At 35.4% G+C, this 67,827-nt stretch overlaps 3 protein-coding genes across 3 annotated transcripts; all 3 read right to left on the reverse strand.

Annotated features, from left to right (window-relative positions):
• Positions 1-8,694: 8,694 nt before the first annotated feature.
• Positions 8,695-9,666, reverse strand: LOC109255712 (olfactory receptor 4K5). The gene has a single exon (XM_019430498.2). The coding sequence runs from the start codon at positions 9,664-9,666 to the stop codon at positions 8,695-8,697; it is 972 nt and encodes a 323-aa protein (XP_019286043.2).
• A 13,713-nt stretch (positions 9,667-23,379) lies between these two features.
• On the reverse strand, positions 23,380-24,306 carry LOC109255722 (olfactory receptor 4K15-like). Its single transcript, XM_019430508.1, has one exon. It carries the CDS (start codon positions 24,304-24,306, stop codon positions 23,380-23,382), a length of 927 nt encoding a protein of 308 aa, XP_019286053.1.
• Positions 24,307-33,933: 9,627 nt separating this feature from the next.
• LOC109255629 (olfactory receptor 4K15-like) lies at positions 33,934-42,331 on the reverse strand. The gene is made up of 3 exons (XM_019430457.2): positions 41,410-42,331; positions 34,117-34,128; positions 33,934-33,998 (listed from the first exon to the last, which is right to left on the reverse strand). The coding sequence occupies exons 1-3, from the start codon at positions 42,326-42,328 to the stop codon at positions 33,934-33,936; spliced, it is 996 nt and encodes a 331-aa protein (XP_019286002.2). The 5' UTR covers positions 42,329-42,331.
• Positions 42,332-67,827: the final 25,496 nt, after the last annotated feature.

Genomic DNA, 67,827 nt, shown 5'->3' on the forward strand with positions numbered 1-67,827 from the left:
AAAGGGATTCCATGGTTTTGGTCTCAGATGGGCATGGATATGAAATGCAGAAATCCACACACTTTGTGCTTACTCCCATAGATCTGTCCTCATTTTTCTCTCCCACGTTTTCCAATTTTGATCTTTCAAAACCCCTAAACAAACAAGCAAAACTATTTTTCACTGTCCAGGAATTCATATTTATTTTTACTTAGGACCAAGTCTCCATCCCAAATTTGATAATTGAATGAAATGTTTCTGGCTCTTCCCAGGAACAGAATTTTCCCTCAGCAGTTTCTGTTAGAGTCATCTGAGTGGGCTAGAATGCCACAGTAGTCCATTTTTTGGCTTGCATCAAGATAGAGTCAAACTACTTATAGAAACCCTTCTATAAAGCCATAACATTGATCTGAAGTAAAAGCATTGATGAAACAGAAATAGGTAATATAGAATTCTGGACTGTTTCATGGTGCTGATTATTTATGCTTTTATACCTACTTCAGCCTGTTCCCAGATGTACTGGTTACAATACATGATGGCTTGCTGCCTTGACAGCTAGAAATAGTGACTTGTTAAAACTTGGTCGTGATGAGCAGTGTTAGTGTCATAGTCACTTGAGAACCCGTGGTTAGGAACTCAGTCTCTGATAGGTCCTGTAGCATGCTAGGATTTGCTTTTCAGTCAGTGTGTAGTTCTCTGCTGCAGGATGCAGGGCTTCTTTTCTATTCTAGGATTCTAGGGGTTAGTATTGTCATTCTTCTAAGTGACTTTACCAAAAGATTTACCAAATGTTCTTTTTTTTATTTTTTTAATATTTATTTTTGAGAGAGAGAGAGAGAGACAGAGCATGAGCAAAGAGAGAGACAAAAAGAGAGGGAGACTCAGAGTGTGAAGCAGGCTCCAGGTTCTGAGCTGTCAGCACAGAGCCTGATGCAGGGCTCAAACCCACAAATTACAAGATCATGACCTGAGCTGAAGTCAGATGCTTAACTGATCTACCCAGGCGTCCCCAAAATGTTCTTATGTATCATCCATACCTCTCTTTCTGCTTTTCCTGGTTTATATAGTCTGAGTAGCAGGGAAGCTTGCACTCAAAACTGGACTTAGTACAAGAATTTATTGAAAACTGGAAATCCTGTGTGAGTCAAGCTAAAATTGTACCAAAGTAGTGTCTACAAAGCAACTTTATGCTGCCTCCAATATACATTGAGCCTGCAAGCAGTGTGTGTCTTTATCAGTTGTAAGAAGTACAAAGCAAAATTACATGTCTTGTATGTCCGTGAGGGGATTATATAGCATGTCCCAGCGTATTCGAACCCTTGAAACCTGAATGATTTGGCTGATCCCTGAAATGTTAGAGATTATCTCTTACCCTTGTTTTATGTCACTTTCTTCTCACAGGTCTGATCACTATATGCTTTCAACCTAGTGAACTATTATGATGTATAGATTACCAGGACCATTAAGTTCCCTAAGGACTATATTGTGACAAAGTAGGAGAGCCAATACAGAAATGAGTCAACTGTAAATGTTTCAGAGGGTTAGGGAGTGACTGCTATTTTTTTTTCTTTAATTGTGAGAATGCTATCACAAAACAGAGTTAAGATTTCTTCAACTTTTTATTGGCATTTCAGTACTTCATGGTATCCTTCGTGTATTAGGTCCTGAGAAAAATTTATATTGGAATTTCAGGATATTGAAAACACAGCATATTATATAGCAAGGATCTTCTCCAAAGAAAAGTATTTATGATGAAATGTAATTCTTGACAAAAGAGTAAAATACTAATGGCAAAATACTGCATCTTGACTCTGCTTTCAGATTGTTCTCTCCCTTTTCGATCTTCTAAAGACTATCTTGAAGTGTCTTGCACTTCATGTTTCTCCTGAAGGTTTCTGTTACTCTGCATTTTTAGAGATTGTACTGCTAACGCTTTCCTTTTACCCTATGGTAGCTTGAATCAAATTATTTACAATTACAGTAAAGCCTTGAACTGTGAAAAACTTCTTCTATGAGTGTCCCACAAGATGAGCAAACATTTGTAATAAATTTTAATTCGATAAACAATGTTTTGCAATATGAGTAATATGTGATGCTGAATGTCACATGATCACAACTGATCCAGTGGTTCTTCTCTTCTCTTCTCTTCTCTTCTCTTCTCTTCTCTTCTCTTCTCTTCTCTTCCTCTCTCACTCACTCACTCACTCACTCACTCATTCACTGCAGGATTGTGGATGATTGTCTCCCATTCTCACATGCTCAGTCTCTGGCCACAGTGCTTGGCAGAAATCAGTGATTTTTCAGAACATTGGAAGGTGCCCACAACTGGTGCTAGTGTATTTTTTGTCACTTCAAAGCACCTATGGACAGTCCTTTGCTTTTCCATACAAGAGTAACCTTAGGAATACTGTGCTTCATTCTAGGTCAGGCTGCCTGCAGATATAGACCCTTTCCTCTGCTGCCTTATTGCCAGTTACATTAAATACAGTATATGACAATAATTTATTACTAGTTTACTGTAGTCAACATCCATGCAAGTGTACACAATGGCCCCCATGCAGAAAAAGATTCCATTGAGCCAAAAGATAGCAGTGATTCTGCTAGCGATAGTGAAAGTCATCCTACACAATAACCTTCTTCTCTTTTGTCTTCCTGACATCAGCCATGAAGGTTTTCAAAGGTAAGTGCAGGTTAATTGTTTCTTTTTCTTTTTTTTATAATATAATTTATTGTCAAGTTAGCTTACATACAATGTATACAGTGTGCTCTTGGCTTCGGGAGTAGATTCCCATGATTCATCCCTTTCTTACAACACCCAGTGCTCATCCCAACAAGTGCCCTCCTCAATGCCCATCATCCATTCTACCCTCTCCTGAGCCCCCATCATAAATCCTCAGTTTGTTCTCTGTATTTAAGAGTCTCTTATGGTTTGCCTCCCTCTGTTTGAAACTATTTTTCCCCTTCCCTTCCCCCATGGTCTTCTATTACGTTTCTCAAACTCCACATAAGAGTAAAAACATATGATACTTGTCTTTCTCTGACTGACTGACTTCATTTAGCATAATACCCTCCATTTCCATCCACATTGTTGCAAATGGCAAGATTTCTCATTGCCAAGCAATGAATATATGGAATATATTATTGGAATGGCAATAGAATATATTATTCTATATGTTATTCCATAATATATAGAAACCACATCTTCTTTATCTGTTCATCAGTTGATGGACATTTAGGCTCTTTCCATAATTTGGCTATTGTTGATAGCGCTGCTGTAAACATTGGGGTATATGTGCCCCTATGAATCAGCACTCCTGTATCCTTTGGATAAATTGCTAGTAGTGCTATTGCTGGGTTGTAAAGTAGTTCTATTTTTAATTTTCGGAACTTCCACACTGTTTTCCAGACTGGCTGTACCAGTTTGCATTCTCACCAACAGTGTAAGAGGGTTCCCATTTCTCCACATACTAGCCAACATCTGTTGTTTCTTTATTATTTTGTATTACAGTATTGTAATCATTTTTATATGAATCTTTTTGGGTTGTGGAATGAATCATCTGAGTTTCCATTATTTCTTGTAGGGAAATTCACTTTGATATACAAGTGCTTTGGATTACAAGCTTGTTTCTGGAATGAATTATCCTTGCAAACCAAGATTTTAATGTATTTAGATTTTAATGGACTAAAATTTTTTCGCCTCTTATCCTAAGCTAGCATCTTGAGGTCCACTTCCCACTGTCCATATTGTTTTCTCTCCAGAGTCTGTTACATCACATCAACTCCTTTAAATACCCTCTGAGCTATGCATTAAATTTCTATTCCTTGTCTGAAGTTTTGCTCATACACACAGCAGAAGTAATTTACATTCTGAAAGTGGAGGGAACAAACAGGTCTTCCCTAGCTTTTGGTATCATCTCCCTACTATTTAAAATGTTCATGTTACAAAAAACCCTTTAGGAATATATTCATTACCATAGGCACAGTCCCTATTCTCATGGAGTTTAGTTCTGTCAGGGAGAAATATATTAATCAAATGAGGGTGTGGGGTTAGCACAGTGATATGAGTAGAGAGCCAAAAGCCTTATTAACCAGGTTAATGAGGATTTTTTTCCCTTTGTCCTGAGAATAATGGATAAGAATAGAAAGATTTTAAGAAGGTGACCTGAGCAAAAGCACGTCACCTGCTCAAGGTCACATAATAGTAATGTAGTCAGTGCTCAAATCCAAGTCTTTGACAAGCAGTACAAATGGTATTTTCACATTTCTAAAATATACATGTATTTCGCCACTTTTTTATAGTTGAATTTATTTCCCAGTTTCTCGGTAGTAGAGGAAAAGTCTACAGATATCTGTGAACCAGACAGAAAAAAAAATACTTTGAATTGTCTTACCATTTTGAAATATGTGTATGAAAAAAAGTTTATTACTAAATTATATTAAGATTTGTTTTAAACAAAATGTAACAGGGGATTCATGGGATTCTATTGTACTAAATGTCTCATTTCCAGCTGAAATATTATGGTATTAACCTTGAATAGCTGTTAGAAAGTAAATTGAAAATACATTGGTTTTAGTATTATGAATTTCTCTCTTTGTTTTATTGGAACTAGAATAATTTGAAATATTTTATGGAAAAAAGTTTATTAATGTCATTGAACTCTTTGGCTTTTTTTGTTTTTGTCATTGAATGTATGGCACAAAAATGTGATAACACAAAGTGGTGCTGCTTCTGCCTTGGCAATGGTCTTAAGTGCCTCAGGGTAAAGATACAAGCAGCTTTATCTTTTCTTCAGTAGGATCTTTTTGTGAAAAGCAGACTGATGATTAAAACTTTAATACAGACTTTCAGGAATAAGTGCTCTATACACTTGAGTTATCTATTTTCCCTCATTAGAGAGCACTCCACAAGGTTTCTTATCACATAAAAAAAAAAATCCACGAATGATTGAGGAAAAACAAACAAAAACAAACCTTTATTTAATCAATGGAAATAGTCTCATTGGCTTTGGGCAGAGAATGCATTTTTATTTTGTTTTAATTTTTTTGAGGTTAGTGTTTGTTGTCTTAAATGAGAGAAAATAAATTTAAACAGTGAGTTTGCAAATGATATTATCCACTTCATAGGTGCTAGGATTTTTCATATTTTGCAATATGTTATAGATGAATTTCACTTCAGTATATAAACAGATAAAACTGCCAACACATTTTTGGTTCAGCCAGCTCCTGACTTTCCTCATTATATGTCATATTTTATGAACCACTTTTAGACGCTTCTGAGTTTTCAGTATCTTCAAAATACTTACATGTTTCTATATCAGTTAGGAAACAGAAACCACACTGGTAATTTGAACAGGGAATACTGAATATGAAGACTTAGTAACTGGTAATAGAGATTACCAAAAGAGGGTAAGACAGAACTCCAAATTGCACTAAGGCTGAAGGAGAGACCTCAAAAAAGGAATAAATTTGGAAGGGGGATCCCTTCCCCAAGGGTGGTTTCAGAACTCTGGAGAGCATATGAATAGGCCTCCTGGATGAGAAGTTCCCCAGATTGCCGCGTGCAAGAACTGGTCCACAGATGGAACGAATGAGGTGCAGGAAATTGAAGACTGAGACTGGCAACAAAACTTGCTGGAGGTTGAGTGCCACTGAGTGGCCCATGGCAGCTGCACTGTAGGAGAAAGAAATTAAGCATACTGGAAGTGGGAAGAGAAGCCTCTTCCTTCCGTCATGTTCATCCAGCAACCTCTCATGACAAAGGAGAAAGGTTTGAGTCCAGGTCTGGTATCACAAAGCAGGCCAATGAATGGTGGACTTCATGTCAAGAGGCAATGAGTTGGTCATTGATAGAGCTTCTTTGTCAAGAAATACACAAAGGAAAAAATACATTTCTCTTTATTAAATAGAGTATTTTATTTCCAGCAATGTATCCGCTCTTGCTACTTTTTTGGTGAGAGGAAACACCACACGTTGTTGTGATCATTGTTCTTTTTCCTGGCATGCATTGGCTAGAAATCCTTCTAACAGCTCTGAAATTGTGTCTAGTCAATTTCATCAACATTCAAAATGTAGGACTTTGAATATCCAGCTTGCCATGAGATTATATCAAGAATTAAGAATAAATATGTTTTTCTCTATTACAAGAAAATTTGTTGGCTTTCCAGGCATTCTTTTGAAGAACTTCACTGAAATATGCATGGCACATCAACTTTTCTTGAATGAGACCTTACAAAAATAATTTGTTCATTCATAAGCAATGTAAGTGATGCCATGTGAAAAAAACTCAAAAACTTTGGAAGAATTTGGAGTTCTTTGACTCAAACATTTCCTTGTCTGTAAATGTTAGCTATGAGAGTGCAGACTCCATTTCTTAATACTTACTATATTTGAAGGATTCCATTAAGATAAAAATTCAGGATTAATTCAATATCATAGACAGCATATAATTTTCCCTGTTAAATATCACTTTACAAAGTATTTTTATTTAAACTGACAACCGTCTTCTGACGGTTAAAATGAAGAACTGAACATAATTAAAATTACTTACACAAGTTTTATATTATTTTAGTAAAAATTTATTAATTTTACAAAAATATCCTAGAAGTAAAAAAGGAAATAATTTTTTAAAATTCTGTTTATATTTGATTCAAAAGAATGAAATTAATTTCTGAAGTAAAACATTACATGGAATCTTATGTTTAAGTGTTTATGCTTTGTTTGCAAAGGAGAACTACAATATTCATCACATTTTCAAAAGAATCTCATAGTCAAAGAATGAGTACTGAATAGCTAATAACTGGTGTAGTTAAGCAGATTACATACTTTTAAATTTCTTAGCATATTGATTCTCTTTGTTTACTATATTTAGCATAACATGTTTATAAAATACCAAGCAAGATGGCTTAATTTCATATTAGAGTAATCAAACCACCTAGCATTGCAAAAAGAATGAAATTAATAAGCTTTGTAATGAATTCTGCCTCCCCCATACTTTGGTACTACAGGCTGATTAGGAAAAAAAATCATATTACATAATCCTTTATTCAATAAGAAGATGAATCATAAGGCTGGACCTTGTATCCTGAATAGAGTAAAAGGCAGCCTGTATGGTACAGAGTCAAGAAACATTGATAAGATCTCTTCTTTCTGCTCTTTTTTCAGATCTAATCTGCTAACTCTCCTCTCTTCCTGTTGATGGAATTATATCCTAAAATTAGAAAAAAATGAATGTGTATGTTTTCCTTTAAGACATAACTGGTAGATTTATATTAGCACTGAAATGTAAATTACTGGTAAGCTACCCTTATTGGAAGGTAAACTTTGAGAGTAGAAAATAGCAAAGAATATCAGGTCTCAGAAGAACTAGAATGCTATGGAGAGACTAAAAATTGAGTGGGATTGAAGAAGAGAAAATTCTCAGGATTTTTTCAGTATTTTACTAAACGATGCTCTATTACAGTTGGGTTCGAAGAAGATGAAATGGAATTGGGAAGATAAAGCAAACAGCAAAAAGCAAAAGTAGCATTTTCATTCTTGGCATAAAGGAGAGAGTGATGTTTGTGTTTGATTACTTTTTATGAATTGAGGAGTTAGGGAAAGTAAAAACTTCACCATTAATAAATAAATCTAATGGTCTTTAGAGTTCAGGGTAGAGATCCAGAGGTCTTGGTGGGGGGGGGGGGGTGAGGGGCGGTCCAGATTGCAGTTGGGTTGTATGTTTAACATTGATTCATTGTCACTAAGAACTCCATGCCTGCTCCAAATGCAAGAATTGTTATACAACTACTTATAGCACAAAGTAAAAAGTCAGTGTTGAAGTAGTTCAGCTTTAAAAATTCTTTTCTGCAACTTGTAATTGCAGAGGAAACTGAAATTACCTTAACTGATCGTAGACCATAAAATGAAATATTTGAGATGCAAGCCCCTGATTATGTACAATTCATTAAAAAAATTTTTTAATGTTTATTTTTGAGAGCATAAGTGAGGAAGAGGCAGAGAGTGAGGGAGACACAGAATCGGAAGCGGACTCAGGCTCCAAGCTGTCAGCACAGAGCCCAACTCAGGGCTGAAACCCACACACCATGAGATAATGACCTGAGCAGAAGTCGGATGTTCAACTGAGCCACCCAGGAGCCCCTGTATTATTCATTTTAAAGTATCATTGGTTATTGGAAAACAATATGGGATGGGCATAATTGACATTAGCAGAGGGATTTCATAATCTAAGAATCTCCTCTTGAGTCTTTACACTTAAATCTATGAAATGGCTATCTTCTGGTTGGGAAAATTCAGTTTCAGATTCCTGAATACTATTCATCGATATAGATTGTATATAGGTATATAATTTAGGAAATTGATAAGATCAGGAAGCATGTAAGTTTATGCCCCCCAAGAATTATACTCACCAAATAAGCAGGTACTCCCCTTTTTCCATCATATTTACCTGCAAGTAAAGCAGTGAAAGCACTGATACTGTTCACCCTTCATCATTCTATATTTTATTTTCAGAACCAGTAATCATGATATATTTTTCCTTATTTTTTTATATTTAGCTTTTGCTTAGGTAATAGCTGGGAAAAGACTTGTTAATATCAATCATATTCTCTCTATATCATCTTCTTTATCACTTCCACCATAGTTGAAATACACCACAAGAACATATTGAAAATATTTATAGATAGAGTACTGATTGGAGGAATTTGAAGGACTTTTGTCTTAATAAAGAGAATTCCTCACTACTAGTGGCATTTCAGAAATTTTCTTGGGCCTCAGGTAATAGGTCATAATCTTCCTCATGGCAGCCTTCATATCCCTGTTCCTTAGTGTGTAAATAATGGGGTTTAGAATGGGAGTGAAAATGGTGTAAAATATGGCTAGAAGTTTATCCACAGGGTAAGTGGTAAAGGGCCACACATAGATAAAGATGCAAGGTCCAAAGAACAATATTACCACGGTTATATGGGCAGCCAGTGTTGAAAATGCCTTGGCCATTGCAGCAGAAGACTTAAACCAGACGGTGACAAGAATAATGATGTAAGAGACAACCAAGAGAGAGAAAGTACTTAGGGAAAGAATTCCACTATTGACTACAATTAGTATTTCAACAGTATAAGAGTCCAGGCAGGCAAGTTTGGTCACTCGAGGAAGGTCACAAAAAAAGCTGTCTACAACATTGGGTCCACAAAAAGGCAGGTTTACAGTAAATGATAACTGGCTTAATGTGTGCACCAAGCCCACAGCCCAGGAGACCATTACCAGGAAACTGCACGTCCTTCGGCTCATGATGACTACATAGTGTAGGGGTTTGCATATAGTTACATATCTGTCATAGGCCATGGAGACAAGTAGTACCATCTCTCCTCCAGTAAAAAGGTGAATGAAGAAAATCTGGGCTATGCAGCCACTGAAGGAGATGGTCTTGTGTTCACTCAGAAAATCTGCAATCATCTTAGGCGTAGCAAAAGAAGCCTGACAGATGTCCACAAAGGACAGGTTTCCCAGGAGGAAATACATGGGGGAGTGCAGGCTGTTATCAGAGGTTACTGTCATGATGATGAGAAGGTTTCCCAGCACAATGACCACATATAACACAGAGAAGAAAACAAAAAAGAAAAGTTGGAGATCCTGAGAACTACAGAGTCCCAGCAATACAAATTCAGACACCACTGAAGAATTGACCTTATCCATGGATCCAGGCTGCACACAGGCTTTGGAACAGCCCTAAGGAAGGGGAAATAGGAAAGGATCAGAATTATGAGCCATAGACTTTTAATGCAAAGGATTCTGAGATCCCAGATATAGTGTGCATTTGCTAAATAAAAAATTGTGAAGGGATCACAAAAATATATCTGGAAAGTAGCAAGGAGCTTAGGGCAATGTCTAATTCTAAATAATTTTATTTCATTAGAACCCCTTTAGTTTTGGATAGTCTTAATAATGCTAAACAGTAGTAAAAAAGCTTATCCATGAGCTTACTCGTGATCGCAAGACAAGAGGAGTGACTTAAAACCAATTGCATAGGCTCTGTTGATTGGCAAAAATAATTTACATCTGTGGTTCTTGTGGTCATTTTCCATCATTAGTTGTAATCTTTTTAAGTTGTAATCTCTTTAACTCTCCAAGCGATATTCATGGCTTCGTGTTTATTGTGTAATGTAAAGTCACACTGATTGACTTTAGACTATTTTTTCTGAGCTTTAATTCTACATTTCAAAAAAGATAGAAGGTGGTAAAAATGCCTACCTTACAGAAGGCTTTGAAATGTAAAGATAATAGCTTCTGACATTTTGCTATCAAAGTAATTACAATATGGTAAATGTTGTTAATATGTTAAATACCCCCAAATTAACAAAATTTTATGTTACTGCTATCATGGGAATCATACACAATTTAGATAATTCCTACTAAGGAGATACTGTTATATATTATCTGGGTCTCTAGTTAATCCAGTCTGTCCGTTGTTCATCTGTGTAATTTCTTAAAATGCATATTATAACTTTACCTTAATTATCTAAAACTCATTTCTACTTGCTTATTTAGAAGCAGTGCCTGAATTTTCTTTATACATTGCCTTTGCTGGTCAAAATTAGGTTTAGGCCAGGAAATTGTTAAGAGATCCTAAAAGTTCTCATCACAAGAAGAATCTCTTTTCTTTTCTTTCTATTGTATGTGAATAAGATAATGGGTATTAACTAAACCTATTTTGATAATCATTTCAAAATACGTAAATCAAACCATCACGCTGTATACCTTAAATTTATGCAGTGATATATGTCACTTATTTCTCAATACAACGAGAAAAAAAATTGGATTTAGGCCAACTTATGTTTCCCTGCTTATTATTATCCGTGACCTTATTAATACTTTTTTATAATTGATGAAAGAATAGTTGTTTGGGGATGTTTTGCACAGAGAGAAAAATTATTGAGTTATAAATGTCCCATGCTCCTAAAAATATATTTTGTTTGGAATCAGACTAATCCTAATAATTAGCTTAAACCACATCTCTTTCTCAATCTCTTTCTCTCTCTCTCTCTCTCTCTCTCTCTCTCTTTTTTTTTTTTTTTTTTTTTTTTTTTTGGTAAAGACACAGCCCTGCTATATAAATCTAATTTCATTGAACTAGAAAAAATTTCAAGAAGTTCTATTTTAGGAAATCGTATTAGTTCTGACAATTAATTTGACCAGTTTTAGCAAGGAACTTGAGCATGATGTAATCTTAGCCCCACATGAAAGCAAAAATAGCTTTCAATTCCTGTTTATTTCATACATGAAACCAGTCTAAGTCCCTAGGATATATATCCCAAGTCTTTCATTTTTTCCCACCAGCTTTATTGAGTTATAATTGACGAAAGTTACATATATTTAAGGTATACAATGTGATGTTTTGATATACGTATACATTGTGCGATGATTAACACAAACTAACATGTCTGTTACCTCACATAGTTACCATTTTTGTTTTTGTTTTTTTGTTTTGTTTGTGAGGACAAATAAGATCTACTGTCAGCAAATTCCAAGTGTATGATGTGGTATTATTAGCTAAAGTCACCATGCTGTACATTAGATTCATTCTGAATATTCATTCTTATTCATTCTGAATATCTGAAACTTTGTATCCTTTCATCAATATAGCTGCTCATTTAGATGGATGACTATATCAGCCTAAAGTATACCACTTTGGCATATTGATTATTTTGAGTTAATGTTATTTGAGAAATAGCCAGTGCAAGAAGAACACTCTGACCTTCCTTTCTTCCCCTGAAAGGAGATAAATTTCCCATGTGAAATCTCCGATACACCAAGAGGGTAGAAGTTATCCTTATCACCAGACATAGGGAGTTTAGGGCTAAGAAGGCTCCTATAAACAAACATTATTACTTCTTCACTAATTTAATACCTCAAGCCCAAAGCCCTTTGTCATGTCAATTCCTCATATATTTATTGTTTCTTTGTCTAAAAGGTATAAAAGCTTCCTGCTTTGGTCACTTCTTTGAGTCTTATACTTTTTATGGGTCTCTCATACATAAAAGTTAAATTTGCTTTTCTCCTGTTAAGCTGTCGTACATCAATTTAATTATCAGCCAAAGAACCTAGAAGGGAAAACTAAAAACTTTCCACTCCTACAATGTAATTACATTCCATACAGGAAAACCCTCAAGTACAGAATCATTTCCTATACTCACTAGAATATTCAGAGCAACACATTTGGTCCACATTTCAGATAGACATTTTTGTGGGGTATGGATTTAGAGCAAAAATTTAAGATGATTCATAAAAATTTAATGAATGAATTAGTAATAATTAGTATTTATAATATATGAGAGCAATAGTTGAGAAGATTCTGAAATATACTGTAAATTATGTTATTTCCTTATCCTGTATGTGACTCTGTTTCCCCATTTCTAAAATAAAGTGTTGTTGAGCAAGAACAATCCATAAACAATCCATATGGGTTTGTTATGTAAAATGAACTCTACCTAATGAAAATGTTTATGGATGTATTATTTATAAATTAACAAATGAGGTAGATTTTTTTTAGTGATGAATAAAAATTTTTAATCTGAAAAGGAATGGAAAAGAAAGCTTGGATTTGTTGAAAACCTGTTGGTAGCATCTGTTGAGTTAGAGGTTTGTGTTTATATCAAGTGATCTGTACACCAGACCTGAGGGAAAGGTTTTATTATTATGGAGCTATAGAGGAGAAAAACAAGGATTTAGTAATCTCCACACAATTTATGCAGACTAATTGTATTTTCCCATATTACATGATAAACACACTTAATCCCATTTTGCAGTAAGAAATCAGAGTAATAGAGATGATAAATAACTTGTCTAGAGTTATACCTGGAAAGTCAAGAACTAGCACTTGAACCCAGATCTTTGACTTCAGGGCTAACTCTGACTCTGCATTATACAGTTTTAAATCTGAATGATATGAAACCCATACTGTGTAACCCATAACTGTGTAACTCTGTTACAATTGAAGAGCTCCTCAATAAATGCTCTTGATTCTTATCTTTCCACCTACTATGAAATATTAGTTCTTCACTTAAGCCAAATTTCTCCACCTGGGCACCGTTGACATTTGGGTTTGAATAATTGTTATGAAGATGTCCTGTACACTGTAAGATGTTTAGTAGCATCCTTGGTCTTACCCACTAGATGCCAGTAGCACGTACTTCACTGTTGTGATGATCAAAATATATCTAGACATTGCCAAATATCAGGGAGGGCAGGAGTCACCTTGAGTTCAGAATCACTGAGTTAAGCCATTTTTATCTTGCCCTTGTGGTCTCTCCCACTGTCATTTTATCTTTACATCTACTGACAAAGGGTTCAATGTGAACCATCAGAGAAATAAGCCCCCTCCCCAAAAACAAGGAAAAAAATTTCCTAATTCTTCTACCTTCTTTTATTTCTTTTCTACCTATTCAGACCTTACTACACTCAATTATGCCTTTTGCTACCACAATAAGGAAAATTTTATTTATCAAATATTTTTAAAGACCTGGTTATGATAACTAATTTTGTTATACGTTTAAGTGAGACAACCCCTGGAATTCCTCTTGGAATTTTTTACTATCTATTTTAATAGTCTTAATTTATTATTTAACTATTTAATTTATATTTTTATTCCTTCATCCACGCACTGCCCCTTACAAATAGATTTCCACTGAGGACCTGGCTTAGATTTCCAGATTTGTTCCTTCCCCTTCTATACATCTTATTCGCTTTTTCTCTTACTTTATGTTCATATCAGTCTCTCTTCATTTTGTTCCCTCTCCTCCTTGAGCATTCCATTTGCCTCTGTGTGATGACCTTTAATTTTGCAGCACCATTTCTCACTACACACCAGTAATCCACACATATTCCTGACAGTTTGTTGGTTGTGGACATCACACAGCCATCTCAGACCACAGCTCAAAATTTTTCTACTCAGTTCAGCTCTTTTTCCCTTTAAACCTTTCTTCACTATGAAACTGCCACTGTTCTTCCAAGTTATAAACTTACTTTTTCCTGGACCTCCCTCTCCCACTTGTAACATCTCATCACTACTTGAAGTGAAAAAAGATAGTAAAATTTAAAGTCCTTAGCATGACAGACAACCATATATTATGGTGTATATATATATCACTTGCTATTCTCTAGCCAAAACCAGACTATTCAACATTTGTCAAGCTGATAAACACTTGATATTCATTTTCTTTTTTAAAAATGTTTATTTCTGAGAGAGAGAGAGAGAGCGAGTGAGCAGGGGAGGTGCAAAGAGAGAGAGGGAGACACAGAATCCGAAGTAGGCTCCAGGCTCTGAGCTGTCAGCATAGAGCCCAACATAGGACTCGTGGACCACAAGATCATGACCTAAGCCGAAGCCAAACACTCAACCGACTAAGCCACCCAGGTGCCCCTATATTCATTTTCTGATGACCTTCACAGATAATCTATTCTAGTGCAAATGCCACCTCCTCTAAAAGCCTTCCTAGAGGCTTAAAAGTTGAAATTTCTTTCTTAATGTTGCTATAGCACTTTGCTTGTATGTAGATTATGTACTCTCTCAAAGAGCTTTTGTGTAGATATTCTTTCTCTGCCGTGTTCAGTGATTCTTGTATTCTTATGCTTTTTATGTACCATTCACAGGACTTGTTATATAAATGTGCATGGAATATTTTCCATGTATGTGTTTTAGTGTTAACTGAAATATATTTCACTTCACATCGGTCATTTATTCAACTTTTCTGCCTTATAATCTGTGCAAAAAAGACCTTCCCAGTGAATGACTTTCAACTCTGCAAACCATAAACCACCTATATAAAATTCATTTCTACATGGAACAAGAATATTCCATCTCATTAGTAATACAAACTCACACTTAAATCATTAACACCTTAATGACTGGGGCAACTGGATGGCTCAGTTAGTTAAGCATTCAACTTCAGTTTAGGTCATTATCTCATGGTTTGTGAGTTTGAGCCCTACATCGGGTTCTGCACTGACAGTGCAGAGCCTGCCTGGGATTCTCTCTCGCTCCCTCTCTCTCTGCCCCTCCCCCACTCGCTCTCTCTCAAAATGAATAAACTTAAAAAAAAAACAGTGCCAATAATCAAACCAGCAATTACAAAGGGGATAAAATAATTCTTTTGAATCATAGCATAGAATATTATTTGTTGTATTAAAAGTAAACCATATTTTGTTTACCAACTGTTTAAAAAGTGACAGAAATGAGATACTTAGAAGAAATTTCCACTATAATTCTATAAAGTTAAATAAATGCTGTCTGATTTACTCTAAACACACAGTAAGTAAAATAAATCATTAATGCTATATATAAGCCTGATATATATAAATACCTGAGTTTGGTATTTAACACCCACTATTTTTAAAAATAGCTTTATTCCATAAGCACATGTCCACCGAGAAATATATAGCCTTGATTTGCATTTTATTTAATTTCTTTAGGTGATAGGTAAGAGTGTAATAATGGATTTTTTTAAGTACAGAGTTTGTCATAATCTCCCAAGGTACTTTACCTTTGTACATAATTTCTAACAAATTTTCCTAATCATGCTAAGACAACATGAACATCCTCCTCTTGATTCACTTTCTTTGACTTCTAATACACTTTTCTCCCATTTATAGATCTTCTCTGAAGCACAGTGTAATAATTGAATTTGTAACTAGACATAATCTATTTCTAATATATGTCTTTTTCAGGTACAACCTACCTGATATAATGCATATCAGAGATGTAACTTGAATTTTTCAATTTTTCTGTTGTGGGATTAATCTCTTTCTAGTAGCAATATTTATAGATGTTTTTTTTTTTTTTTTTTGTCAAATTGGAGTAGTCCCGTGGTTTTATCTAATTGACTAATTGAAGCTTTGGAGAATTAGTATTAAATAGCCAAGTTCCATCTTCCAATGGGGATTATTATTAATACCTTTCACTACATATGCCCAATGGAAAAAAGTAAGTAACATCTCATATTATTGACAATTACAATGATGACCATAGGAGCAAAAGAAAGGGTCATTCAACTCTTGGACAGTATGTAGAGTAAATATCTTCTGTGAATTCTACACAGTTCAACCAGATACTCTAGGGAAGATGTGTGGAAAAGTACATTTCTTGCCTAAATGGAAATGCTTTGGCTTTAATGGAAGGGTATGCTGTATCCTTGCTTCTAGAGCACGTGGTGGATATGGAGGAAAGGATAAGTAATTAGAACTTACAGGACATGGATTCTTGTTCTCAGTTCTGTCAAAAACTAAGAATAAGTATTTGGACAAATGACTTAACTTTGTGAGTCTCTGTTTATCCTTACTTGTATAAGATGATTTTAAATATTTCAAGTACACTGAAAATAAAGACAACTATTAATATCTTTGTTTAAAATGTTCATCTTTGTGACATTTTAATGTTTACCATATTTCCTTTATTTTTATTAGGACTAAAATATTGTGAAAGGTATTAGAATATGCCACCCCAATCCTCAATATATATATTATAAATATAACAACATAACTATACATATATGTGTGTGTGTGTGTGTATATATATATATATACACACACACACATATATACATACACATACATACACACACACACACCACCCCAAAATATACCACTTTGGCATCTAAATCATTTTGAGCTGAAGGTAACTGAGAAGCAGATACAAGAAAAGCTCACTACTCCCCCGGCTGTTTGCCTAAAAGTGGGACATAAATTTGTAAAGGTGTCCCCCCATCTGCTCTCTACCAGGAAGGATAGAAGTTAATTACCACAGACAACTCTAGATCCTTTTCAGCCCAGAGAGGGCACCAAAGGAATCTATATAACAAACTCACTAAAAGGCTGATGACTTTTATGTTTTATTTGTTTCTCCATATATTTGCCTTCCCACAGTTGGCTCCCGTGGAAATTCAGACACCTTTTCTTTTGTCTTGTCATTTCTCTAAAATTCATAGTTCTTTTAAAATGCTATATAAGACCAAGTTCTAACCAACTCTTTCTGTTACTCATTTCTGAGTGCTCTCATGTAGATGCATTGCACATGTTAATAAACTTCTGCGTGTTTTTCTCTTGTTTATCTGTCTTTTGTTTAATGCACAGGCCCTTAGCCAATAAGCCTAGGATGGGTAGAGGGAAAAATGGTTTTTTTCCCCTCCTACACTTGTTAGTTGGAGCATCTTATATAGCGGCACAAATTAATTTTCCACAGTTAACCTGAGTTTGGTATTTAACATCCCCATGACTTATTTTTATAGTTTTACTCACAGGAACATATCCACAAAGAAATAGATAGCCTGGATTTGCATGTGTATTTAAATCTTTTGCAACTAGCTATTTTCCACTAAATAATTTATTTGAGACAGTTATCAATAGTCATACACATAGTTTTAGGTCATTTAATTTATTTTTTTAACGTTTATTTTTGAAAGAGAGAGAAAGCAAGAGCAGGGGAGGGATAAACAGAGAGGGAGACACAGAATCCGAAGCAGGCCCTAGGCTTTGATCTGTCAGCCCCGATGTGGAGCTTGAACCCATGAGCCATGAGATTATGACCTGAGCCAAAGTCGGATGCTTAACAGATTGAGCCACCCAGGCGCCCCTGTTTTAGTTCATTTTAATGCTGTAGTTTTCTCATTGTATGAATACACTACTAATCTGTCAAGTTTTTGTGAATAGACACCCAGCTTGTTTCAGTGCTTGCTATTATAAACAATATTAAAATGAACATTTTTGTGAGTAAATATGTGCTAGAGGTTCTCCAGAATGTATTCTTAGCAGAATAATTGCTAAATTATAAAGGGCATGTATCTTTAGCAGTACTACATGTTTCCAGTTATCCTACAAAATGGCTTAACACATTTGAACTTAGTTTTATTTATCAATTTATTGCTTCTCAGCTCTGAATTCACCCTTCATTAGATGCCCTGTAATAAACAGAATGCCTTTAAATACTTCTGCTTTACAGTGAGCATGATGTTAACCTTTCTCAGAGTAGGAACCCAGAGGCACATTGCAAGATGAAGAGACTCTGCTACCAGTTCAGGCATGGTCTAGGGTCAGTGGTGTGGATGTGTGGAAACACACTGGAGGCTGTCCCAGCCAGGGACCCAGAATGCAATACTTTTGTGACCTTGTGGCCCCATTCTGGTGATAACCTTTTCACAGCATTCTCCACACAAAAACCAAGTCTCCCCACTCTGAAAGGTTTTTACCCATGCCAGAACCTAGAGTTCTTGTGCACACACACCCCACCAGTTGCTGACTACCTGTTTCCTCACCAGCACAATGAGTAGCCTAACACTTGCCCAGCCATCAAGACTAGCTCTTACCTGGCCAAACCAGTGAACTTCTGTACTAAGCTGTGAGAGGAACCACACTTTCCCCAATGAGTTTGTGCCCTTTCAAGATTGTCCTTCTTTGGGCACACATAAAATATATTGACACATATATTGATTTTTGGGCACATGGGTGACTCGGTTGGTTGAGTGTCCAACTTCAGCTCAGGTCATCAGCTCAGGTCATGATCCTTGGGGTTCATCAGAGCCCCACATTGGGCTCTTTTCTTTCAGCTCAGAACCCACTTCAGATCCTCTGTCTCCCTCTCTGTCCCTCCCCTGTTCTCTCTCTCTCAGAAATAATAAACATTTAAAAAGTAAAATAAGTATATATTGATATTTACCAACTAAGCATATGTTCACAGGTATATTATTGTGGTTATTATTGGCTTTTCCTTGATTATTACTTCTAACTTGTTTCAAAAATTTATTATACATTTAGTTTTCTTCTGTGAAATGCCTGTTTTTAACAGTTGTAAAAACTATTAATGGTCTTTCTCATTCACAGAACCCAGGTGGACTTGGTTCAATCAGAAGTATGCCCATTCACAGGAAATGAACTAGATAACATGTCTAAGGTAATTGTGCTATGTCTTTCTCCCACATGCTCCTTAGATCTAACTGATCATGTTTCAGTTCTGTAGAATTAGCAAATTTTGCTGCCTGTTATTTTTATGGTGATTGTGATATTTTCCACTTTTTCTTATAATTCTTCCCTTTATGCATTTAGAAGCTATGTCATTAGGTTTATAAAAAGCTGGTAAATTAAGACTCACTTCCCTCTCCTCTCTCCTCTCTCTCTCTCCTATTTGTATTTATGTTCACTATCTTATGCTTTGTTTTTGCTATGTTCCTTTCCTTTTTCATTCATGCCTTCTATTAAGCAGATTGAGTTTGTTTCACATTTGTTTCCTTTACTAGTTTGAAAATCATATATTTTATTTTTACTTTAGTGGCTGCCCTCACAATTTTAACATGCACACATAATATAATAAGTCAAAATTAATCGATATCATTATCCCTTTCCCTTGAGGTAGGAAGAATTTTCTGTCTCATTGAGAGTAGAATGATCTGTTTAGTCTATTTTCTCTCTCTTGTTCAAAATGAAAAATTTCTATTGCACATTTCACTTCACTGATTTAATCCTTTGTGTCTCCCATTCTGCTGTAAGACCATCCATTGAGTTTCGGGTGTTTGTTTTTATTTTTTTAATTTATATATGGTAATCATTAATCGATTACATTTGATTTACATTCACATTTTTATTTACATTTGATTCTTTTTTGTATCTTCTAATTGCGAAGACTTTCTATTCTGTTCTTTGCTGAGAGGTCCAATTTTTTATCATTTATTTTAAATGTATTCATAATTGGTCATTGAAGCATTTTTAGGATGGCTTCTATAAAATCTGTCAGATAATTCAAACACCTCTATCACCTTGATGTTGACATATACTGATTTTCTTTTTTTGTTCCAGTTGAGATTTTTCTGCTTTGTATGATTGATTTTGAATTGAAATCTCAACATTATGTGCAGTATATTTAAGACTCTGAACATTGTTTAGACTTTATGTTTTAGTTGGCTTATTTTTACACTTTTCTGACAGGCAAAGACAGAAGGAACACCACTTTGTTACTGCCAGGTGGGAATAGAAATTCAGTTTCCCAACTCTGCTTCAGTAGGCACCAGAGGGGAGGTGAGGACACTTTTTGTTACTACTGGGAGGTAAGAAGAGTTCTGACGCCTCACTAGGCCTCCATTGATTTCCCTGGCTGGGAGGGTTAGGATTACTTTGTCACTGCTACTTACTTATACCATAGGAGGAGGTGCTGAGTCCAGTCTGACAAAGATGAAAGTTCAGGCTCCATCTTTGGCCTTTTCTGACACCACCTCTGTGTGTGGGAGTGCTGGGGTAGCTTGTTACATCTTGGCCAGCAGTAGGAACCTACGCTACTCATTTGGCCTTTGCTGGTATAGGTGGGGTGGGACCAAAGATTTTTTTAGAGTGTTTTGCTGAAGTAGAGAAGTTGTATAAAGTTTTCTGTCTTGCTAGGCTGACCCTTTCCTGGTTGTTTGGCTAGAATGAACAGGCTTTCGTTGGGGCTTTTTTCGGGCTGTTTTCATTAGCGTTCCTGAGTTGTTGTCATGTCATATAACATCTTGGGTCCATATCCAGTCTACCTTCTTCTCTCCAAATTTCAGAGTGTTATATTGTTTGTTTTATATATAAAACAATTTATATCAACAAGTGATTATGATTGTATTTAGGAGGAGGGATATGGAAATTATGTCTACTCCTCTTCCCCAGAACAGAAGTCACCTGCTTTTCTTTTATGATAGTAACAATTTCTTCTTTTATATTGGCTTTGTATGTTTAGACATTTTGAACATATTTGTTTCATAACATGTATCCTATCGATTTATTACTGATCTGAGAAGAGAGCAGGAAGTTAGTCTGCTGTTTGTTCCCCCTGACTGGCTGTTCATTGTGGATAGGCTCCTCGTGTGTTTTTGAATTTGACTGTAAACTCAGGTTCAGCCAAAATTCATGTATCTCAATCTTTGGGCCAGTTTTTGTGATGCAACCACTCAGAGAAGTTTTGGTCTTTGTGCTTTCAAATGACCCCCAAAATTCAGTGACCCATTGGGTTCCCAATAGCTAATGTTGATTTTTCAGGTTAAAGCTCTTCTGACTGTGCAGAGACTATAAATTCAAACTCAAAACTTATATGTGGGCAATCCCATGATTATAATTTCTAAGACAAAGCAGTTTTTCTATCTGTAGGCTAGGCCACTAGCTTTTCCTTGTGCTCCATAGCAGCCTCCTCTGTATACCTTCCCTAAGAGTCCCAGATTGAAAAGATCCAATCCTACATCACACTCTTGGACAGACAAAATTTCCCCCCTAATGACCAAGCACTCTCCATCATTTTTATGACCTGCAGTCACTTTCCATCAATTTTCCTCTCTCAGAGCTCCCACTATTTCAGATGCCATGAGGTCATTTATTTATTTTAAAGAATGCATCTAGAATTCGTAAGTTTTTTTGCAAGAGTTTCAGAATGACCTAAATTTCAATATTGTCAGAAGCAGAGGTATAATATTATTTTTCTTATCTACAGAAATTTTGTGAGAATCAAAAGAGATGACATATTAACATAATTTATAAATTATATTGTTATCATTAAGTATGTTTGGCTTTATCATTATCATCATCACCCCATCATATGACTCTGTACTATATTGGTTTATTTTTTTAATTCTGTTTCCCAAAGGAATCACCAGAGCCTTGTGGAGTGGTAAAATTATGAAAGTGAAAAGTGAATCAAAAACTGTTTAAAACATAATTGGTATTAAATCCTATTCCAAACTACCATTTCTTCTACACACTCTGTTTCAGAAACAGCTTGCCTTTGGGGTATGGCTTTCCTTTCAAATACTACAAATCAGAAATGGATGTTATTTGTATCATTTCTTCTACTTGCTGATTTTGAATGTCCTCAAGTCACTTAACTTGTACAACAGGTGACTCTTAGTCTTCTAATTGATGAAAGAGGGGATAGACTGTAAGAATTAAATATTAAATTGAAGTGTGAATATGTAGTGTTCCTTTAAAAAGTTAAAATCATTCTGTGTTCTTAGAGCTTTGAAAAAATATATTCTGAATTACGTTTTACTGGTTGTTGTGGATTAGAGAGCATGAATGATATAGATAGGTAAGAGAATAAATATATAGAGCAAAAATATATATTTAGTACTGTTGGTGAAAAGTGTCTACTTATGTATGGAGTGATAAACACTTTTGTAGGTAGTCATTGAACTTTGAATGTCAGTTATAAACTTTAATATGTGGGTTCAGCTATCGGCTTTGCCCAGCAAAGGATTACTCAAGACTGCATGCAAGTCAGGAGAGGTGAGAGGGAGGCTAACGGAAGTCTCTCTGAGCTACTCTCAAGCTCCCGTATTTATTGAGCAGACATTTAGGATAACATTGTGCAATACTCAGTGGGCTACATGCCAGTAAGAATGTATAGAAAGGTGCATAAAAACAAGTTAAGACAAGGTGAAATATTCCATGCAATAACGTGGTCTAAGGAATTTATGAGCATAGGCAGGACCTAGCCCCTAAGTATACATTAACTAGATAAGCGAAGTGAGTGCCTCTTGGATATACATTAACTAGATAAGTGAAGCATGGCATGCTGTTTTCAGCAAGTCAAGAAAGCAGTTTTCTGCTTTGCAATGCGTTCCGTATAACCTCCTAGCCCACAACATAGTTATTTGATTTCCCACATTAATATGCTGATATAAAGAAGCATTGTGGGCTCAAGTTCTAGTATTTGTAACATGGTTAATGTAAATGTATGGATCTTCCTAGGTTTCTCAGTTCAGATCATGAATCCTGAAACATAATCTATTTGCTCTTTGGTCCCTATGTTTGGGTAGTTTTTTTGTGAGAGTTCATTGCAAAATATACAAGAAGAAAAATCTCAATCTACTTAGTTTCTTAATTCAGAGAGAAATCATTTGAATAGCAAAGAATGTAAGTGTGGGTATTTGTATAAATTTACAGAGGGAGAGAGACAGAGTTGAGGTATATAATCAGAAAACTTATTCTGTCACCTAAAGATGGTAAGAACAAGATAAAATTTATGGCAATTCCTCTTTCTAATTTGTAATACAAGATAAGATGATGACTGGAGAAAAACTGCAAATCAATCATTCTTCTGAAACTTTAAAATATGAGGTAAATATTTTAATATTTTGTAAATTTTCATATTAAGTTTATTGGATGAAGCATGAATTTTGACAGACATATCTTATAGGAAAAGACATAAATAAATTTAGTCCAAATTAAATAAGAATTATTTCATAAACAAAAAATAAGTCCAATTCTGTTAACATGGTTTGTTTACTGTTAGAAAATACCAGAAGGAAGAAAATGAGTACTCTGATATTTCAGACATAACAGTAGTTTACAGAGTAAGATACACTAACCTGGCTTTTATTATAGGCTATTTATTTATCATAAGGATTATCTGGGAGACTTTCAGAAATGCACATGTCGAGTCCTTAGTTTTTGCATTGCTGATATTACCTCCTTATTTCTTAAGGTGTAAATCATGGGGTTTAAAAGAGGGGTGAAAACAGTATAAAATATGGAGAGAACCTTATCCACTGGGAGACTGCTAAAAGGCCAGGCATAAATGAAGATGCAGGGACCAAAGAAGAGGGTCACCACAGTGATGTGGGCAGTCAGGGTGGCCCTCGCCTTGGCCATGCGTGCTGAGGAGTGCCGTCTCACACTAGCCAGGATGACTGTGTAGGAGATCAGCAAGAGCACAAAGGAGGTCATGGCCATTAGACCACTGTCTGAAAGCATCAGTACCTCAAAAGTAAAGGTATTGGTGCAGGCAAGTTTGATAACCAGGGGAAGGTCACAGAAAAAACTGTCCACTTTATTGGGGCCACAGAATGGAAGGTTTACTGTGAAGGCCAACTGACTTATTGAGTGCAGAACCCCAGTAAGCCAGGAGCCCACCACAAGGATTGTGCACTTGCGTGCACTCATGATGGACGCATAGTACAGGGGTCGACATATGGCTACATATCTATCATAGGCCATGGCAACAAGGAGCATCATTTCACCACCAGCAAAAACATGCAGAAAAAATATTTGGGTCATGCATCCCTCAAAAGAGATGGTCTTGTGCTCCATAAGGAAGTCAATAATCATTTTGGGGGTGGCAAATGTGGATAGACACACATCAATGAAGGAGAGGTTACTGAGCAGAAAGTACATGGGTGTGTGTAGTGCAGGTTCAGAGATGACTGTGAGCACAATGAGGAGGTTCCCCAGCACAATGGATAAATAGAAAAGTGTAAAAAATGCAAAATAGAAAAGTTGTAGCTCTCGAGAACCTGAAAGACTATGCAATATAAATTCAGTCACTCCCGATTTATTTCCTTGGTCCATGATTTCAAACTTTTGAGATGGGATCAGAAACATTCCTGTAAAGTGAAATGGAAAAAAAACATCATAGTATTGTGGCAGTGAATGAGCAAAGTCAAGCCTGGTATCCCATTCCCCTCAGCATATAGATACTTATAAGCACACAAATAAATGTTACATGCAGTCATTTTGTAATGACTCTGTAACCGTGGCTTTCATCTCTGAATCCCAGCATGATAATCATGTTTTAAAAACACAACTTTAGGTGCCTGCGGGGCTCAGTCAGTTGAGCATCTGGCTCTTGATTTCACCTCAGGTCATGAACTCACAGTTTGTGATAGTGAACACCATGTCTGGCTCTGTACTGACAGCATGGAGCTTGCTTGGGATGCTGTCTCTCCCTTTGTCTGCCCCTCCCCCTCTTTCTCTCTCAAAAAAAATAAACATTAAAAAAATTAAAACATAAGTTTACATATCACTTCCACAACTAACGGCATACTAATAATAGTGTCATCCCTTCCATAACTTCCATCTCATTTTAAATCACTCCATATAAGTAATCAACTTTACTTATTTCTGGTTTCTTCCTCCTATTTGTATTTTTGAAAAAATAAATATGTGCTATGTTGGTGGGAATGCAAATTGGTGCAGCCGCTCTGGAAAGCAGTGTGGAGGTTCCTCAGAAAATTAAAAATAGACCTACCCTATGACCCAGCAATAGCACTGCTAGGAATTTACCCAAGGGATACAGGAGTACTGATGCATAGGGGCACTTGTACCCCAATGTTTATAGCAGCACTCTCAACAATAGCCAAATTATGGAAAGAGCCTAAATGTCCATCAACTGATGAATGGATAAAGAAATTATGGTTTATATACACAATGGAATACTACGTGGCAATGAGAAAAAATGAAATATGGCCTTTTGTAGCAACGTGGATGGAACTGGAGAGTGTGATGCTAAGTGAAATAAGCCATACAGAGAAAGACAGATACCATATGGTTTCACTCTTATGTGGATCCTGAGAAACTTAACAGAAACCCGTGGGGGAGGGGAAGGAAAAAAAAAAAAAAAAGAGGTTAGAGTGGGAGAGAGCCAAAGCATAAGAGACTGTTAAAAACTGAGAACAAACTGAGGGTTGATGGGGGGTGGGAGGGAGGGGAGGGTGGGTGATGGGTATTGAGGAGGGCACCTTTTGGGATGAGCACTGGGTGTTGTATGAAACCAATTTGACAATAAATTTCATATATTTAAAAAAAAAAAGGTTCTCTCTTAAACAACAACAAAAAAAATATGTGCTAAATAAAAAATAAATAAATAAAATTCTTGATAAATAGGAAACTTAAGGTCTGAATCACACTGACAGGTTTCGAATGGTATTTCCTATAATTCCTAGCAGTGTGACCTTGGGGAAGTTAATTAAACTTTCTGTGCTTCAGTTTTTCCTTCTGTAAGTTGGGAGAAATAATAGTATATGCCTCAAAGGACTATTGTCATTATTAAGAGCATTAGAATAGATGAAATATTCAGGACAGCACGTGGCCCATAACATCAATAGATGTTAGGTACTATGCCTTTGTTCCATCAATGATGAAAATATTTGCAGGAATAAATTAACATAGTACCTAAATTATTAAGTATGTATTCGTCCTACTTAAGACAATAGCTCCTTCATGCATTTTAATGGTGTCTATTTACATTTAAGCATGTTACTATTTGACTTAATAATATATTTTTATTTTTTTAATTAGTTCCTAATTTAGATTCTGTGTAAATGCATAATGGCTCTTTTCTACCCAGTGACCCTGAATTTCTGTGACTTTAACATGTGATCTTCAGTCAGCATTAAGTACAAAAAAATTCCCATGTTTACTGATATTATCAATCTATATCTTCTCTAACAATTTATGTAAAAAGGTGTTATGATTCTCAAAGAAATTCTATTTTATTCATTCTTTGATCTTTTTCTACAGTCCCTCACTCATAGATGATGTTCAATAATATTTGTTGATCCAAATATACAAAAACTAAAATTTTTGGTTTCATATCAGCCAAAAGAAAATTGCTTTTATTTTCTTCTACATGCTAATTATCCCTGTATAGTTTGTAGGAAACTAAAAAAAAAAAAAAAAATTCTCTTTTAGAGGCTCTGATTCTTTTCTTTGAAAAATAGCTCTATGTTGATAACTTAGGAAGTTTTATTTAAGTATTAAAATTAATTTACAAAGATGACTCTGAAGAAACTAAACAGGATGCATATTGAAGAATAACTGAATGCCACAACATAAGAAAACTTACCTTTAGATAGGTAGCGGCCCTGAGTTTTTTGCTGAACTCCTCTAACAGCAATAGTTATGACCATGTATATTACCTGTAAATTATATGTACATATCACCACAATAATATATACATTATAAACTATAATTGAAATTAAAGAATATTTCATAAATGTAGAGAACTCTAAATGTTGTTTTCTTATACTCAAGCAGCTTACTTGCTTGGGAATGTACACCCTAGTTTAGATTCTACTAATTAAGAAAAGTAGGTGGCTCTTTTTCTGGAGTGAAATTTCTCAAAAGCCTATCTTGTGAAATGTAGACCATTAACTCATTACACGTGGCACTCCATTTCTGGAAGAGAAGCCAGGAAGCCTTTGCAGGGCACAAAGAAGCTTTCTCACCTTAGGCAAAATAATCAAGATGATAGAGTCTGTCTTTAGTTTGTCTGTCTCTACTTAACCTTTGTCAACCCAGTGTTCTCTCTCCTTCTTACTACTCCATCTTTTTTTTTTTTTTTTAATTTAAACTTTATCTTAAGGGGGGTGCCTGGGTGGCTCAGTCAGTTAAGTGACCGACTTCGGCTCAGGTCATGATGTCACGATCCAGAAGTTCCAACCCCGCTTTGGGCTTTGTGCTGACAGCTTGGAGCCTGGAGCCTGCTTCGGATTCTGTGTCTCCCTCTCTCTCTGACCCTCCCCGTTCATGCTCTGTCTCTCTCTGTCTCAAAAATAAATAAATTATAGAAAAAAATTTTTTTAATTTAAACTTTATCTTAAAAATACAAGGTCAGGGGCGCCTGGGTGGCTCAGTCGGTTAAGCGGCCGACTTCGGCTCAGGTCATGATCTTGCGGTCCGTGAGTTTGAGCCCCGCGTCAGGCTCTGTGCTGACAGCTCAGAGCCTGGAGCCTGTTTCAGATTCTGTGTCTCCCTCTCTCTGACCCTCCCCCGTTCATGCTCTGTCTCTCTCTGTCTCAAAAATAAATAAACATTAAAAAAAAATAAATACAAGGTCATCGTGTTCCTTTGTCCACACACCTAGTGAAACCTGCAGTAGATGAGATAAATGTCTAAACTTCTGTTTCTTTTTCTGGAATTAAGGAAAAGTACTATAGGGGTCTGAAACTCATTTGCAAAAATCACCTGTATGGACATCTCTTGTTACTGTCTCATATATATAAAAACTTTTAAAGACCTACTGTAAAGTACTAAAAGTGGTTATCTCTGGGTAAGAGAGTATAATAGTTTTTATTCTTTATCCATTTATGTATTTGCTGAGTTTTTCTTTCCTGCAATAGGCATATAATCTTTTTCACCTGAAAAAACAGCAAAGCTCTTTTTAATTTACAAGTTTCAGTTTTTTAATTTAGGAAAATCAATAAGATGAAATAAAATTATCTTTCATGAGAACACATAGAGATAATAACCATTAATTTAAATATATATCCCTAGGGGCACCTGGGTGGCTCAGTCAGTTAAGGGTCTAACTGGGTCAGGTCCTGATCTCATGGTTTGTGCCTTTGAGCCCCACCCAGTGGGCTTCGTGCTGACAGCTCAGAGCCTGGAGCCTGCTTCGGATTCTGTGTCTCCCTCTCTCTTTCTGCCCCTCTCCTGCTTGTGCTCTGTCTCTCTCAAAAAATAAATATTAATATATATTATCCCTATATATACAGTACATATTCTTTTATAACCTACCACTAACAATATATCATAAATATTTCCCCATGTCAATACAGTACTTTTATACCAGTTTTTTAATGTACTTGTGGTGTTTTTATTTTATGGAATTTTTCAATTTTCCCTGTTATTAACGTGTAATAACCTTGCTTTTATTTAGCTAAACTTACAATTATACATAACTATTTGTTTAGGAACTCAGAAATTTTTGACTTATTGTACCAAAATTTACACCACTAAAATGATCTGTAAGAATATTTATTTTTCACCTCATTCTTTATTGAATTGGTCATTTGTGTGTGTGTGCGTGCGTATGTGTGTGTGTATCATGATTTTGGCTCAGGTCATGATCTCAGAGTTCATAGATGGAGCATCCCATCAGGGCTTTGCACTGAGGGGGACCTACTTGGGGTTTTCCCTCTCTCTCTCTCTCTCTCCCCCCCTCCCTCCCTCCCCTGTGCACACACACGTGTGCTCTCTCTCTTCAAAAACAAAACTTAAAAAAAAGTTTTTATATAATCAATTAGATTCATTATTTTTAAAATTTATTAAAAGGCATATTACTTAATTCAGTATTTAAACAAAACATTTAAACATTAAGCAAAAGCATATTTAAGTAGTTAGGAGTTAAAGTTCGAAAGGTTTCATCTTCCAATGCTGCCTATTATTGGAAAGGGGAGTGCCAGTGTTGGGTGGGGTGGTTGTAAAGGATGACATTTTTATGGAAATAAAAGCCTTATATTAAAGAAAATTAAATTCTGTCCTATAAATTACAGCTATCAATAAAGAGTTGAAGGAAGGTAAGGAATGGGTTTTCTCAGCATGCTTCTCAATTTGAAATTTCTGTCTCAGCTAGCTCGTCAGTTTTCCTAATACCAGGGTAAGGAGCCTTATAAATAAGCTAATCTCTTTTGCATATTCCTTGCAATTGGAAATATACTGCTCCTAACCTTAATCTCTTAAAATAAGCCAAGGCTTACTATAAATATTTTCCACAGAAATATGAAAATCCCAGAGATTTTGTTGATCTGAGGATACTCTAAGACCCTGTAGGCCTAGAAATGATTACATAAGAATCCATCTAATATAGAGAGCTTTAAACACCAGAAAAATTATTATATGTTATTAATTCAGGTGAAATTTTATAAATGATAAGGAATACAGGCATATTTTCGTATAAATAGAATTCTTGGATCACTCAGTCCTGTAATTTGCAAGACACACAGTGCTCAGACTATATAACTAGCAACCAGACCAAATCTTAATCCAAATCTCTGCCTTTAACTATTTACTTTTGAGTAATTCCATTAATTCTGTACCCTATAAACTTAAAAAAGCATGTGCCCTTCTGCCCCAAAATTATTATAGGGTAGATTAAAGGTAAAAGAACAAACGGGGGTGCCTGGGTGGCTCAGTCAGTTAAGCGTCTGACTTAGACTCAGGTCAGGATCTCATGGTTTCTGAGTTCGAGCCCTGTGTCAGGCTCTGTGCTGACAGCTCAGAGCCTGGAGCCTGCTTAGAAATCTGTGTGTCCCTCTCCCCCCAACCCCCGCCCTCCCCTGCTTGTGCTCTCTCTCTCTCTCAAAAATAAACATTAAAAAAAAAATCTTTGAAGTGAAAAAAACTCCATAAGAGACAAACTACAAGTCACATACAATAAAGAAAATGGGCTCTCCAACTTTTCCTAATGAAAGTGAGCTAGAGATTTTTATGTATGTTACTCTTTCTGAGCACTATATTACGGATACTTTACTCACTAGCTGAGTCACCAAAGCCAGTACACAAATACTATAAGATCCGTAAAATAATAGAGACTGAAGTAATCATTGTAGTTCACATTCAACTAAGAATGGTTCAGTGCACACAGTGTTTATAAATTGCCCATCAATAGTTTTTTAGAAGAACCAATGATGCCATTAAAATAACTGAAATAACTAAATATAATCATTTTTTTTTATTTCACTGATTTTTCCACGTCGAAAACCTTTTTTGGTTTCATCCAGTTAGAAATGATGTGTGTGTATGTGTGTATGTATGTACACATATATGTATGTATGTATAATACTTGATTCAGTCATTTCCAAAGCACAAGGTCTAAAAAAATCTAGAAGTTATTAAATGCAGAATAAAATTGGATTATTATATGTACCCTATAATTTTTGGATGAGATAATTAGCTTCCATTTCTTGTGTGCTTATGTGCTAAGAATTCTATAAGAATGTAGACAGAAATATAGACATATACAGAAGTACAAAGTATATATATATATGTATATATATATATATACATATATATATATACATATATATATACATATATATATCCTACTAGATTATGCACACATATATAATCTTCAGCAAAAAATGCATATATATACATATTATATGTACATATAAAACCTAGAATGCACACAATAACCCTTCAAGTATATTCTATCATTATATTACCAAATCTCAAGTTAAATAATAATGCAAGCAAGTAACAAGGCCAAAATTTTCATTGTAAAAATTGTATGCTAAGCATTCTAATAATGGTATGTTGGCATAACTATTTGCATGGAAATCAGTGCAACAACTAAAAAACTATATGTGTGTCTATATGTGTAAAGAAGCAAGTGAATTTAAGCAAATATATTGACCATTAACTGTGTCACTACACTAGGTGCCATATAATCAGAAGTAAGCTTAAAGATAACAGTCACTGAGTGTGCAGAAGAGGGTCTGAAGTTTAGTTCCATGGGGAAAAATGAACTCAATCAGAGCATTAAGAGGGAGCTCAAACATGCATATACAAAGTCAATCTCATTCCTATAATTAGAGTATTATATTAAAATAGTTCATTTACAGAGACCTATTTGAAGTGGCAGAAGTATTAAAACTTACATGAATCAACATGCAGTCGCCATACAGACTCACTAAGAGAGGTTGGAATTTGTTTACTGTTTTTATTTCAGAAGTGTCACATGTATAACCTGAGGTGTCATGACGATATGAGAAATGTTATTTTCATATGGTTTGCAATAATCCTTGTGCTTTACACATTTTATTTAAAAGGAAGTAAGGGTGACCATGTATTTCTCAATGATGCATAATTTTGTCCCACTGGGACCATTGTTAACAAGCACTTTTATATTAGAGACCAGTAAATATTATTTCTATCTAGGGATTCACATTACTGAAAAATCATGTTCCCAATTTATCTACACATTAGTTACTTTAATGCCTTACTATAACTGATATAGCATTCATTTTCTGTGAAAATATATCCAAAGGCAAGGTTCTGAGTGTTTTAATTAGACTGTTCTTATAAAGTAACTCATTCTCTCTGCAGGTTCAATTCTGTCCCAATCACTAATATTAGCACTTTTGTGGAATACCTATTGTTTTAGGCCTCATTCTAATACTTTAAAGATAGGCATAGCAAAATATTACAATATTGCAAAACTACAAATCACTTAGGCCAAATAGAATATGTCATTTTTGTCTGTATTCCCCAATTAAATTTAATTCAGAAATTTATAAAAATTGAATACTACATGCAAAACTGCAAATAAGATTTCAAAACGTAAGACAAAGCGCTTATCTGTAAGTAGCTTGCAAATGTGAAGGGCAATTAAAATAAACAATGTAACATAAAATTCAAATAGAAGACCATATGTATTATAAATATATGTATATATGTACGTGCATAAATTTAAAATAGTTTTTTAATTTTTTTAAATGTTTAATTTTGAGAGAGACAGAGACAGAATGCGAGTGGGTTAGGGGCAGAGAGAGAGGGAGACACAGAATCCAAAGCAGGCTCAAGGCTCCGAGCCGTCAGTACAGAGCCCGATGTGGGGCTCGAACTCACAGAGCTAAGAGATCATGACCTGAGCCGAAGTCAGGCGCTCAACCGACTGAGCCACCCAGGCACCCCACATTTAAAATATATTTATAAATATATGTACAATATACATTTATAATGTTTTAAATATATGTATATGTGTACACACATATTATAATATATAGTATGTTTATAAATATATATGTATAATGCATATATACACTTTAAAATATGTGGAACATCAGGAGAGATTATATTTTGTTGGAAAGTTCAGAAAAGATAAAAGTGAAAATAAGGAAAAGAAGCTGGAGGAAAAGGATGAGGTAAATACAAAAGAGACAGAAGAAGACAAAAATGTATATTTGCAAAGGACCTTAAATGAGACATAAATGTTGTGAAAGGCAGAGATGGTGATGGAAGATTCCATGACACATACAGACAAATATAAAGGCATGAGTAAAGAAAATTATAAGTAATCTAAGAACAGATGCTCTAGATTGGCTAGAGTATAGCATATGTCAGAGTTTTATTGGACCATATTTTAGAGTATCTTAAATACAGTTCTTAGGATTTTGTAATTGTTGGAAAATGGAATGCTACTCACCTTTTCAGTGCAGGGGAATATGCTTTAGGAATATGTATCTGGCAGGGGTTAGGGAATTAACTAAAGCATATAAAACGCTAGAGGTGAGTACTTCAAAACTCTCTTGTATGCGTACTGAAGTTGAGAATGGGTATAGATGAAGAAGGACAAAGGAAATAAAAATTTTGGGGATTGGATATTCAGACTTAATTGTCTGCAAGCAAGTATCAAGAGGGAAAGAAATCAGAATAAAAAAAAAAAAAAAAAAAAAAAAAAAAAAAAAAAAAAAAAAAAAAAAAAAAAAACAGGAAGTACCAGAGGGATCTCTAGTCCAGGGCATTTCAAACTTTGATTCATGGAACCCTGGAGGTATTGTGCAAGTGGCCCAATGTATTCCTAAAGGGAAGTGAAGGTTCCAGATCTCCCTCTAATCTACCTTTGTAAGACCAGGTTTACGATTATCTGTTGACATAGTAAGCTCCTATAGTTTCACATTTTAACAAAAAGTTTGTCAGTGCTTATTTTCATTTTGGCTGAGAAAAAAATTAAGTAGGTACCTTCTGCACATGAGGAAATGAAATTCAAGGAAGTTGAACTGTAGAACAGATCTGAGGGTAAAAACTATGTCTCCTAACTGAAAGTCCAACCCTTTCCACCACAGTGGACAAATTAGTTCAACCAGTAGCAGTTTTGGAAAAAGGGTGCCCCTTGCAGTAGGAATATTTTGTAGACTTTTAGATACTCAGTAGCTGCTTATAAATCACTTTGAGGAGGGGACATTTTTGCTTAGAACTTTTCTATACGTTTGGGAAATAAATTAGCGTTTTTATTTAGAACCTTTCTGTGGAATGTGAGTAAAAACATAGCTTTTACTTTCACTATGTTTATGCAGAGAGTGTTTTTTGGCCTTAATAGCAGTAAAGCCTATTGATTAAACAATATTTATTGAATGCCTACCATGTACCAGGAAATTTTCCAAGCTTGATGGATATAGCAGTGAATAAAACAAAACACCTGCCCTCAATGAAGCTTTTATCAGGTAGTTGGGAGAAGCAGACAGTGAACAAAATAAATAAGTATACAATATACCTTGTCAGATGATAGTAAATGCTCTGGAGCAAAATATAAAGCAAGGAAGCATGATAGATACTGTTGAAGGTATTGGAGCTGTGGATGTAGTTGTTAGAGAAGACTTCACTGAAAGGATTCGTTTAAGAAAAGACCTGAAGGAAGTGAAGAAGTAAGACATGCAGATATCAAAAGGAAGAGCATTTCTTCCAGGAGGGATATCAAATGCAAAGAGCCTGAGGTAGGTGCCTGGAATTTTCTAGAAACATTAACAATAACAGGTTGACTAAAGCAGGGTGAACAAAGATGAGAAATGTTTGAGTCAAATTAGAAGAACCAGACATATTGGGGCTTACCGGTCACTGTAACAACTATAGTTTCAATATGCATGAAACAGATGAAACCTTTGGAAGGTTCTGAGCAGAAAAGTGAAACAATATGACAGATCTTATTAGGATTACTTTAACTCAGAGTAGACTGAGAAGTGTGGAAACATAGAAATTTACTAGGAGTAAGTACTTGTAATAATCTAAGCAAATGATGATGATTTGGATCCGGTGGTAGCAGTAAAGGTTAGAGGTTGTGAGAAGTGGTCAGATTCTGAGAATACTTTGAAAATAGACTCAGTAGAATTTGCTGATCTATAACAAGAGATGTAAGAGACAGTATGGAGGATAATTCCAAAGCCCTTGGACTGATCAGTTGGAAAGATGAAGATTCCATTAACTGAAATTGATTTCTCCATTTACCTGAAGGAACAGGTATTTGAGGGTTTTTGGGGAGTCCAGTTTTAGACTTGTTAAATCTGGGACAGAGGATATCCAAGTGAGGATGGATAATGAAGTCTGGAAATTGAAGGAGAGGTCCAGTTAAAAATATAAAGCTATGTCTCATCACCATATAGTTTTTAAAGCCTTGCGGTTAAATGAGATCAACGGTGGAGAAAGACTCATGGTAAAGACTCTCAAGGAATGAGCTCTGGGGTAATCTAAGAGGTCAGAGAAAGGAGGAGGGATCCAAAAGAGATTCAGAAAGCACCTCCAAAAATATATAAAGGAAGCCAGTGTTCTAAAGGCCAAATGAAGAGTGTTTCAACAGGGAGAGTGTGAGCAGCTGTATCAAATATTGTACAACTGTGATAGATCAAGTAGGATGAGGATTGGGAATTGATCTCTGGATATAGCAATAGAGAAGTCACTAGTAACCTTGAAAGAAGCAGTTTTAGTGGAATATGGAGCTAAAAGCCTTCCTGAAGTGGGCGCAAGAGAGAAAAAGAAGAGAACTATTGGAGGTAGCATGAACAAGTCTTCAGAGGTTTCCCATAAATATTTTGTTTATGGACAAGGACAAAGTTGAGAAGTGGATCAAGAGCTAGAGAAGAATTGATAACAAAAGGTTTTTCTTTTTTGCTGTTTCTTTTTATTTAAAAAATTAACGGTAAATGGTGAAAAAGTTCAAGAAGGAAAGCAAAATTGATTACATAAAAGTGAGGGAAAAAATAGTTGAAACCTTGAAGCCCATGAAAGAAAACGATGAATTAAAAAAATCATCTGGGTTGTTTTTGTTTTGTAACAAATGCAGAAGACAATGAAAGTTATGGAGATGCTGAAAAAAATCATGTATATGAAGGAACTATCAAATTATGTTAGCCTAAAGAAAGACAAAAGAAAACCTTAAACACCTGCCCAAATGTGTAATGACCTAATCAATGATTATAAATTTTAAAATTTATTCTGGGAAGCTACTCTAAGACTGGTTCTTCTATATGGGAATTTTAATTAATTTAAAATTTATCATTGTCAGTGACCTAAAGTAATAAGTAGGTATTTAACATGTATAATTTGAATTAAAATCTTACATCTCTTGGAAAAAGTTGATGAGGAAAATATAATTCTGAGTGCTCCTTTGGGCATTTGCAATATAAGTCATGATCCTAACTTGTGTTTGATACACAGAATCCATTGAATATACTTTCAAATTAATAGATGTAAAATACAATAATGAACAATTAATGTTTTTTTCCATTATGGTTAAATTCTTATTTTCTCATCTCCTTTAGTTTACTTATCATAATTGAATGAATAAATAATTTAGTAAAAGAGGACATTATATTGCAGAAGTACATGTATAGAAAATTAAACACTTTTCTGTAAAAGAAAATCAGACCTCAATAACTAGATTGCCATATTCCAGAGTGGAGAAACTGAATATTATATAAACAAAATTCACGGATAGTTTCAAATAATTATGCAATCCAAACTGAGCCACACTATGATATTGTGCAAAGTATATGAGATATATTGACAATTTGTTTCCAAAATTAATTAATTTACTTATTTATTTATGTAAAATATGTTTATTGGAGTGTTGGTGTGGTAACAAAACAATAGGGGGACCTCAAAATACAACAGCAGAAAGTTATTTAAATTAGGAATCCCGTTACAATTTTGTAACAACTCTGAGGTTATGCTATGCTCGCCACAATTGTAACTACCATTTTTACCATGCAACACTATTTCAATATCATTGACTGTATTCCCTATGCTGTACCTTTTATTCCTGTGACTTATCTGTTCTATAACGGCAAGCCTTTATCTCTCACTTCCCCTTACCCATTTTGCTCATGCCTCCATCTTTTCCCTATGGCAACCATCAGATTGTTTTTGTATTTATAGGTCTGATCATACACTTTGTTTCCTTATTCATTTGTTTTTTATATTCCACATAGAAGTGAAATTGTATGTTGTTCATCTTTCTCTCACTTATTTACTTAATATTATATTCTCTAGGTCTATCCGTGTTGTCACAAATGGCAAAAATCTCATCTTTTTATGGCTGAATAATATTCCATTGTGTATATACCGTATCTTCTTTATCTATTCCCCTATCAATGAGCACTTTGGTTGCTTCCTTATCTTGACTATTTTAAATAATGCTGCATTTAACATAGGGGTGCACATATTTTTTCAAATTAGTGGTTTTGTTTTCTTTAGGTGAATAGCTAGTAGCAGAATTATTGGATCATATAGTATTTCTATTTTTTATGTTTTTGAGGAACCTTAATACTGTTTTTCACAGTATATTAACTTAAATTCCCACCAACAGTGCACCAGGGTTCCTTTTTTTCCACATCCTCACCAACACTTTTTATTTCTTTCCTTTTGATGCTAGCCATTCTTACAGATGTAAGATGATTTCTCATTGTGGTTTTGATTTGCATTTGCCTGAAGATTAGTGATATCAAGCATCTTTTCATGTATCTATTGGTCATCTGTATATCTTCTTTGGAAAAATGCCTATTCAGGACCTCTGCCCATTTTTCAGATTGTTTGGGGGATCTTTGATGCTGAGTTGTATAAGTTCTTTATATATTTTGGATATTAATCCCTTTTCAGATACATTAGGACTTTTAAATATCTGAGAAAATGTTTATGATATAAGGTATGGAATACTACACCAGTATACTTAACAATATAAAACCTGAGTGACCACAGTTGACTCAAGTGTTGCTGCAGAAATGAGGTGTTTTAGGCCAGTTGTCACCTGTCTCTGTTGCTGTTACCTGGCTGTGTAGCCTGGGTGGGGACCTGGCTCAGTGTTCCTGCTGCCTTTATCCCTTTGGCCACCTCCATCTGTGCTGGTAAACTCCCATCTGCTCCTGATCAGCTCAACTATACTTTTCTTATTCACAATGTGAGCTATACTTCATACTCTAAATGACAGAGTTCCAAAATGTCATGCCCAGCATCCTAGTCCAGGATTTAAGGTTTTTCCAAAACCAGAGGAATACACATTCATTGGAATATATGTCAGTGCATCTGATTTAAGTTCCTGTGATGGGTTCATGGCAAACTTTAATAATTTTCCAGAGATTCATAGAATAATCTCATAGTCTGCCCTGTACTTTTTGAACAGAAGGGCTCAGTTTATAATGCATGTTGTTTCCTGCTACTTTACTTGAAGCATGCAGTGGTGTGGATGATCCTGATTTGGGTGTTTACAAAAGAAACCCTTGTATTGTGAAATGAGCAGAATAATTGGCATAAAGCCTCAAGAAGAACCAAGGATAATATGTGATTTTAAGGAAGAACACAGGGGTTGCCTGGGTGGCTCAGTCAGTTAAGGATCTGACTCTGGCTCAGCTCATTATCTCACAGTTTGTGAGTTCAAGCCCCGTGTTGGACTCTGTGCTGACAGCTCAGAGCCTGGAGCCTGCTTTGGATTCTGTGTTCCCCTCTCTCTTTGCCCCTCCCCTGCTCATGCTCTATCTCTCAAAAAATAAATAATAAAAAAATGTTTTAAATACAAAATTTTAAAAAGGAAGAACACAAGGCAACTCCAATAACTTTTCCTTACTATGGAGTTATAGAGTTAATACAGTTTTCACAGTATGACAAAAAGATACCGCATGTGGCATATCTGTAGCAGTCATTGCTGTCTGGGTAATCTTTGATTATAATGATAATACCAAGAAAGAAGCAACAGTACGGTACAACCTAAAAATCTAAGATGACAGTGACAGTGTCCCACGATGAAGTTCTTGGGACAGGTTACACTCACAGTCCCAGTGATTGCATAGCATGAGTAGTATACCTCCCCAGAGTAAATGTTAGACTGTATTTTTTTTTTTTATCAGTAGAGGCTACCATACTAGAGTGAGACCATCTTGGAGGAAGTTGGGGTGGTACATGACACGGGGGCAACAAAATATGTTTCCAGTTCATAATGTTTAGTGATCTCCAAAGTAACTACATTTGCATTTCCTGCCTTCCCTTTAGACTGGTGTGCCCCAAAAATACCTGATACAGAGCATGTATGATGGGAGTCTCCTTCTGTTTTCACATGGTCTTATTGTCAGATGTCTAAAGCTTCATGTGCTCCCATATTTTGATGTCAACACAATTTTACAAATAAAATGGTAAGAAGAATAAATGGTACCAGACCAACATCAAGTGATTTTATAAAGCTGTACAAAAATGTGTGTGAAGACTCTTAAGTTCTGTATGAGGGGCAGAAAAGATGAAGGTGAATTTTAAAAGTATTACCTTGAGGGGCACCTGGGTGTCTCAGTCAGTTAAGTATCCTACTCTTTTATAAAAGAGTATATAAAAATTCATATATAAAATATATTGTTTTATATATATATTTATATTTATATATATAAATTATATATAAAATTTATTGTCAAATTGGTTTCATGCAACACCCAGTGCTCATCCGAACAGGTGCCCTCCTCAATGCCCATCACCGACTTTCCCCTCTCCCCCCTCCATCAACCCTGTTTGTTCTCAGTATTTAAGAGTCTCTTATGTTTTGCCTCCTTCCCTCTCTGTAACTTTTTTCCCCCTTCCCCTCCCCACTGGTCTTCTGTTAAGTTTCTCAGGATCCACATCTGAGTGAAAACATATGGTATCTGTCTTTCTCTGCCTGACTTATTTCGTTTAGCATAATACTCTCCAGTTCCATCCACGTTGCTACAAAGGGCCATATTTCATTCTTTCTCATTGCCACGTAGTACTCCATTGTGTATATAAACCACAATTTCTTTATCCATTCATCAGTTGATGGACATTTAGGCTCTTTCCATAATTTGGCTATTGTTGAGAGTGCTGCTATAAACATTGGGGTACAAGTGCCCCTATGCATCAGCACTCCTGTATCCCTTGGGTAAATTCCTAGCAGTGTTATTTCTGGGTCATAGGGTAGATCTATTTTTAATTTTTTGAGGAACCTCCACACTGCTTTCCAGAGCGGCTGCACCAGTTTGCATTCCCACCAACAGTGCAAGAGAGCTCCCATTTCTCCACATCCTCTTCAGCATATATAGTCTCCTGATTTGTTCATTTTAGTCACTCTGACTGGCATGATGTGGTATCTCAGTGTGGTTTTGATTTGTATTTCCCTGATGAGGAGTGACGTTGAGCATCTTTTCATGTGCCTGCTGGCCATCTGGGTTTCTTCTTTAGAGAAGTGTCTATTCATGTCTTCTGCCCATTTCTTCACTGGGTTATTTGTTTTTCAGGTATGGAGTTTGGTGAGTTCTTTATAGACTTTGGATACCACCCCTTTGTTCGAAATGTCATTTGCAAATATCTTTTCCCTTTCCATTGGTTGCCTTTTAGTTTTGTTGATTGTTTCTGTTGCTGTGCAGAGGCTTTTTATCTTCATGAGGTCCCAATAGTTCATTTTTTGCTTTTAATTCCCTTGACTTTGGAGCTGTGTCAAGTAAGAAATTGCTGCAGCTGAGGTCAGAGAGGTTTTTTCCTGCTTTCTCCTCTAGGGTTTTGATGGTTTCCTGTCTCACATTCAGGTATTTTATCCATTTTGAGTTTATTTTTGTGAATGGTATAAGTGGTCTAGTTTCATTCTTCTGCATGTTGCTGTCTGTTAAAGCACCATTTGTTAAAGGGACTATCTTTTTTCCATTGGATATTCTTTCCTGCTTTGTCAAAGATTAGTTGGCCATACGTTTGTGGGTCCATTTCTGGGTTCTCTATTCTATTCCATTGGTCTATGTGTCTGTTTTTGTGCCAATACCATGCCGTCTTGATGATTACAGCTTTGTAGTAGAGGCTAAAGTCTGGGATTGTGATACCTCCCGCTTTGGTGGTCTTCTTCAATATTACTTTGGCTATTCGGGGCCTTTTGTGGGTCCATACAAATTTTAGGATTGCTTGTTCTATCTTCGAGAAGAATGCTGGTGCAGTTTTGACTAGAATTGCATTGAATGTGTAGATTGCTAAGAGTATCCTGCTCTTAATCTTGGCTCAGGTCATGATCTCATGGTTCATGAGTTTGAGCCCTGTGTCAGGCTTGGCACTGGCAGTGTAGAGCTGCTTGAGACACTCTCTCTCTCTCTCTCTCTCTCTCTCTCTCTCTCTGCCCCTCCCCTGCTCACTCACTCTCTCTCTCTCTCTCAAAATAACTAAATATTAAAAAAGAGTATTACCTTGAATTTTTGTGAAGTTATTTTTTAATGCTAAATGGATTTTTTTGATGGATTGCACAAACTTTTATGTTAAATGTGTGAAAACAGGAATACAATTAGGATTGTTTGTACTACTGGAACTAAATTAGAGATTACTTGAAATATTTTAGACCATAAAAGAAACAGCATTTTTGGGGCACCTGGGTAGCTCAGTCAGTTAAGCATCCAACTCTTGATTTCAGCTCAGGTCATGATCTCACTGTTCGTAATTTCAAGCTCCACATCAGGCCCCATGCTGACAGTGTGGAGCCTGCCTGGGATTTTCTGCCTCCCTCTCTCTCTCTGCCTTTCTCTCTCTCTCTCCCTCTCTCTCTCTCTCTTTCTCTCTTTCTCTCAGTAATAAGTAAACATTTTTAAAAAGAAACAACATCGTTTTGTTTATCCAATATGGATATCCACTGAAATTTTTATGAAATTAATTTCATAAAATTTAAATTACATAATAATTTGTGAAACATCCTGTCACTGATTTTAGGTAGCATATATAAGCAATTTATTAGATTAGCAACTGCATAATTATGTGAGATTTCTTTACTATAACTATATAACAAAGAACATACATAACATTTATCACTTCAAACAAATAAGGTAACTTTTAAAACAACGGTAACAAGAAGAGAAAAATAAGTCAATGTTTTCTCAAGTTTCTTGTCTGCTCAATTCAGCAAATCCAGTCTTGTGAGAGACAGGTGGGAAAGCAGCCTGTAACTCACATACCAGGTCTTCAGCTTGTGCATTGCTGATTTCACCTCTTTGTTTCTCAAGGTGTAGATAATGGGGTTCAATATAGGTGTGAAGACCGTAGAGAACACAGAAAGGACTTTATCCGCTGGGAAGTTGCTGAAAGGCCAGGCATAGATGAAGATACAGGGCCCGAAAAAGAGGGTCACTACAGTGACGTGGGCAGTCAGAATACTGCGGGCCTTGGCCCTGCCCACTGAGGAATGATGTTGTACAGTGATTAGGATGACTGTGTAAGAGATCAGCAAGAGTAAGAATGAAGTCACCCCCATGAGACCACTGTCCAAAAGCATCAACAGTTCAGGGACATAAGTATCTGTGCAAGCAAGTTTAATGACCAAGGTAAGGTCACAGTAATAACTGTCCACTATGTTTGGGCCACAGAAAGGCAAGTTTATAGTGAAAGCTAACTGGCTCAGGGAGTGCATGATCCCAATGACCCAAGAGCCTACCACCAGGCCTGTACACTTGTACAAGTTCATGATGGTTGTATAATGGAGAGGTTTGCATATGGCTACATACCTGTCATAAGCCATGGCTACAAGAAGCACCATCTCACCACCAGCAAAGACATGGAGCAAGAATATCTGGGCCATGCAGCCCTCAAAGGAGATAGTCTTAGGTTCATAAAGGAAGTCATGAATCATCTTGGGGGTTGCATAAGTGGCTAGAAATACATCAAGAACAGAAAGGTTACCAAGCATGATGTACATGGGTGTGTGCAGGGCAGGTTCAGAAATCACAGTGAGGACAATGAGGAGGTTGCCAAGTACAATGGCAATGTACAAGAAGTTAAACAACACAAAGAAGAAATACTGGAGCTTCCATGAACTACAGAGTCCCAGCAACACAAACTCAGCCACCCTAGAATAATTTCCTTGATCCATGGTCTCAGGCTACAAGAGAAGTACCTACAGAGAGAAACATTAATAGATTATTATCAACAGCAAGAAAAATAGGCCACAATACTGAAGGGTTTGTCTCAACATTAAAATGATTTAGAGCTAGTCCTATTAGGAAATAGTTTATCTGTAATTTTTACAGATATTTCTTCTGTCAGTTGTCCTTACTAATGAAGGAAAGCTATGAGGTGCAAAGGTAGTAAATCAACAACTCCATTTCATATATTTGTGGGTTAAATCTGATGCTAAGCAAATAACAGATCAGTATTACAAAACCACCTTCCTTCCTAGTACTACCTTCCTTGCCCTGCTTCTGTTCATTATCCACTTGGGATTACCAAGAAGCAGCTTCGAGTCTTAGAGAATTCTCAAGAGACCACGTTTGCATTTACTTATCTTTTTCACTGTGGCTTTTACTATGGTTCTCCTTTGCCTCTGTCCTTTGTTTACTACTTAATCTCAACAACTACACCATTAAAAGTGTTTAATACATATTTTCTCTGATGTTGTGATAGCTGTTTTGAAGTCAACTTCCTTGAAGCTAACATTGTATTATATGAAAATAAGTAAACAGAGATGGCAAATACATCAGAACAGAATATTGATATATAAGGTAATTATAGCAATGAAATGCAAAGATCTGATTTAGTTAAGGTAGTTGAAAAGTAGACCACTTGAAGGCCAACTATAACATGTTATAGTTGTTATAACTATAACTATAACTATAACTATAACTATAACTATAACTATAACTAACTATAAAACTATAGTTCTGCATGTTATAACATGCAGAAAACTTCCAAAGGAAGTAATTATATCCAAGACAGAGAATTTGTAGGCTTCGATTAGGATTTCTCTAACTTACTAAAATAAGGTACATTCTTTGAAAAATATTCAACAACACCATACTTTCTCATTAGGCAAAAATTGAGATAATTAACAATAAGAAATAAATAAGATAATACACAATTGAGATAATAACTTGCTGATAGATTATAAAATAATCAATTCTGCCTCTGTTCTGTCTGCAACTTCTTTGGAAGAATGGAGAAAACATTTCCAAAGAGACAGAAAAGGATTTGAGATTTTTTTTTTAAATTTGTGTTTTGAAACACAAGAATATTTTAACTGAAAGGAAGGCAATTTTTTTTATATATTTTTAAGAAAGAAGACTCTCACTTTTCAATTTTTGTGTTATAATTAGAAGTGATAAGTGTCAATCTCTGTAAAAAAAAAACTGTGGTAAAAAAAGTGATGTCAGTGGGAAAAACTATTTAACTTGAAAGTGTTTTTACATGCAGTACATGAGCATCAAACTTTTCACAACAATCTGGTGAGGAGGAAGTTGTTGTCCTTAGTTTTCATATAAGGAAATTAAGACTCAGAGAGGTTAACTAATATGCTCAATATTATACAACTAGCAAGCAAAAAATCCAGAAACTCATTCCAGTTCTTCAAAGTTCTTTTCACAGTCATTGATAGTAGAATCTCTAATGAAACCTAAAGAGTATGGTTTAAGAATAGACAAGTGGAATTATCAAGATTGGAAAATGAGAAATTAGTTTAAGAACTTGATGCAAAACCCTATTAAATATTTCTAAATGTACCATAAATGCACTTTGTGATAACAGCACTTTCTAGTTACAAAGGTAGGAAGGTGATATATATTTTGTTTTCTAAAATGGTTAATGCTTTTTGCTTAAAGGGATAAATTCTAGCTTAAAATTTATTCACCTGGAAAACCTTATTCCCTGGTAATATTTGCTAACTGGGTTGTTGCTATATTGAACTTTACAGAGATTCCCCCCCAAAGAAGCATGAAAAAAAAAAAAACAGTCAAGTGAATGAACAATGAATGCTGTGACAACATAACTAAAATGGAACCATTCCAAAGAATATTTAGATCAATAATTATCACTTGGAGGAGAAGGGGCATCTTCCCTGGAGCATTCTCTTGTGGGGAAGGGAATTCATATTCAAAAGGATAAAGTATGGGTTTAAGAAAAGATTGGGAGTAAAACTCTTCTTTACCATATTTTTTTAATTTATTAGTCACCTATGAAATGACAACTTTATTTTAGTGAAAGTGAATGAGAAATAGATATGGGAGACAAGAGAAGAAAAATGTCAGAAATCTTCACAGAGAGTGACACTGCATCCTTCTACTGAATGCCAATTTGTCTAGGTGCTGGACTCGGCTGGGATGAACTAGGATAAATATAAAGTGATGTTAGTATGTTTTTGTAGAGTCTCCTTTACTCCATTTTTGGAAGAAAAAAAAACTTAGAACCAAAACTATCAGCTCAAATGTTACAGAACTTGATCCTTAAACCATTTTCCATTATACCCAAGTTAAATTTTCTGTACCACACTAACATGGATGTAACTATTTTGCCGTCAGGGCGAAGAAATTTTCACAAAACTGTAAGTCCACATATTATAAGCCATTGCTCTAAGTTTTTCTCTGTAGTTAAAGGTCATATTAACATTTCCCAAAGAGAAAATCCCAAGCAAATGGATCAAGAAAATTGTTGATATAAAATAAAGAAAACATACCTGATTTAATATCTGAAGATTTTTAAGGATGTTGAAATAAGTGTTGGCTAGTTTCGAATCAAATTCTCTTATAAGAGAGCTGTATGAAATGTGTACATATTTTTGAGCTGAGCTATCATAACTATAATAAATATTGACTTAGGCAGACTTCCTCTCAGCTCTCTGTTTCACCCTTTTCCCTTTTATCATTTCTCTGTTTCATTCTAGACTGGGGATTGAACTGGGACTATGGGAGGATAGATGTGTCCCATGGTGAATGTTTTTGTCATTAGATATTCACTAGCTTGTTGAACAGGGAAAATGGCATAAGTCCGAGAACCAAACCACTTTTACCTTTCTCTCAACAACAACACAGGCGTTTCCCCTGTGTCTTTCTTATTACCAATTACATGCACTATGTTCTGATGGTTTTAGGGAAATTTTGACATGTAGGGATTTCTGAAATACTTCATCAAGAATTGAATTTTTAGTGATATTCCCCACCTTGGTGGGAAAAATAGAAAACTCAGAGAATATCTAATCGCCCACAATGGGGATGTATAATGAATTCCTCTTTTAATCTTTCTGTTAAACACCATTAATAGAGTATCCAGTGTGGATATATTTGTATTCTTAGCATAAATTCTACTTAATTATGATGTGTTATATGAGAATATCATAGCCTGTGTTTGATATGCTAATTTTTATGTAGGATTATTGCATATAGTTTTACAAGTGACATTGGCCTGTAGTATTTTGGAGTTATTTGTGCTACCACATCCAGTTTTGGTATTGAGACAATGATAGGTTCATAAAATAAGTTGGAGTACTCAGAAAAGTCTTTTTATACCCTAGTCTTACTGTTCTTTGAAGGATTGGAAGACACTGTACATAAACTTGAGTTTGTCTTGTGACCTTGTAGATTAACTTTTTTATTTTTTTCCTCAGAGACTGAAATGTTTTTATTTTAATATATCATAGGAAAACATTAAAGAGCAGATGCATGGCTATTTTCATTTGACGTTGTCCAGATTTTTCCTTGTCTATCTTATTGGTATTTTAGGATATTTGAGTATTTGTTAGAAGCAGAATTGAATAGATACAGCCCTACAAAACATATATGTCCCTGAAAAAAGTTGGATGAAAATCTTCACAACAAATTGAAATACACAGATAACAGGGACAAAATTTAGTTTCCACATGCTAAACATAATACATGAAATCTCTTCATGTTTGCAGTATCTGCGAATGTAATCAAGGTATAATCTTTGGCTGGCGTTATATGCCTGTATTTTTTTTCAATGGTACGCCAGAAAAGGACTGGCATTCTACTTCTACCATAGTTAAAGTTCACCCTATTAATTTCCACAACATGTTCTCTGGAAGTAGGAGGAAAACGAGAAAGAGGATCAGATCTTTGTATGAAACTGTTATTTGGTGCCATATGTAAGCCTGACTAATTGGTCTTCTAGAAGCTGTAAAATAGGACATTCTGTGAAAGGTAAGCATGACAACTGGTTATCATGAATATAACCATCAAACCAGCAGGGTCTTGAGCTTTCTTTGAAGCTTATTGTGCTGGCCTGCCCCAGAAGATGTCTGCATTACTCTTTTTGCTCAAATTGTTGTGTAGCACAAGACTGCACTAGGATTAATCTGTTTACAAGAAGAAATTAAAACTACATTTTATTTTTACATGTAGGGGCTCTACTGAATAACATGCATCTGAATTTTAAGTTGCAAAGGTGTCTGAAAAGTTAATTTTTATGTGTACCTTTTTTTGAATATTTTGGTTCAAGAAAGAATATTTTAAGCTTTTAAAGTACTTCAGCTCTTAATGTAACTGTATCCATCTGCATTGAAAATCATAACCAATATGGCTGCAGTACACTTCTTAGTAGTATCCAGCACCACTTGCAGAGAGATTCTTTAACATTTTAATTGTACTTGGGTATAGGACTCTAGTGTACTTGGGTGTACTGCATAGCAATATGCAAAATGCAGAAGAGGCATTATACTGATGCTTGTCTGATAATATCACGTCTGTGTTAATGGAAGGTTTTGTGATGTATGAAACTTGTGATTTTATATATAAGTGAATGTGGTTACGTTAGTGTTGTAATGCTTAACTTTAGCTATAAAGTTATAGCACATGAGGGACTTCTGATTTATTGCAGTGTGCAGTCCTAGTTTTTACTTACATTAAAGCGTTCTGTTTAGTTTTCAATTCTATGTGCTTCAGTTCTCAGATCTTCAGATGTGTACAGATAGTTCATATTTATGTATTGCATGTAATCATGGTACTTAGCATTAATGCTTTTTGTATTATATAAACAACAAAAGCTATGTACAGAGGGAAACTTTTACTTGTTTGAATTGGTGTTTTCAAAATCCTTGGGTAATACCCAGTAGTGAAATCACTGGATTGTGTGGTAATTCTATTTTTAATTTTTGAGAAACTTTCATACTATTTTCCACAGTGGCTGCACTGATATGTATTCTTACCAACAGTGGCATGAGATGTTTCTTTTTCTCTACATCCTTGCCAACACTGTTGTTTCTTGTGTTTTTTATTGTAGGCATTCTGACAGGTGTGAGGTGGTATCTCATTGTGGTTTTGATTTGCATTCTCCTGATAATTAGTGATGTTGAGCATGTTTTCTTATGTCTGTTAGCCATCTGATCATTTTCCTTGGAGAAATGTCTCTTCATGTCTTCTGCCCATTTTTAATTGTATTATTTGATTTCTTGGGTATTGAGTTTAAGAAGCTCTTTATATATTTGGAAACTAACCCTTTTTCAGATATGTCATTTGCAAATAACTTCTCCCACTCAGCAGCTTGTCTTTCAGTTTTGTTGGTTGCTTCCTTTGCTCTAAAGAAACTTTTTATTTTGATATAGACCCAATAGTTTATTTTCATTTTAATTTCCCTTGCCTCTGAAGTCATATCTAGGATACTGCTGTTACACCCAGTAGGAGAAATTACTCTCTGTGCTCTCTTCTGGGACCGTTATGATTTCCAGTCTCATATTTAGGTCTTTAATCTATTTTGAGTTTGTTTTTGTGTATGGTGTGAGAAAGTGGTCCAGTTTCATTTTTTTGCACCTAGGTGTCCAGTTTCCCACCACGATTTGTCAAAGAGACAATCGTTTTCCCATTGCATATTCTTGCTTCCTTTGTCATAGATTAATTGACCATATAATTGTGAGTTTATTTATGGGTTCTCTATTATGTTCCATTGATCTATGTGTCTATTTTTGTGCCAGTACCATAGCATTTTGATTATTGCAGCTTTGTAGTATATCTTGAAATACAGGATTATGATACCTCCAGTTTTGTTCTTTTTCAAGATTGCTCTTGGTATTCAGGATCTTCGGTGGTTTCATACACATTTTTGGATTGTTCTAATTTTTTGAAAAATGCTGTTGGTAATTTGATAGGGATTGAATTAAATCTGTAGATTGCTTTGGGTAGTATCAGTGTATAAACAATATTTGTTCTCCCACTCCATGAGTATGGAATAGCTTTCCATTGGTTTCATCTTCAATTTCTTTTATCAGTATTTTGTAGTTGTCAGAGAACAGGTCTTTCATCTCCTTGGTTAAATTTATTCATATGTATTTCATTCTTTTTGATGCCATTGTAAATGGGATTGTGATTTTAATTTCTCTTTCTGCTACTTCATTTTAAGTGTATAGAAATGCAACAGACTTCTGTATATTGATTTTGTATCCTGTGACTTTACTGAATTTATTTAACAGTTGTAGTAGCTTTCTGGGTTTTATATGTATAATATCATGTCATGTGCAAATAGTGAAAGTTTACTTCTTTATTACCTATAATGATGTCTCTTATTTCTTTTTCTTGTCTGATTGTTGTAGCTTGAACTTCTAGTATTATGTTGAATAAAAGTGGTGAGAGTGTACATCCTTGTCTTGTTCCTGACCTTAGAGGAAAAGTGCATAGCATTTAATTATTGAGTATGATATTAGCTGTGGGTTTTCATTATGGCCTTTATTATGTTGAGGTATGTTCCCTCTAAACCTACTTTGTTGAGGGCTTTTATCATGATTGGATGTTGTAATTTGTCCAATGCTTTTTCTGAATCTATTGAAATGATCATTTGGTTTTTATTCTTTCTCTTATTGATGTAATGTATCACATTGCTTGATTTGCAAACCACCCTTACATCACAGGAATAAATCCCCATTGATTGCAGTGAATGATTTTTTTTGATATATTGTTGGTTGTTTGCTAATATTTTGTTGAGGATTTTTGCATCTATGTTCATCAAAGATATTGGCCTGTAGTTTTCTTTTCTTGTAGTGTCTTTATCTAGATTGGTATCAAGGTAATGCTGGTGCCCTACAATGAATTTGGAAGCTTTCCTTCTGTTTTTTGGAATAGTTTGAGAAGAATAGATAGTAACTCTTCTCCAAATGTTTGGTAGAAATCACCTGTGAATCCATCTGGTCCTGGTCGTTTGTATGTCGGCAGTTTTTTGATTACTGATTCAGTTTCATTAGATAACCAGTCAGTTCAAATTTTCTGTTTCTTCCTGATTCATTCGGTTATATGTTTCTAGGAATTTTTTCATTTCTTCTAGGTTGTCCCATTTGTTGGCATAAAATTTTTCATAACAATCCCTGTAATCCTTTGTATTTCTGTTTGGTGAGTCGCTGCTCATCTCTTATTTCTGATTTTGATCGAGTCCTCCCCACCCCTCAATGAGTCTGGATAAAGGTTTATCAATTTTGTTATCAAATAACCTACTCCTGGTTTCATTGATCTGTTCTATTGTTTTTAAAAATTTTTTTTTAATTTATTTCTTCTCTAATCTTTATTATTTCCTCACTTCCAGTGTTTTGGGGTTTTGTTGTTCTTTTTCGAGCTGTTTGCTGTAAACTCTCCTCTTAGAACAGCTTTTGCTGTATCCCAAAGACTTTTACCATTGTGTTTTGATTTTCATTTGTTTCCTTGTATTTTTTTTAATTTCCTTTTTGATTTCTTGGTTGACTTGTTCATTGTTTGGTAGTATGTTATTTAACGTCCATGTATTTGTGTCCTTTCCAGATTTTTTCTTGTGTTGATTTCTAGTTTCCAAGCATTGTGATTCAAAAGGATGCATGGTATGACTTCAGTCTTCTTAAATTCATTAAGCTTTGTTTTGTGGCCTAACTTGATCTATTCTGGAGAATGTTCCATGTGCACTTGAAAAGAATGTGTACTCTGCTCTTTAAGGATGGAATGTTCTGAATGTAAAATCATTCTGATCCAATGTGTCATTCAAAGCCACTGTTTCCTTGTTGATTATCTGTTTAGAAAGTCCCCTTTATAATTGTATTACTATTGATTACTTTCTTTATGTTTGTTATTAGCTGCTGTATGTATTTGGTTATTCCTATTTTGGGCACATAACTGTTTACAATTGTTATATCTTCTTGTTAAATTGTTCTTTTTATGATTACGCACTGTCCTCCTTTGTCTTTTGTTACAGTCTTTGTCTTAAAGTCTATTTTTTCTGATATAAATATTGCTACCCCTGCGTCCTTTTCACTTCCATATGCATGATAAACGCTTTCCCATCTCTTCACATTCAATCTGTATGTCTTTAGGTCTGAAATTAGTCTCTTGTAGGAAGAATATATATGGGTCTTGGTTCTTTATCCATTCTGTCACTCTGTGTCTTTCAGTTGGAGTATTTAGTCCATTTACATACAAAATCCATTTATATACAAAGTAATTTAAGAGTTCTCTGTTCTTCTCTTGCTCTCTTTCATAATTTGTTTGGTCTCTTTAATGATATACTTGGATTCCTTTCTCTTCATTTTTGCATATATATTACTGGTTTTTGCTTTGTGGTTGCCATTAGGTTTATATATAACATCTTATGCTTAGCCATCTGTATTAAGTTGATGGTCACTTAAGTTTGAGCCCATTCTAAAAGCACTAAATTTTTACTCCTCTCCCTGCATGTTTTAGGCATATGGTGTCATACTTTACATCCTTTTATATTGTGAATCCCTTGAATAGTTTTTATAGATATACTTAATTTTACTGCTTTTGTGCTTCTTATTTTTATTCCTGCTTATAATCTTTTCTTTCCACTCAAAGAGTCCTCTTAAACATTTCTTGTGAGACTAATTTAGTGGTGATGAATTCCTTTAGCATTTTTATCTTTTCCCTTTATCTCTCCTTCCATTCTGAAAGACAGTCTTGCTGGATAAAATATTCTTGATCATAGATTTTTTTTTCTTTCAACACTTTGAATATATCACGTCACTACCTTCTGGCCTGAAAAATTTCTGCTGAAAAATCAGTTTATAGCCTTATAGGTTTTTCCTTGTATGTAACCATTTTCTTTTCTCTTGCCGCCTTCACATTCTCTCTTTATCACTACTTATTGCCATTTTAATTACTGTATATCTTGATGTGGACCTCTTTGGGTTGATATTGTTGGGGGCTCTCTGGGCCTCCTGGATCTGATATCTATTTTCTTCCCTAAATTAGGGAAGTTTTAAGGAATTATTTCTTCAAATAACTTTTCTGCCCCATTTTCTCTTTTCCTTCCCCTATAACTTGAATGTTTTTATGCTTGATGGTGTTGCTGAGTTCCCTTAATCTATTTTCCTTTTTTATTTTTTTTTCTCTCTCCTGGTTAACTTGATCACTGTCTATAACTCTTTCCTCCAGCTTGCTGATCCATTCTTCTGCTTATTGATCCCCTCTAGTGTATTTTTGACTTCAGTTATTGAGTTCTTCATCTCTGATTTCTTATTTATGTTTTTTTATCTCTTTGTTGAGGGTCTCACTGAGGTTCTCCACTCTTTTCTCAAGTCCAGTGAATATCTTTATGGCCATTACTTTAAATTCTCTATCAGGCATATTACTTCTCTCCATTTCATTTAACTCCCTTGCTGTGATTTTTGTCCTGCTCTTTCATTTGAAACATATTCCTCTGTCTCCTCATTTTGTCCACCTCTCTGTATCTGCTTCTATGTGTTAGGAAAGTTAGCTACATCTCTAGCTCTTGAAGACAGTGGCTTTATGAAAAAGAGGTCCTCTGGTGCCCTGCAGTACAATGTTCTCTGTTCACCAGAACCTGGCACTTCATGGGTATCTTGTGTGTGTTTCATGTGCCTTACTGTTGTGGCTGAGCCATGCTTGCCTTCAGTCCAGTCATCTGCAGTTGTTCCCTTTGCTTGTTGCGGGAAAGGTTTGGTCCCTTTGTTGTTAGTGGGCCAGTCTGGGGCCACCTTGGGCTTGAGTTGAGTCTGACCAGGTGTTTGCCAGAAATGCAATAGCACTGAACTTCAGGGTACTTTACCTGTGTTGTCTGTTGAGAAGCTTTCATTGAGAAGCTTTTGTTGGTGGGTGGGGCCTATAGTCAGACCAGATATCAGCCCCCAGGCCACTACTGAGCTGGTAGGTGTGGTTTTAACTCTCTCTTGGGGCAAGTATCACGTTGGGGTGTTGCTGGCCCCTGTGAATGCTGTTTGCATATCGCCAGGCTTGTGGCACTGTTTTGGATGGATTTTTGTCAAGGGTCTGTTGTAGTGGGCAAGTCTGTATGAAACCACCGTGTGGTGGGACACTCAGTGACAACAAGATCTGTATTGGTGCTCTGGAAGGGACCTTCTGCCACTCTGGCGAACTTCAGCTGTGACTGGGCACGAGGGGGTGGGTCTGCAAAAGAGCACAGGGGTGGAGAGTGCTGTTAGCAAGCTAGGTGGAGAGTATTTGCACTGCACTGCTCTCCAAAGGTGTTGTGTATATAGGCTGGAAGGAAATGATACTTGCCACTTCTTTTGTCCTTAGAAACATCTCCAAAGATTCCTGCGCCTCCAGCACACACTCTCAGATTAGTAAACAAGTCCCCCCCATATACCCCATTTTTGCCTCCCTTCCTTCCTTCCTTCCTTCCTTCCTTCCTTCCTTCCTTCCTTCCTTCCTTCCTTCCGAAAGAGACAGCAGTGTGGGGAGGGGCAGAGGGAGAGGGGAGAGATAGAATCCCAAGCAGGCTCTGCACTGTCAGCACAGAGCCTGATGTGGGGCTCAAACTTATGAAACCATGAGATCATGACCTGAGCTAAAACCAAGAGTCAGAAGCTTAACCGACTGAACCACCCAGGTGTCCCTATACCCCAGTTTTTCAAACTGCTGCTGCTTTGCTGTATCTCAGTGGGGCTGAATGTTGTGCTGTCTCTTTAAGGATGGGGACTCAATTTCCTGTCAGAGCTGAACCCACTGATTTTTAAAGTCTTAAGTGTTAAGCCACACTGAGTGTAAGAACTCGCAAGGTTTGGGGCGCCTGGGTGGCTCAGTCAGTTGAGCGGCCGACTTTGGCTCAGGTCATGATCTTGCGGTCAGTGAGTTCAAGCCCCGCGTCGGGCTCTGTGCTGACAGCTCAGAGCCTGGAGCCTGTTTCGGATTCTGTGTCTCCCTCTCTCTGACCCTCCCCCGTTCATGCTCTGTCTCTCTCTGTCTCAAAAATAAATAAACATTAAAAAAAAAAAAAACATTAAAAAAAAAAAGAACTTGCAAGGTTAGGCCCCTCTGGTTTTCATAGCCATATGTTATGAGGATTCATCTTCCCAGTGCAGATTTCCTATGCTTGGGGTGCCTGGTGTGGGGTCTGCTCCCCTCCCCTCCTATGCCCATGGTGTCCTTCCTTCCCACAGACAGCTCCAGGGGTCAATTTGACTCTCTGCCATTCTTATCCTCTTTGATGTGGCCTCTTCTCTACATTTAGCTGTGGAGAGTTGGTTCTACTAGTCTTTGCATTGTTTTCTGGCTTATTTACTCTGAAATCAGTGGGATGAGGTGAACCTAAGCTCCTCCTACTCCACCATCTTCCCCAGAAGTCTCTTTTTCAATGTATGTTATTATAGTTATTGTTGATTTCAGTTTTCTTTCTCTTATTAAGCAAGTTTGGCAATTTATTCTTTGTTAGGAAATAAACAAATTCATCTGGATGAATGTGTCTTCTGCTTTTACATAGCATTCTTTAATTGATCTCCTCAACATATGAACTTATGGCCATTTTTCTAATCTTCAATGATAACTTCTATGGTTCCCTTTTTACTTTGACAATTACTTGTCCTATTAGTAGTATTACCTTCCAAGAGCTGTATTTCTGGTTTCACTGGTAAATACATTATTTGTTTTTATTTCAAGAGCTCCTCTTTTGAAGACAGAACTATACTGAAATACATTCTCCAACATATCATATTAATAAAAATTCAAGATATCATAATGTACTGTCTTATAGGCTATGAGGGACTTATGTATTGCAAATGGTAATGCAAAATGTAGCAATTGTTATAGCAATACATTTATCAATGGCTAGAAAATTATATATACAATTGACTCTTGTACTTAACAATTTTACTTATATGAATAGGGAAAAACATGATTATACATGTGTTGGTAACTATTGAAGCTGGGTAATAAATGCATAGGGGCAACATGTGAGCATTTCCTCATCTTTTGTATAAATTTTTTAAATCGAAATAAATAAGTTTAAAAATCACTTCTGACTTCAACAGTAGTTATAATGTCTTCATATTATATAGCTTATTTTGTAGTTTTATTATAAGCTATCAAATCAAATGCCTGGTTAATATGAAGTCATTTCTTAACAACATATTACTGCATTCATTCACTCAGTTGTTGAACACTAATTATTTCCCAGTTACTAAACTAGGAGGTAAGAATGCATTTGGAGTACATGATCAAATAGTTCCCAACTTCACAAAATATATATCCTAAGATAGAAAGCAGATACCTTGACAAATAAAGTAAAATTGGCAAGTAAAATTACCATAGAGAGTTAGGGAGTGGTATGAGTAAATTATGGAAGGCTTTAAGCTTATATAAAAAATTTATGGAAGGTATTGGCTAACACATAATAGATTAATCAGAATTATCCAGGTTAGTGGATGTTCATGTTTCTAGATGGGGATATTTTTAAATCAGGAAAAAAGAAAAAGCACCAGTATCTATGTCAAGAGGTAAACATTTGGTGAAAATGTAAAACCGAAGAAACAAAAGAATACAATATGACTGAAATCTAAAGTATATGGGATTTATCTAGATAGGAAATATTACATAGTGTCAAACTTCCTTTAGGAACAATAAAAAGCCATTTGGTGGGGGAAAGCATTTAATTATTAAAAGGAGTATTATGGGGCACCTGGGTGGCTCAATCGGTGAAGCATCTGACCTCAGCTCAGGTCATGATCCTATGGTTTGTGGGTTTGAGCCCACATTGGGCTCTGTGCTGACAGCTCAGAGCCTGGATCCTGCTTCAGATTCTGTGTCTCCCTTTCTCTCTGCCCCTCACCTGCCTGCATTCTGTCTCTCTCTGTCTCTCAAAAACGAATAAACATTTAAAAAAAATGTTTTTAAATAATAAAAAAAGTAAAAGGAGTATTATGTCAAGATTTGTAGTTTAGAAGCTTCTGTGTCTGGAGTATACAAAATCAGTTATAGAAAGGCAAGACCTACTTATGCAGAGGAAAGTAGGGATAACTCAAAAAATTAAAATTGAAAACCAACAAAGAAATTAGAACAGCATGCTAGAGGGGCACCTGGGTGGCTCAGTTGGTTGAACGTCTGACTTTGGCTCAGGTCGTGATCTCACAGATCACGAGTTCCAGCCCCGCATCAGGCTCTGTGCTGACAGCTCTGAGCCTGGATCCTGCTTCGGATTCCGTGTCTCCCCCACCCCACCCTCTCTCTCTGCCCTTCTCCCACTTGCGCTCTGTCTCTCTCAAAAAATGAATAAACGTTAAAGAAGTTAAAAAAAAAAGAATAGCATGCTAGAAAATATCTATTTCACAAGAAAGTAGTAGAAAAGGTAACAACAACAACAACAAACACTTAGGACAAATAGAAATCAAACTTGTAGATGTAAATCCCATCATTTCAATAATTACATTAAATGCAATGAAACTGAATAGCACAAACAAAATGAAGCGATTATCAGATGAGAAAAAAAAAATCCAGTTTTATGCTGGCAACAGAAGACACACTTCAGATTCCACATCCAGCTTTTCTTCTCAGCTCCCAGTCCTGCTGACATATATCAATTTCAGATTCACCACCAGATTTTGAAGCAACAACCTGTCCCAGTATTCTCCTCTAGTTCTCATTATTGTGTAAAATCTAATCTTTATAATACATCCCTTACTCCATCTCACTCTTGTGGTTCAAAGTCCCTTATTAAATCCTAACTGATATATACACCATGTTCAAAACCAAAATTGTCCCAAACCTCCCCTTCCTCTAGTATCCTCATTGGGTTTTGATATTAAGTGTAAGCTAAATTTATAGAAAAAGTGAAAGAAATTTTCATTATTTTCTGCTCTTTATAATTTTTATCCTCATACTGTTTTATCTTTAGGGTTTTTCCCCTTAATTTCTTATATAGAATGCCAAACATTATTTTTTCTTACATTTTAAAATACTGATTTATTTATTATTTACTTATTTATTTATCCTGCTCCACTACCTACTAACCATACAACCTACCCAGCCAAAGTTTGTACCCCCAGCATCACTGTGTAAGATTTAATAAATTAATCCTGCCCAAATGACAAGCCTCCAAGCTTTTATGCCTGTAAAAGAGGGAATCATCCCCCTCTTGCTCACCTACACTCCATGGTCCTTGCAAGGATCTAATGATACTGATAGGTAGATGAAAGCACTTTCATACTCCATAGTGCTGTTACAAGAAAGATTATCATTATGATGACAGGAACGGGGGACGACTAGTGGGCATTTTGGCCATCCTGGGTTCCTTCCATCTTCATAGCAGCACCCAGATTTCATTTAAAAGTTTATTTCTTCCTCACTGGATACTGTCTTGGTGGGATGGTGAGCTCAAGTAAACATCTTTGTACTACAAGCCAGCAGCAAAAGGAGCTTTCTGGGACCCTCCTATATTGAAATAAAAAAAATGAGAATATTGATATGTCATGGAGGATGTACCTGATTGGTCATTCTCATGTCACATTTTATCTCAGTATAGTTAACACACAATGTTACATTGGTTTCAGATGTACAACACAGAGATTCAGTTTATGTAATACCTACCTGATACTATGTTCACCTATTTGTCACTATTTGTGTCAATGTTATTGTAATATTATTGACTATATGCCCTATGCTGTGCCTCTTATTCCTATGACCTATTTCATTCCATAACTGGAAGCTTGTATCTCCCACTCTCCTTCACCCATTTTTCTCATCCCTGCACTCCCTTCCCTCTGACAACCACTCATCTTTTTTCCATATTTATTAGTTTAATTCTGCTTTTTGTTTATTCATTTGTTTTGTTTCTTATATTCCACATATGAATGAGATCATATGGTATTTGTGCTTCTCAGTCTAATTTCACTTAGCATAAACCCTCTAGTTCCATCCATGTTGTCACAAATGGCAAGATCTCATCCTTTTTCATGGCTGCATAATATTCCTGCGGGGTTAGGTGTGGGTGTGTACAAACCACATATTCCTTATCCATCCATGTATCAGTGGACCCTTAGGTGGATTCCATATCTTGGCTATTATAAATAATGTTGCAAAAAACATAGGGGTGGGTGTATCCTTTCAAATTAGTGCTTTTATTTTCATTGGGTAAATACCCAGTGGTAGAATTATTGGATCATATGGTATTTCTATTTTTAATATTTTGAGGAAACTCAAAACTGTTTTCCACAGTAGTTGAACCAGTTTTATTTTCCACTGACAGTGTGCAAGCGTTCTTTTCTCTCCATGTCCTTGCCAACACTTGTTATTTCTTTTCCTTTTTATTCTAGCCATTCTGACAGGTGTAAATTAATATCTCATTGTGGTTTTGTTTCCCTGATGATGAGTGATAGTGAGCATTTTATCATGTGTCTGTTGGCCATCTGTATTTCTTCTTTGGAAAAGTGAGTCTTTAGGTCTTTTGCCCATTTTTTTAATCAGATTTTTTTGGTGTTGAGTTGTATGAATTCTTTACCTATTTTGGATATTAACCCTTATCAGACATATCATTTGCAAATATCTTCTCCCATTCAATAGGTTGCTTTTTTGTTTTGTTTATAGTTTCCTTCACCATGAAAATGCTTTTTATTCTGATGTAGTCCCAACAGTTTATTTTTGCTTTTGTTTCTCTTGCCTGGGATGACATATCTAGAAAAATGTTGCTGTGACAGATGTCAGAGAAATTGCTACCTATGTTTTCTTCTGGGATTTTTATGCTTTCAGGTCACATATTTAGGTCTTTAATCCATTTCAAGTTTGTTTTTGTTTGTGGTCTTAAAAAGTGGTCCATTCATTGTTTTGAATGTAGCTGTCCAGTTTTCTCAGAACCATTTATTGAAGAGTCTGTCTTTTCCTCATTGTATATTCTTGTCTCCTTTGTCATAGATTAACCATATAAGTAATGGTTTATTTCTGGGCTCTCTATTCTATTCTGTTGATCCTCATGTCTATTTTTGAGCCAGTACCGTACTGTTTTGATTACTACAGCTTTGTAGTATATTTTGAAATCTGGAGTGTGTTAGCTCCAGTTTTGTTCTTTTTCAAGATTGACTTGGCTATTTGGGGTCTTTTGTAGTTCCATACAAGTTTTATGATTATCAGTTCTAGTTTCGTGAAAAAATACTGTTGGTATTTATATAGGGATTGCATTGACTCTGTAGATTACTTCGGGTACTATGGACATTTTAAAAAATAGGTGTTCTCCCAATCCATAAGCATGGAATATCTTTCCTTTGTGTCATTTTCAATTTCTTTCATCAGTGTTTTACAGTTTTCAGAGTACAGATCTCTCAACCATTTGGTCAAGTTATTTCTAGTATGTTATTATTTTCGTACAATTGTAAATGAGGTTGTTTTCCTAATCTCTTTTTCTGGTACTTCATTATTAATGTATAGAACCACAACTTGATTTCTGGGTATTAATTTTGCATTACTTTCCTGAATTCATTTATCAGTTCTAGTAGTTTTTTGGTGGAGTTTTTAGGTTTTTTTGTATATAGATCTGCAAATAGTAACAATTTAACTTCTTGCTTACCATATGGTTGCCTCATTTCTCTTTATTGTCAGTTTGCTGTGGCTAGGACTTCCAGTACTATGTTGAGTACAAGTGGTAAGAGTAGACATCCTTGTCTTGTTCCTGATCTTAAGAACAAGTTCTCAATTTTTCCACATTGAGTATGATGTTAACTGTGGGCTTTACATTATGGCTCTTATTATGTTGAAGCATATTCCCTCTAAATCCACTTTGCTGAGAGGTTTTATGAACAGATATTGAAACTTGGTAAATGCTGTTTTTTAATCTAAGATAATCATGATTTTTACCTTTTATTTTGTTGATATAGTTTATCTCATTGAATGATTTGAAAATATTGAACCATCCTTGTATACCCAGAATAAATCCCATGTGATTGTGGTGAATGATCCTTTTAATGTATTGATGAAAGTGATTTATAATGTTTTATTGAGGACTTTTGCACCTCTGTTCATCAGGAATATTGGCCTGTAGTTTTCGTTTGTTTGGTTTTTGTTTTGTTTTTTTGTTTTTGTGTCTGTGTCTGGTTTGGTATCAGAGTAATGCTGGCCCCATAAAATATATTTGGAAGCTTTCCTTTATGTTTTGTTTTGTTTGGTTTTTTTTGTAATATTTTCAGGAGAATGGGTATTAACTCTTCTTTAAGTGTTTGGTAGAATTGGGGACACCTACGTGGCTCAGTCAGTTAAGTGTCCACCTTCACTCAGGTCATGATCTTGCAGTTCATGATTTCCAGCCCCACATCAAACTCTGTGCTGACAGCTTAGAGCCCAGAGTCTGCTTTGGAGTCTATGTCTCCCTCTCTGTCTCTCCCTCACTCATGCTCTGTCTCTCTTTCTCAAAACTAAATATTAAAATTTTTTAAAATAATTAATAAATGAGTAAATGGTAAAATTTACCTGTGAATTCATCTGGTCCCAGAATTTTGCTTTTGGTAGTTTTTTAATGATTTAATTTGTTAATAGTAATTGGTATATTCATGTTTTCTATTTCTACCTGATTCAGTTTTGGAAGATTGCATGTTTCTAGGAATTTATCCATTTCTTATAGGTTGTCCAATTTGTTAGCATAGGGTTTTTGTGGTATTGTCTTACAATATTATGTATTGATGTGGTGTCAGTCATTACTTCTGCTCTTTCACTTCTGAGGGTTTTTTTTGGGGGGGTGGGGGTGGGGGGACCTGAGGGGGGACCTTCTCTTTTTTTCTTAATTAGTCTAGCTAAGACTTTTTATCAGTTTTATTTATCTTTTAAAAGAATCTGTTCTTGGTTTCACTGGTTTTTTTTTTTTTTTGTCTCTCATTTATATCCACTCTGATCTTTATTATTCCTGCTTTATATTCATCTTGGGCTTTGTTTTCTTTTTCTAGTCCATTAGATGTAATGTTAGGTTGTTTAAGATTTTCCTTGTTTCATGAAGGAGACCTGTATCGCTATATTGTCCCCTCTTAGAACAGCTTTTGCTGTGTCTCAAAAATTTTGGACCATTGTGTTTTCATTTTTATTTTTCCTCCTTGTATTTTTTTCATTAATCCATTGGTTGTTTAGTAGCACATTGTTTAGTATCCACATATTTGTGGTTTTTTTCCAGTTGCTGTGTTTGATTTCTATTTTCATATGTTGTGTTTGGAAAAGATGCATGGTATGATTTTAAATTTACTGAAACTTTCTTTGTGGCCTAATGTGTGAAACATTCTGTAGAATATTCCATGCGCACTTGAAAAGAATGTGTATTCTGTTGTTTTAGAATGGAATGTTCTGTATATATCTGCTGTTTTGATCTGGCTTAATGTATCGTTCAAATACACTGTGTCCTTATTGATTATCTTCCTGGATCATCTATCCATTGGTATAAATGGGGTTTTAGGGTCCTCCACTATTATTGTATTACCAACAATTTCTCTTTTTATGGCCATTTATATTTGTTTTATGTATTTAGATGCTCTAATGTTGGGTGCATAGATATTTACAATGGTTATGTCCTCTTGTTGGATTGACCTTTTCATCTTTATATTGTATCCTTCTTTGTCTCTGGTTACAGTCCTTATTTTAAAGTCTATTTTGTCTGATATAAGTATTGCTACCTTGGCTTTTTTTTTTTCACTTGCATTTGCATGATACATGTTTTTCCAACCCTTTACTTTCAGTCTCTGTGTGTCTTTAGGTCTAAGATGAGTCTCTTGATGGTAGAATGTAGATGGGTCTTGTTTTTTTTAATTCATTCTGTCACTGTTTGTCTTTTGATTGGAGCATTTAGTTCGTTTATGTTCAAAGTAATTATCGATAGATATGTACTTAGTACCATTTTGTTACCTGTTTTCCAGTTGTTTTTGTAGTTCTTTACTGTTCCTTCTTCTCTTGTTCTCTTTCATTGTTACTGATGAGTTGCTATAGTGTTATGTTTTGCTTCCTTTATTTTTGCATATCTATTATAGATTTTGAGTTTGTGGTTACCATGAGGTTCATAACATCCTAAGTATATAGCCAAATATATGTGTTGATAATCATTTAAGTTTAAACATATTCTTTAAAAAAAACTTTTTTTACTCCATCCTCTACATTTTATATAAATGCTGTCATATTTTACATCTTTTTATTTATAGTTTTCTGACATCTAATTATGGCCATTCACTTTCCACTTAAAGAAGCCTCTTTAATGTTTCTTGTAAGGCCAGTTTAGTGGTGATAAACTCTAACTTTTGTCTGGGAAACTCTTTATCTCTTCTTCAATTCTGAATGATAACCTTGCTTAGTAGAATACTCTTGGTGTAGGTGTTTCTTTTTTCCTTTCAGCCCTTTGAATATATAATGCCATTCCCTTCTAGCCTACAGATTGCTGCTGAAAAATCATCTGAGAGCCATATATGGTTTCCTGTATACAGAACTTTTTGCTTCTCTCTTGTTGCTTTTAAAATTCTCTTTATCTTTAACATTTGACCTTTTAATTATTATGTGTTAATCTCTATACCGCCTTGGGTTCATTTTGTTTGGAACTCTCTGTACTTCTTGAACCTGAATATTTATTTCCTTCCCGAGGTTGGCAAAGTTTTCAGCTATTATTTCTTCAAATAAGTTTTCTGTCATTTTCTCTCTCTTCTTCTGAGACCCCTATATTGTGAATATTTGTTTTCTTGATGTTGTCCAAGAAATCTCTTAACCTATCTTAATGTTTTCTTTTCCTTTTTGGCGTGTGCTTTACTAATGAGATTTAGGTAAAATAGACCCTCAGAAAGGGTAGCCTCTATTCCCCTTAAGCTACTTCGCAATATATTAAAGTAAGAAATAGCCATGTAATCTCTTTGCATCATAATTATTTTAGTTGTTGCACTGCAAAATTCTCTTTCTTCATGTGTTAAAGCCTGTGTGATATGAGAGATGGGGATAGCAGATCCAAAAGGACTATAGGATTCAAATGGGAACTCTATTTTATAACAATCAGGACACCTATAAATCTATACCTTTCTTGAAAACAATTAGAAACCTTAAATAGGTATACTGATGATAACTCATTTGCATGCTTCTCTTGAAGAACATCTTCATTTAGCTAGATTTAAGATTTTTAAGTGTCCCTACAATCTCACAAATGCAATGGAATCCTGTTTGGTTTAGAGAGGCCACTAATAACTACCAGGATGGGGTGTTAATGCGTCTCTTCAAAAATTAAAAGATTAGTCCCAAACTCCTAACTTGTAGTGTTCTCAGGTAATACAGAAGAATATAGGTTTTTCAGGCTTCAGCACACTTACAAAAAGAGTCATAATTTAAATTTAACATACTCAAATAAATAAAGGGATAGCTAAGGAATTTACAGCAAAACTTCCTTCAGAGTTTAAAGAACCAGAGAAACTATGGTCAACATGCCAGAGTTTATAGAGTTTGGTTCTCAAGAAATCATCCTGAGGAATCCAATAGGAAACATGCTTTTGACAAGAAAAATGACTACAGACAGTGAGTACAGGCTGTGGCATTGAATAACAATAGCTGCTATTATTCCAAAAAGAGAGGAAGATATCAGTGTCCTCCACATGGAAGAACATAATACCATCCCTAGTCTGTCTTATAAAAGGTGCCAAACTAGATATGATTAAATCTCTGGATATGTAATTTGCAGAAAATATGAAGGACAGAGGTACGTGTTGAAATGTACTATATGCATGCAATCATGCATTCCAGATCAGGGAGCACCCTGCCCAGTAAATAGCTGTGATTATTCAGAAGATAAATTATACAGAAATGTAAGAGATGATGAGAAGGATACTTGTACATTAAAAGTACAGGAAGAGGGGCACCTTGGTGGCTCAGCCAGTTAAGTGTCCGACTTCAGGTCAGGTTGTGATCTCATGGTCCATGAGTTTGAGTTCTATGTCCGGCTCTGTGCTTACAGCTTTGCATTCTGTTTCTCCCTCTCTCTCTCACCCTCTCCTGCTCACTCTCTACCTCTCTCTCTCTCTCTCATATAAATAAACATTTAAACATTTTTTAAAAGAAAAGTAAAGAAAGAAAATGTGGGCAAGATGAAATTTGAGTGTCTCAGGATGCATACTTGGGTATACATGAACATATAAAACTGTAAAGAAATGCAAAGAATGTATTACTATAAAAGGACAGTGGTTAATTTTGGAAGGGAGAGCAAGAAAGAGAGAAAGATGTGTATTTGAGATGAACAAATACAAGAGCTTCAGGAGTGCCAGTGCCAGGAGTGACTGGCAAAGTTCTATTCTGTGACTCGAGATGTGTTTATAATGGTGTTTGCCTTCTATTTCATTACATTGTAAGTTCTGTGCGTTTTTATTTACCTTGGCTTTACTCTACAATAGAAAGCCTATAATAATGAAAAATAAATATTAATATAATAGATATAGTGATGACTCAGCCTCTAATCTGTACTCCTTTAGGATTTTTTCCACTGCATAAAAAACTTGATATCTGAGAACTGCTCTTTTTTAGCCAAGGTTTTCTTTGCAAATTATGTTCCACCAATTAGATGCACCAACAAGAGCTTCAGAAGTTGGATTGAGGCAGATGGTATGTACTGATGTAATTGCTGCTGGTGAGCAAGATGATGAGATGTGAGGGAGAAGCAATTGCATGAGCCAGACCTATATTCCAGTGACTGTGCACAGCCACAAGGGGACTAAGGATAGTGAGGCAGTAGTAATAGAATCAAGATTCTTTGACCTTAAGAGCTTACTACTGGGGTCTATTCTGGACCCGAGCAACTCTAGTAGGGGCCCCCAGAGTGCTACTTTTAATTAGTTCATTGGATGATTTTATGAGCATCCAAAGCACTGTATTAAATCTGCTTAATATATCCAGTGGTTTCTGTTTTCATTACTGAAGGCAACCCATATAATTATACTCTGATAGGAGAAATAATTCAAAGTAAATACATAATTATGTAAAATCAAATTTCTATTTTAAATGCTATTTCTAGCACTAGCATTTCAGTCTAAAATACATTTTCTCCTTTAAATTTCCTCTAGTGGGTGTGGAGTGAGGAAACTGAGAAAATCTAGCTTTTATTGATGGCTTTAGAGTCCTAGCAAAGTTACAAAGCAAAAAAAAAAACAAAGATAGGCAAATTAATAATAGGCTAGCAATTAGTAGTCAAAGAACAGCTACTAAGAAAAAAACCTGAAACCTCCAGCCTTAAGAATTTTCTTTAATAAAAAAGTAAATTTTAAAGAGATAATAAAATGTAAATAGGTGTACATCTCCTTATGTTGGCAGTATAAATTACCAGAGTAAAAATAAATATGCAAACATGATATTTTAGTACATGCTAGATGTTGGGATGTATGTATGTATTTAACAAAAAATAATAAAGAAAAAGATTAAATGTCAATTAAATTATACTGACAACCACAAAGACAGAATAATGAACCCATAATCTCAATCACAGTCCTGTCTCATTTGGATGTTAGGCCTTCTGACTCCAGTTTAAGTTGTGCATATTTACCTCTTAGGTATAACTAACAGCACTAGAAATAATTGACAACAAAAAACTATTCTGACCTTTATAAAATTAATCATCCTAACAGCATATACTGAAAGAATGTCAAATTGCTCAGTGTATTTCAGTGGACTCTGAGAGTATATGCAAAAAGCTCACATGAATTAGGTTTCCATGGTTGTTTTTTTCACCTAGTTTTCAATCTGCTTAGATGCATCCAAAAATCTCCATGCAAAATAGTAATAGGGAATAAATGGGGAGAGAAGAGAGTTTATTCAGTTCTCTTGCCAACTTTGTTTTAACTGTTTTGTGTAAAAGCTCCTTTGAAACTAGTTCTCAGTTTATTTTTGTGTATGGTATAAGAAAGTCGTGTAGTTTCATTGTTCTGCATGTTGCTGTCCAGTTCTCCCAGCACCGTTTGCTAAAGAGGCTGTCTTTTTCCATTGGATACTCTTTCCTGCTTTGTCAAAGATTAGTTGGCCATACATTTGTGGGTCCAGTTCTGGGTTCTCTATTCTATTCCATGGGTCTATGTGTCTGTTTTTGTGCCAATACCGTACTGTCTTGATGATTACAGCTTTGTAGTAGAGACTAAAGTCTGGGATTGTGATGCTCCCATTCTGGTTTTCTTTTTCAACATTACTTTGGCTATTTGGGGTCTTTTGTGGTTCCATACAAATCTTAGGATTATTTGTTCTAGCTTTGAGAAGAATGGCAGTGCAATTTTGATTGGGATTGCATTGAATGTGTAAATTGCTTTGGGTAGTATTGACATTTTAACAATATTTATTCTTCCAATCCATGAGCATGGAATGCTTTTCCATTTCTTTGTGTCTTCTTCAATTTCCTTCATAAATTTTCTATAGTTTTCAGCACACAGATCTTTTACATCTTTGGTTAGGTTTATTCCTAGGTAATTTATGGTTCTTGGTGCAATTGTAAAAGGGACTGATGTCTTGATTTCTCTTTCTATTGCTTCATTAATGGTATATAGAAATGCAACGGATTTCTGTACATTGATTTTGTATCCTGCAACTTTTGTATCCTGTGCCTGAATTCATGCTCAACATCACTCATCATCAGGTAAATACAAATCAAAACCACACTGAGATACCACCTCACACCAGTCAGAGTGGCTAAAATGAACGACTCAGAAAATAACAGTTGCTGGTGAGGATGTGGAGAAATAGGAACCCTCTTACACTGTTGGTGGGAAGGCAAACTGGTGCAGCCACTCTGGAAAACAGTGTAGAGGTTCCTCAAAAAATTAAAGAGTAGAACTACCCTACAACCCAGCAACAGCACTACTGGGAATTTATCCATAGGATATAGGAGTGCTGATGCATAGGGGTACACATACCCCAATGTTTATAGCGGCATTTCCAACAATAGCCATATTATGGAAAGAGCCTAAATGTCCACCAGCTGATGAATGGATAAATATGTGGTTTATATATACAATACTACCGTATATATATTTATATATATATTACTACTGTATATTACTACTGTATATATATTAATATATATGTATATAATACTACTGTGTATATATTAATATATATATATAATACTACTTGGCAATGAGAAAGAATTAAACCCTGCCATTTGCAGCAACATGGATGGAACTGGAGGGTATTATGCTAAGTGAAATAAGTCAGAGAAAGACAGATATCATGTGTTTTCACTCATATGTGGAACTTGAGAAACTTAACAAAAGACCATGGGGGAGTAGAAGGGGGAAAAATAGTTACGGAGAGGGAGGGAGGCAAACCAGAAGAAACTCTTAAATACAGAGAACAAACTGAGGGTTTAAGGTGGGGGGAAGGGAAAATAGGTGATGAGCATTGAGGAGGGCACTTGTTGGGATGATCACTAGGTGTTGTATGTAAGCAGTGAATCACAGGAATCTACCCCCAAAACCAAGAGCACACTGTGTACACTGTATGTTAGCCAACTTGACAATAAATTATATTAAAAACAAAAAACAAACAAAAAAATTTTTCATTGGTCATAGTTTAAATTTGAAAACACTTCTATGAAGAGTCTGATATATCCAAATGATACTGTCTACACCAAGAACTTCTTCCATTTGGCAGTAGAGTCCAGTGATCACATTATCCCAGGACCCTATCAGTATAGAAAAATACTTCTCATAAGACTGTCCATGTCATAAAAAATTTTCCTTGTCTAAGAAACTATTTACTAATCTATGCACCTATCTATGTCTGCACCTTAATAATGTGGAGGTTCAAATATCATCATTCTTATTCTGGCCAAAATTGTAGTGAAAATCCATTCTAAAATTAGTAAATCATTTTAATAGTTACTCATTGTAAAGAAGTCATCATATACTAATTAAACAACAATTCAGAATTTTCCTTGATTCATTAAAAATTATGAGCAGTGCGGAAAACGGTCTCTAGAGGCTGGAATAAGTATAAGAACCAATGTAGTTTTCTAGGGGAATTTACTGTTTTAAAAAATATTTTTTTAAATTTTTTAAATGATAAAGTAAAAAACAGAAAGTGGAAGTTACTTTTAATTTTCCTAATTAATCCTGATACACATTTTTTATGCACTCATACACAAATACAGAAAATTTATAAAATAAAACTTTAATTTTCAAATTAAACATGTCAATTCTTAGCTCAGGAGAGTATCAAGTCCCTTAAACAAAATACCCAAAGTTGATGAGAAGAGTATTACAATAACATTTGTTGAACATTTGTTATGTGCTTTATATAAATGAGTTCCTTTATTTTTCAAATAACTCTGCAGTATAAGTGATATTATTATATCCTTTAACAGGTGTAGAAACAGGTTAAGTGTCTTGCCCAAGTTTACACTACTAACAAACAGTAGAACTGGCCTTTAGCAATGGTAAAAACATACCTGAGTCTAAGACATTTACCCCTACACTCGGGGTGG

The sequence above is a fragment of the Panthera pardus genome, unplaced genomic scaffold, assembly GCF_024362965.1.
Source record: "Panthera pardus isolate Hobbes unplaced genomic scaffold, ASM2436296v1 HiC_scaffold_24, whole genome shotgun sequence".
Classification (NCBI taxonomy): Eukaryota; Metazoa; Chordata; class Mammalia; order Carnivora; family Felidae; genus Panthera; species Panthera pardus.

Bases quoted from the DNA above. Each gene is read 5' to 3' on its own strand.
- LOC109255629 (XM_019430457.2), bottom strand. From the start codon at position 42,328: ATGGATCAAGGAAATTATTCTAGGGTGGCTGAGTTTGTGTTGCTGGGA.
- LOC109255712 (XM_019430498.2), bottom strand. From the start codon at position 9,666: ATGGATAAGGTCAATTCTTCAGTGGTGTCTGAATTTGTATTGCTGGGA.
- LOC109255722 (XM_019430508.1), bottom strand. From the start codon at position 24,306: ATGGACCAAGGAAATAAATCGGGAGTGACTGAATTTATATTGCATAGT.